Source organism: Grus americana, chromosome 1 (genome assembly GCF_028858705.1).
Source record: "Grus americana isolate bGruAme1 chromosome 1, bGruAme1.mat, whole genome shotgun sequence".
Lineage (NCBI taxonomy): Eukaryota > Metazoa > Chordata > Aves > Gruiformes > Gruidae > Grus > Grus americana.
In genome coordinates this window covers 151,233,241-151,299,291 of record NC_072852.1, presented here as the reverse complement: position 1 = coordinate 151,299,291, position 66,051 = coordinate 151,233,241, and the positions used below count along the sequence as shown (strand labels likewise).

General features: G+C 40.7%; 1 protein-coding gene across 1 annotated transcript; it reads right to left on the bottom strand.

The window, feature by feature from the left end:
• Positions 1-38,515: 38,515 nt before the first annotated feature.
• SLC5A7 (solute carrier family 5 member 7) lies at positions 38,516-65,752 on the bottom strand. Its single transcript, XM_054830532.1, has 9 exons — positions 65,623-65,752; positions 64,409-64,631; positions 58,554-58,667; positions 55,386-55,541; positions 50,243-50,391; positions 46,093-46,236; positions 44,023-44,176; positions 43,002-43,219; positions 38,516-42,236 (listed from the first exon to the last, which is right to left on the bottom strand). Exons 2-9 carry the CDS (start codon positions 64,584-64,586, stop codon positions 41,610-41,612), a joined length of 1,740 nt encoding a protein of 579 aa, XP_054686507.1. The 5' UTR covers positions 64,587-64,631; positions 65,623-65,752; the 3' UTR covers positions 38,516-41,609.
• Positions 65,753-66,051: the final 299 nt, after the last annotated feature.

The following is a 66,051-nucleotide window of genomic DNA, read 5'->3' as shown; positions in this document are numbered from 1 at the left end:
TAGGTGATGGCTGGGAGGGAGCACTTGTTAGTCCTGATAGCTGGGCACCACTTGGCAGGTGAGCAGACTTGCAGGAAAAGAGGGGATCAGGAGGACCCAGCATCTTGGCAGGTCCTTGCTGAAGCCACCAAGACCTGAGGCAAGTGCAGGTGCCTGTGCTGGGACCCTCGCCCCAGGCAGGGGGCTGAGATGATGGATTGTGCTGCCACAGCGGTCCTACAAAGAACAAAGTAGCGCCGTAGGGATGGCACGTGAGCAGTACAATAGCTGACATGTATGGATCATTTAAATTGGTTTACTGCTTTGTAAAATGCTGTATATGGTGACTGATGTGAAAACAGAAGAGGCAGCTTAGGTATGAGCTATGTTACTTGGGTTTCTCCAGAGAAAATTGGTTTATCTTCCACTGGTCCATAAATTCAATTTGCTTCTTTGACTTCCTGTATTGATACAAATGGAGTAAATCAGAAGACGGCTTAAGCAGACATGTTGAGGTAAGCATTTTTCATTCCCTTTTCTCAATTAAATGAGCTGCAATTGCATTACGGGCGACTCTGCTCCTCCAACTCATAAATATTCTTAATGCATTCTGTCTAGCGAAACCTACGGTGACGCAAACAACTGCCCCCCTGACCCATCCTCTCCATTCTTTGACATATGTTTGGGGAGCTACATTTTGAATTGGAGCTATTGCTAGCTGGGATATGGAAATATCGAGAGTTCTTTGTATATCCATTTTCTTTCGTATGTGGGCACAGACTGTCTAATTGTCAGATGGCCATTAGACATCAACAAATTGTAGCTGGAAGCAGAATTTTATAGTACAGGCTTGCTTTTAAGAGACATTCTGGTACTGGTTCAAAATTAACTTTCAAAACATTTTATAGGCCATTTTCTTGCCTTAGAGAAGAGTGCAGCTGGAATGAAGAGGAGATTTAAGGAGTGCAGATGCTTTTGCAAAGCCAGACAGAAAAAGGTAAAAAAGTCTCCTGCATGATAGTGCTTTACCTACGCCTAATACATAGATCAAAAATCAATGATGGTTGCAGAGAAAAAGAAAGTAACCAGCACCAGTATTTTTGCGGTTTTGCATTCATATAAATGTACTTATTCTGAAAAATGTTGCTTTACTAACCTCTGTAGGAGTAATTTAAAATATGTTCTGCAGCCTACCCATGAACTAGTTATTCACTGCACTTCAAAACAAAGAGAACATCAGCTCTTTCAGCAGTGTTTGTTTTTTTTTTTAAAGTGTTCAGCAGCTTTTTTTTTAAAGTGCTTTGGCTGAAAGTTTATAAAATGAGGATTTTCTTTTTTAAGCAGAACAATCCTGCTTACTAAAAGAATGCAACAGACATATTCAAGGACTGTCTAATTTAGCCCAGAGTTTTGGAGCTGCTGTGAAAATCAGTAATTGCTTTCTAATTTTAGGTTTTCTTACTGGCAATATAATAAACTGATCCTGCCCAAATATCTGTCTTTCTCCTTATGTCCGCTAAGGAAGAGAGTAATATAGATATTTTATTTTTCTGTCATAGTTCAAGCAAGCATTTCAGTTTGTAAAGACTATTGCAACACTGCTTTGGAAAGGAGATGTAGAGGTAGTATTTTTATGCTGCCTTAGCAAGCCACCATAGTATTTGCACTCTAATGGTCAAGTTTACTTTTCCACAGTGAGACATCATGGAAAATGAAAGTATTTTCAGAGTCTCAGATGTGGTCTAGAGTAGCAGATGACTTTTCTACCAGTGCCGTGAAGATCCACAGAACATTGCTTTTTAATTTACTCTGCCCTACAAGATTACTGCAGTCCAGACACTCTGAGATTACTTGGCAAGACCACTAGGATTTGCTTGTTCACCCTGTAAACCATATCCCAGGCCTCCCATCTTCCAGGCTAATGTCATAATCAGTAGGTTACAAAGTAAGGCATTTACATTTCTCTTCTCAGCCTTGAAGGCTCTTATCTTCTTGGTTGCTGTGCCGAAGAGGCTTCACGGACGTTTCTCTCACTCAGAGCATTGTATAGACATATGGTGAGGACCTGCTCCTTGGAAACGTATTTTTGACACTGTTCAGGACCTAAGGCTACCTCTTCCTGAAAGCATCTCAAGGTACTTTCCACTAGGAGAGGGCACCTCATTCAATATCACAAATGGACTCTAGGGAGGTGATGGAAATTTTAATTAACTGTAATTTTTTTCTTTCTGTGCCCTGCATGGGATATTTTTGGATTGCTCTTTGGAACTGTGCCTAGTTATCTCCATTAATTATGTAGGATGCCAGGATGTCTGACCTTGTTCTTCTGAGCTGCACCGCACAAGTTAGAAGGGCTCAAACTTGTAGCGTGGATCTTGCCTCCAACCTGTAACACAGGGTCCATTAAAAAAGTAGAAAGCTGACTTTTTAAAGCAAACATCACAAGGAAAGCCTCACGGTGAACCTTGTATGCTATGTCCTCACTTCAAGAAATTCTTGTTCAGATTAACATCACATCGACCACATGCAGAGTAGCTGAAGAGTACAGAAAATTAAATACTGACATTGGAGAGAGCGAAGTGAAGCCTAGAGACACACAGTAACCCACCTCTCAAAGACGAGGCACTCCTGGAAACTTCTCGTGGCATGATGCTACCCGGACAAGATCTTTGCTGCCTCTCAGCCTCCTGTAACATCAGCCCGTGCTGAGAGGAGCTTGGCACGCCGGACTTCCCTGAGCCCCCTCATCGGTGCTGGGAGACTCCAGTGGGTGGTAGGAGCAGAAGGCTGCTGACGTGACAGCGTGGCTTGCTGGAGCTGGACCTAGTAGAGGCCTGGACGAGAAAGGCTTTGCATCTGAGCTGAAGGTGTTGCTCCAGGGTAATGGAAAGGAAATTCAGTCCACTCAGAATTTTTTGCAACAGTCCTGGCCAGTGTTCCTGTCACTTAGCAGTGTTTTACTAAGGAGTTCTTTTGCATTAATAGAAAGAAGGTGTGTACCTTGGTGCCATCATTTCTATCTAAAGATCGCTGAAGAGTTTGTATTTACCAATCTATGCATTTACAGTAGGTACTGCAGATGCTTTTTAATTGCAAATGGAAGACGTAGTGGACAATATGCATGGCATGCTGTAGGAAGACTAAGAAGAAATGAATTGTCATCAGATTTCACTAAGAAGCTGTGGCCCAGACTGTGAAGGAGGACCTACATCCTGCCACTGTAAAATTCTAGAAATCATCTGCTGAGCTGGATTAACAAATCATTGCTTTCCTCCAAAGTCTGCATACAGTGATTCTTGGAATACTTATTCTTAATATATATTTATTCTAATAATTCTTAGAATACTTTACTCTGTGGAGCATTGTTTCAAAATTTTAAAAAACCTGCATAGGTGCTATTTAATGCTATTAGTGTAGGTCATGACTGTAATAATAAACATTTATTTTCTTATTTTCTAAATAAAATGATATATGGATGCATTACATCCATTTCAGCTGACTATATTCAAAGAAGACTATGAACTAGACGAGGCCTGACAGACAAGTAAGACTGAATAGAAAGTTCCCTTGAAATTCTACTTAGTCTCAGATTATTCACATCCCCACTTACTATCAGCCTAGAGGTTAGTGCAATTTGCTCCTAATGGATCTGACTCAGGGTAAAGAGGGTTTATGTTCCTCATTTTTATCAGAAGAGTGGCAGGGATCCAGTGCCTCTCAAAGTTAGTATTTCTGGGTTTGTCCCAAAGATTTTCCTGTTCTTCTGTCTCTGTGCCAAAAATAATAAAGCATGTAAACCAACGATATGAGCTGCTTAAGACCACAGCATGAGTTATGCTGCTGTGAGAAGAAGCACAGACTGGCGCGTGGTCTCCTCAGACTCTGTCCCCCCACACAGCGCGCAAGAAAAGCTTCCTGGTTTAAAGCAGCCGAGGTCAACAGCTGCCTTTTCATGCATAGGATGGGGCTGTGTGATCTCCTGGCGAGGGGCAGGAGGGGCACTGGCAGCCTCCGCGCCAGATTTCAGCAGACAGCAAATGCTCTTTGCAGTTTAAAGCAAAGTTCGTGGTCACACCGACAGCAAGAATTCAGGAGCTCTTCAGAGTGTTTCTGAAAATCATCTCGGCGGGTTTTTTTTACATAGCTTTAATAGCAACACTGTCATTCACTGTCAGTGGCAGCCGTTGTGCAGTGACGACAGGACGCTTGGTCCTTTATCACCTTAACTAGCCAACAGAAGCCAGCTGTTTTTTTCTTAAACCAAAAGAAAATCAAGTGGTAACTCCATTTGGGCTGATTCTGGAGTCTTTATCCCAGCCTATATCTGGGAGCATTAACTTTAGCTGTGAGCTGCAATACTTCGTACTGCCAAGGTCTGTGACTTTTGTGCGCTGAACGATACTCCAGAGTAACCTCCAACACATGTGTTGTACAAGCTTCTATCCACACCCTGCTGATGGCGGGCAGAGCAAGGCTGCTACCACCATGCTCTGCTGTCTGAAGAGGCCTCTGAAGAGATCTTTGTATAAATATTTACATAATGCTGCAAGTTACTTAGTACTGCTAGACAATTTTAAAGGACTGGACATTAGAAGTACATCTTTAACAAGTTGCTGTGCAATTTAAAGCCATGCAGCACAAACCTCTTGAAGACAAAACAGTGTAACAGTCTCAATGTATATTACCTTTTTTAGTTCCCAGGAGTCATTGGCTGTATTAAGAGAGAGGAATCAAGAAACATGAGCTTCTTTGAGGCTTTCTACTTCTATTCCCATCCTCATGGCACTAAATAACTCCAGTTAATAATGATGTTGTTTAGCCTTCTGGCATCCATGATTGTCAGTGGACATATAGCAAAATGTAATTAAACCCAGATAGCTATGAGCAGGTCCTGTCTTCCATCAGAGCCAGAGCATGCCTTTGAGCTTGACCAGCACCTAACTCAAGATTCATCAGCGCTGTGTTCTGGGAAGCACCACTTCTCCTGTACAGTTCTCTCTTCATCTTTCTGGACAGTTACAGAACCAGTGGCTGGGTGGTGTGACATATAAACTATTCTTAGTGTTAAGTAAGAAGAAACTTGTATAGGAAGAAGAATCCCAAAAAGTGCCTCGTTGGTTCCTACTTGAATTCCATCAGCACAATCAAGGAGACACTCAGGGTTGTGTCTTTCAAATTCTGGGGACTTTTATTATTCTGTTCATCTGCTAACCTGTTTACAATATTGTAATTGTCTGTGACACCAAACCATGCTCTTATTTGTGTCTATGTTTTTTTGCAGTCAAGGGCGTTATGCAGTCCTTTGCATTAAAAACATAGGTAAATCCAATCCATCACTAGCCAGATACTAGACACCACAGATGATAGAAAATCCATTATGCACTTAGACAAAAGTTTAGTACTATATTATTGTAGAAAACTTTTTTTTTTTTTGGTATCTGTCTGTAAAAAACAGTCATCTGATCACTGCAACTTGTACTTCAACAAATACATAGGTATCAATTAATTCTTTCTATATCATACAGATCTGGACATTGCTGAACACATGTTGATGCACTTTACTAAAGGACCAAACAGCATTCAACCAAAGAAAACAAAAATTTACTTTAGACTTAAGGTGACATGTAGCAGATGCCTTGATTTATATCCCACTCTGTTGGCTTATTTAGAAGATGAATTATTCATCCTCAGTGCAGCCAATGGCTTTACTCATAATATATCTGCATATTTGACTGCAAAGGGCATTAATAAATACACTTAATAAATCAGGTTCATTTAGGAACCATGCATGTCAGATGTTCTGTGGATTCGCTAATTAGCAGTGCTGCACGCTCCAGATAGGAACCTCCAGAACCTGTTACAAGCAGCCTGGTGGTAAGGAAGATTAATCACTGGGCTACAAAGCTCAGATGCTGAATGAGAATGTTCAGTGGAGAAATTAAATCCCTCCAGGCAAACTGTAACTTGCATACCCTGTTTCCACAGTCGTCACTCACCTATTTGTTTATTTAGGATAGCAAACTACCACTCATGCGTCATCATAACTTGCTTACTGAAAGGTGAAAGGGCCCCATCCGGCTCTATCCACAGGCTCAGTGTAGGCACTGAGCTTGGGTCCTAACAAAATATGTTCATGAGAGAGCATTTATTTGCTTTTTGCTTTTTTTTTTTCCCCACTGTGAAGGGAATAAAAACTGTACGTGACATAAAGCACCTGCTAGGTTTGTGAATGTTGCATGAATCCTATCCTTCCTGTGGCAATTTTTCTCTCATTTCTGTGCCACTTTCCATGGATGTGTGGAGGAAAAAAGGTGCGCAGTAGACAGTCATGTACATTTAGCTAAGATAGCATGACAGCAGCTTTGCAGAGAAGGACCTGGGAGTCCTGAAGCTGACCGGGAGCCAGAAATGTGCCCTTTTGCAAAGAAAGCCGATGGCATGTGGGCTGCGTTCGTTAGGAAGACAATGGCCAGCAGGTCGAGGGAAAGGATCCTTCCCCTCTACTCAGCACTGGTGAGACACATCTGGAGTGCTGGGTCCAGTGTGAAAGAGACATGAAGATACTGGACTGAGTCCAGCAAACAGTCACAAAGATGATTAAGGGACTGGAGCATCATTTCTCCAGAGGAGAGGATGAGAGAGCTGGAACTGCTTAGCCTGGAGAAAACAAGACTCAGGGGATCTTTTTCATGTGCATAAATACCTGATGTGGTGGTGGGAGGTGTGGAGTAAAGAAAACAGAGCCAGGCTCATGTCTGTGCTGCCTAGTGACAGGACAAGAGGCAATGGGCACAAACTGAAATGCAGGCAATCCCATTTAAACTTAAGAAAATATTTTTGTTACAGAGAGGGAGGTCAAACACTGGCACAAGTTGCCCAGAGAGGTTGTAGAGTCTCCATCCTTGGAGACATCCAAAGCCCAACTGGACATGGTCCTGCTCAACTTGCTCCAGCTGACCCTGCTTGAGCGGGGGCTTGGACTATAGACACTCTCCAGAGGTGCCTTCCAGCCCCAGTAACTCTGTAATCCTGAGATTCACACAATGCAGCAGCTGGCTCCTCCTGACCAGTGTGACAGTCCCTTTAAAACACACCTCCTCGCAAATTGTTATTATGTGCTCTTCGGGAGGCAGAGGACAGGGAAAAGGACAATATTAGAGGAAGAAGGCTTTTCTGGTATTCTGATAAAAATTACAGATCCAGGGTGGGAGAAAGCCTCTCTTGTTGTGACTGTCAGCTTGTGATATGCAGCAGAAAATAAGTATATTTTATAATTTTGTTGGGCAACTGTGTAACTGATCTCTTGCCCTTTGCAGAAAGAAATACATCAGTGACTAATGGCTTAGGTCACATTATATGGCAAAATTAAACACACAATAATATTAGTAGGAGCCATTTTTCTTCTCTTGTTCTAAAGTTTATGACAAATGCTTCTGTGTCTAACTGTAAATAATCAATGACTAATGCACTAAATTAACAGTAGCAATTTAAAATTGATTATAGCAACATCAATTTGCAGCAGATAGATATGCTTGTGAAAAAAAAAAAAAAAGAAAATACAATGGGTTCATTCCTCTTCTATATTTTAAGGTTTTACATAGGATCATATCTCCTGTAACCTCTCTAGGATTTCCTTTAACAGCCTAATATCCTTAAGCCTCTATATAAGCAAGAGTTATTGTGGAAAAAGGCAGGGCATCTGGACTCTGTCTGGCATAATGCAGTTTTCTTTTTCTTCTAAGGTCAGCCGAGTTCATTGCAGAAAGGCAGCCCAGCTATTAGCCATTGGGAAGATTATTCTGTGACTCCCATTCTTTCAAGAAAGTGTGAAACCAGATGTCAGTTTCTGGAAATGTAATGGGTTAAAATTTAGTAACAGCCTTTTCTTCCTCTCACTTTTTATAAAATAATAGAGCTTATAAGCAAAGAAAACATCTACATTCTCAGGCAGGGCAGCAGCAGAGTCATATTTATCATGTCAGTTTTCTCTGAAATCTGTGGCTTCCAATAAATTTCATGTGCTGTCAGTGTGGGGGATAATGTGTCCCTGAAAGACCAGGTATTGTAGAGCTGCAGAGCTTCTCCTCCAAGAAGTAGAAAAATATACATTCATTTCAAGTTAATGTAAAGCTGTGTTTTCGAATGTATAAGTTCACTTCAGGGAATTATTAGGCAGAAAAGGAAAAGTGCTTTTAGTGTTATTTTTTAAGTTACAAAACTTATGGAAATACAGAATTCCCTAGGCATAGAAGGTTAAACCTGGTGGCTTGGGTAAACTCAGCTTCAGAAGTAACTCTGAATGGACATTAAAGAGAGAACTAGCAAAAATGACTACACCCAAATTTCCCTTTAAGACTTTAGATACATTTTTCACACTGAACAGCATTACCTGGAAGTGGAAGATATGTACTCCCTTTACCCCAGAGGGGACTGTGTAAAACCCCCCAGAATTTTCATGTTCTTTTTAGAGTAAAAACAAAACACTTCCCAAACCAAGCCAAAAGATCCCTTTTTGCAGGGGTGAGACCAGATTCAACCTGATGAGGTGGGAATGGGCCAGAAAAGACTCTGTACATTTGATCAGGAACCTCCCCAGCTCATGTTAAAAAGTGGGGAGAACTGATGTGATTCAGTCACCTCCTAATTCCTGCCTGCCCCAAATTAAGATGCCTATAAACATATCTTACCTTGCAACCATGCCTTACTTCTTTTTTGTAGTCCTGTTGGTATGTGTCAGACGTCTGTGCCTGACACATGCATCTTTGCCTCTATATCACAAATAATTTGACCCAGTGACTAATTCTTTATTCATACCTTTGGAGGCCATAGGTTAGTGTTTATTAAACTGTGTGAGACATTGTTAGTCCGTGCGCAACATGACTGAAGCAATAACGGTAAAAAGCTCTACACGTTTCCATACATGGAAACTTACATACAAGTAAGCTAGCAAATGTAGGCAACATATGAGCTTTCAAAATTAAATCTAATTTCCCTTTGGTTGTAAATAAAAACTACAGAGACAGCACAGCATAAGCTGGCCTGTGCAATTTTCATAAAGATCAGTTGTCCTTCTAATTAAAAGAGATCGGGATGCACAGTGCTAGGTGATACTTTGGCAATCAGAATGAGTAATTCAGTTCTCTCAATGTAATTTATATTCTCAGTTAATGTGATTGCCTGTGAAAAGCCTATAGTGTATTTTTAAGACATGTCGTTTGCATAGGCTCTTGCTGTAGAAAGATGTGCAGCCGTTAAAGCGGTGAGCGGAAGCTGAAGCAGCGGGAACGTGGCGAGTGGCAGGATGAGAAGGCTGGAGCTTTGAGGCATTTGGGGATTCTAGGTTCAGAGGAAGATTTGCTGTGGTTTGATTATTATGCAAAGTTTATTAAAATGGAAAATAAAGCAGTAGCCTCCTGTACTGCAAGTGAACAGTGCCTACGGAGAGGTCAGAGAAGCCTGTGTTTTCAGCGTGCAGTGGTTTGGTCCAGGTATTTCTGTGTTCAGTATGAATGAGCTTGCCCTGAATAATCAGTTCCCAGGCCAACAGGTCATTATAAACCCTCCAAAACACTTGTGGCTCACTGATAGAGAACTGACAAGTTGCAACATTATACCTTATTAGTAGTCCTTGGACTACCAGCTGTCCTCTGACCACAGTTTAGCCACCACTACTTTCACTTGGAGGCTTGAGAAAATTTTAGGTTAAATGGACGTTTTGGATGTTTCCAGACACCCAAGGGCTAAAGGAGACGTGATATCAACAGGTGTAGATATTTGCTCTGTAATTTGCAAACGGAGTATACGGACTGTGTTTATGGGCTTGTAACTACCTGATGGTAGTCATGAAACTGGTTGAGTTACTGAGGTGCTCAGTGCCTTCAGACAGCGTGGGAACATGCCCTTCCTTTTATGTGTTTTATATATTTATTTCACTGAGATTAACTTCAGAAGTTTTTGATTCTTAGCAAAAAGCACAAGAATTAAGAAGTTAATAAAGGAGTTTCTTATAGGAAGCTTAGCAATCAAAAAATAGCATTCCACATACAGAACACTTGTTCGTATCATCAGCCACGCAATTCCCTCCCAAAAGTCTGAACTGGAGTGTGTATAAATAATGGGTTGCTGCAGATACCTTGATGAACAATCAATAGCAATTTTTTACAGGAAGCAAAACCTTAAAAGCACAAAAAAATCACATTCAGTTCTGCTGTTATCGTCATTATCATCACAAGCCATGTTTCAGCTGAAGAAGTGGAAAGCAAAATGAAGAATAAACAGAAACCAGAAAAATAAAGAACACTCCAGAAATCATCCTTAAGGAGTGAGAAAGGAGAAATGGAGGGAAATGGACTGTTCTGTTATTATTTAGGATAATAGGTTCTGGGAAATTCCACTTTAACTATGAGCAAGAACTGGATAAGGGTTAGGCAATGCAGTTCTCAGGGATGTAAGAAAAGCAGAAGAAAAATTAAGGCAAGTCTCAAAGTCAGGCATATATAGGTGTTGTATAATTTATGTGTATGTAGACCAAAAATGTCTGTGAAAACTGGCTCCAATGCACATGAAGCCAAATCAGAGAAACAACTGGCCATACACACAAACCATGTAACGTGTGTACACATACATGTATATGTGTACACATACATAAACACAAAGATTTACTTGATTAGTCTGGACACATGTTTTCACAAATTAGGTATGAAATAAAATATGAGGGAAAACATGCAGCTCCACGTGAAAGTCAGCCCAATGTATGCTTACTAAGATATACCTGGGAACAAGCAGTGACCGACCCAAAATATGTAGAGACCAAAGACTGTGAGAAACATCTTGCTGCTAGTGCAAATATGACTGTATTGTGAAAACGATCAGCTGATTTGCAAGCTCTAAATAGGGGTAGGGTGCAAACCTGCTCCCTAGTGCTACAAAAATGAAGGCAGTATTAGGATAGGGTAGTAGTATTAGGATAGAAGAAAAAAGTATTATGGATGGCTCAGATAAGACTTGGGAATATCACTTAGCTGTGGTCTCTCTGCCTCTGTTATCATCTGTTAAACAGTAAAATAGTACCTCTTTTGGTTTACTTGCCTATTTAGATTATTGTTAGCTTTCTGTTACTGTGGATTTATACAACAGGGGCTGCCGTTAGCTGTGCTGGCATGCAGTGCTCCGTGCCTGGTGACGGCAGAGATTGCCCGGCAGCTCTGCCCTGCTCTCCCCTCCCTGGTGCTGCACCTTGCACAGCTCTGGGCTGTCCCGTGCAGCTGAATCCCCAGCCCACGCCGTGGTCTTTAGTTAATCCTGAACTTCATCTACCTTGGGATTCCTTATGGTATCCCTTCTTAGTAACTTCAGCTGTCATGTACAGCAGACCACTCCTTGCACTGATGTTTTTAAAGCCCAGTGAGAGCCCGAAATGTCAAAAGCAGAAAACACCCAGCTAAAGGAAAAAACATTTCTGCTTTTTGCTGTGCAGACCTCAGCCCATCTGCTGAGAGAGACTTGCTGCCTTGTCTCACAGGACAGTGCCTTCACCGTCTGGGAGCAATGGATTTTGTTCCTCATGTTCACTGGAGTCACACCGTTAATACGAAACTCTGCAATGTGCATATATTATACAAGCAAGGGACAACAGCTATAATCACAGACACGAATCCAGAATTTAAGTACAGAATAAGGCCTCGTAGAAGCATAGGGCTTCTGTTCAAGACCATTAACTCTAATGAAAATGCACATTTTTCATTAGGCTCTAATAGCCTGCTGCAAAGTAGGGCAACTGCTGTGCAGTGTTTGTAGAAACAAATTGCTAATCAGTCAAATAGGACCTTTACTGTGCACTCTGCTACAGCCAGCTTTTAAGCATTTTCAGCTACACTGAATTATTTTAACTCATCGAACTGTTACTTAGTGAAAAAGAAAATATGTTTTATTTATAGAGTATTCAATGTGGCAATGCAGAGTGAATTTTGCATCTGGAGTCCATTTTGTTAACATTTATACAGAAGATTTATTATGACTTGGATTTGCCTCATGACTTTGTTTTTCTAGTGTTTGGAAAGTTTTTATTTTAAACTGAAAGCTGGTAATGAATTGAATCTATCATTCTTTTAGAAATAGATTTTATAATTCCATTACAAGTGCTCCATGCATGCTAAATCTTAAGAACAGGAGCTCTTGTTACTGGAGCACAAAAGCCTGCTGATCAGCGTTGAGTGAATTATTCACACAGAAGAAAATTGCAGGACTGGGATCAGACATATATATGTGTGTGCACATATACATAACTATATATGAAACCACATAATTGTTTTTTTTTTTTTTAACTGGTAAGAAATAAACTTTAGTCCTTTTTAATCTGATCAGATTCACTCATGTTAATGGTACTAAACACAGAAAACAGAATTAAATTGTACTTTTCCAGTCTAGAATATGCAATAGTTGCCACATTTCTTTTAGCAAGAAAATAGAACAGCTATAGCAGTCCTTGCTGGGTATGAATTGATGAAGCCCCGCCACTTTATGACAAGTGAGAATATGATATAATATAAAACTGTGTTTTACTTATGAACAGAATATGAAGAAATTCCTTATTTCTATAACTAGTGATAATATTTACGACAGCAGTGCCATTTTGGATTCAAATGCAGAAAGTAATATTTTAAAGGAAATGAAGTTTCTAGTTGGGGACTGAATTTGAGGGAAAGCTAGAGAGTTAAATATTGGTAGCTTGGAAAATAATGCTGGGACCTGGAGAAATATAATTGTCTACAAATATTTGAATGTTACCGGGATAAAGGTTTAGTTTCATTTTTAATGTTTGACCTTCAGATAAGCTTACATGAGAGACAAATTGCTATTAGGAAATGTGGTAAATCACTAAATATGAAAAATACCCCTGTAAAATGAATACAAGAAATCTTAGATATCTCTATTTTCAAGGAATGCTCCCAACTGGATCTCTCAGATATGTTTGATACTAAGGAAGAATAATAGCCTTATGAATGTTTGGGAGACGCATATTTGTTTATGAAATAATTTCACCATTATGTCTGCATAACAACCTGAATTTTACCATGATAAGCTTGAGAAATATTTGATTCTTCACATTATGATAGTGTTGTATGTTGATCTCGTGTGTCGGATTAGGCTATTAATTACAAAGGTATGTTGTCCATAGTTCTCTATGAAAAAGGGTATAAACCTTTGTGTAAAACAAATGAAAACTAGATTGCAAAAGCTAAAGGTAAAATGCTTTTATACATTTTTTCCCCTGTGAGTTGTGACTGTGTATTCAGAAGTAATTTGGGAGCTTTGTATTACAGTATGATAAATGGCATTATTATATTGGCTTGATGGATGCTATCAAATCAGTGCATCTGATATCTTCTGCTCAATCTGGCAGAGCTACGGGATGCATGTAAATCCCATTTCAGGAAAGGTGGCTTGTATGATAGACTTTTGGAAAAGCATTTGACTTTTGAACACTGGCAATGAAGTTAATCCTGGTATTCTGGGAAGCACGCATGCTAAGAGGAATTGGGAAATAGCTCCTTGATTTGAAGTGAATGATAGAAGCAGGCTAGTTAATGCTTCAGCGGTTTAAGACTAGGGAGTAACAAGATAAGATGAAGCGAAAGCCTGCTTGTTGGCACCTCATTATATTAGGGAGTCTGGAAAAGAATTACTAACACATGGCCTTTATAAACTAACCCCTTCCCTTCCCTTTTTTCATCTTCCCCCTTTTTTTCCCTTCATCCTCTCATACATATTCAAGAGTGGACCCAGCACAAGGAAATCAGTCCAAGGAGCAAAGATTACTCTGACTCTTGCTGTGCCCTATTTAATGCATTTAAGAACAGTATCTGAAGCGCCTGTTGGAGTCTCTCAGATCCGTATTCCTTTCATTCAGCCATCTGTGTCCATGGCAATGGTGCTGCCCATTAGGTCTGTAAATGAATTTAGTGTGATGAACTGCAGATACCACATGTGAGGGTGGTAGTAGCCATAGTCCATTAAACTAAGTACACTTATTCCAGTATAAATATTCCCACTGACTGACTGGTAAAAGTTGAACCTTCGACATTCTTAAATATGTTTGCTATACTTTAAACACTCAGTTTTATCATAATGTTCTCTTGTAAGGACTGATTTTTCACTTTAACTTTTCCATCCTCCAGGGGTTTTACTCTGAGCTGATGATCCTGAGGAGGTTGCACTATGTCTATGTAATGAGTAATGTATTGTGTCTAACAGAATGAATCAGAGAGATAATAGCATTCGGAGTTCCAGCCTCTGGGAGATGAGCTTTTCTGAGTGCAGGTTAACCATCACCTTATCAGAATAGCCTCTTCCTCAACTGGATTTGAAAGAGACACAAGGGACTAGATTTAAGGAAGAAATTTTTTACAATGAGGGTGGTTGCCCAGAGAAGTGGTAGATGTCCCATCCCTGGAAACATTCACGGTTAAGTTGGATGGGGCTCTGAGCAACCTGATGTATTTGAAGATGTCCCTGCTCATTGCAGGGGGTTGGACTAGATAACCTTTAAAGGTCCTTTCCAACCCAAACCATTCTGTGATTCTCTGACCTGACTGATATGTCTACATCTTATGTCTCAATATTTCAGAGAGACTCTTGGAGCTCTCAGGAAATTTTTTTTTTGCCTGCTCAATGTGTGCAAGGTCTACTGTTTCACTCAACCATCTAGGCTGCTCCATCTCACTATTGCTCCTGTGTGTCCTTGTCTCCTGCATAACCACAGCCTTGCTTCTTGGGTCACAGCCCTTGCTGTAGCTCTGGGGATAACAGAGTGAGATTTAATTTAGATGTAGCACGACTGCTGAAAGCAACCTTACCCCAGCAACAGGTTTCCTTAGCTTGGGCAGTGGACTGTGCAGGTACATCTACATTGCTTCTGTTACCATACCCGTTCGTTTAGGCTGTCTGAATTATCTCTGCATATCATCACATTGTTCAAAATAGGTTTATTCAAAGCAACAGGTGTTGGTGAAGCTTTGTTAGAGCTCTGAATGCATGAAGATGATCTCATATTCCCAACAATACAGTACAAATGAAGAGCTATTACCAGACCTATGTCTAGACTTCCCCTTGGGAGTGATGCCAACAGTTTGGAAGGTAGATGAATGGAAAAATTTTGCCCAAGAATATCATTCTGTTTGTTTACTTGAGACAGACATTAAAAAGTTTTAAGGGTCTCTTAGTTTATGACTACCTGACAAACATAAATCCATCCATAGAAATGCAAGTAAAAGAGAGAGCAACACTTCTGTACCTCATTTGTGTCAGACATTTCACCTAATGGAGTTGCACCATGGGGTGCCTGCTTTCCTCAGAGCTAATTGCATTACTCCTTGGGAGCTGAGGCAAAACATGTGCCTGCTGTAATGACACTGCTGTTCTTTGGAAACCTGTTGTGGTCAGTGTGGCATCCATCACTTTTTTCTGGTTGTCAAGGGTGAATTATTGGGATGCTCCTCTCTGCTGGTGCTATTTCTGCTTCCACATGATCTCACACTCACCCTAAGACTCCCAGGGCAGCATTTAAATCATAACGGTACAGAAGTTATGCTGGTTTCTCTCACATTGAAAAAGCCTCTGGCTTGCCTCTTTAACTGTTTCCCCTTCACAGTGGAAAATAACAGCTTTTCTAAGCTTCATGCATGCAGAGCCTCTCTGGAGCCCTGTACCACAGAGACCCAAATCTCTAACCACTCTCTTCCCCTCAGCTGTCTTCTCTTCCGCAGAACAGGCAATGTGGACAATAGACTCGTGTCCTTTGAAGAACCCTGTGTACTTCTAAAACAGCCTTGGGCCTATTTAACTGCAAAAATTACACATGGCAGCTTGTAAAGAAAGTGTCAGCTTCTGCTGACAGGTCCCATACTATGGTAAAATACTGTCCCTGTCAGGTTTGACACGCCTAACAGAAGCCAGAGCTCCTCAACATCACTAGGCCAAAAACACACCTGTAAATTTCCAGGAAAATACTTGCAAGTGGGCAGAGTTCCAGATATCTAGAGGGATATTTGCCCCAGCAGATGTGTTAGGTTTTATATACTTCTGTGTGAAATGCACAGATAAACTCTTAAACCAATTAGTGAACATGCAGTACAATGTGTTAGACTCCTTTTTTTTTTGGGTAGAAAACAGGTTTTGTATTGGTAACTTTGGATTACAGCTGCTGGGCAGCTGTATCCCACTATTTTGAACAGCAATATGCCAGTGCTTTGCTGCTCACCACACTGCCAGACTAGTTGGAAAGCTACAGGGTAGTTCTGGTATGGAGTGAAACACATGGCTACGATGGTCAAGGAGCCATGGCTGGCAAAGGAACAAGCCAAAGAAGTGCAATGTTCATTTACCCTTTAGTTTGCTGAGAGGGGTTTTGCTAAGACCTAAGAGACTAAGAGTTACTGGAGATACTTGGCACTTTCAGTTCAGTAAGAAGAAATGATTCAAAGAAGACAGAAGGCCTGGCACATCACCAGTTGGCTCTCCAAAAGCTTTGGGCAGCTGTAAAATGGCTACAGGTTTTTACAGAAACCAAATTTCCCAGCCTTTAAAGGACGTATTGTTTGGGTTAAAGACAATGCGCACATCCTTTTTCTCAGTGTGACTGAGTGGTGGCTATGCACTGAAGTACGTACCCCCAGGGCATGGAGTCCTCAGCTGTCTGGAATGGGGCTCGGACAAGAGTATGCCATGGGGCACCTGCCCATCCTGAGGAATTTGCTTTTCTCTCTGTGGAAACTGCATGGTGGAGGGGAAGAAGGCTGTGTGCCTGAGTCTTGCTCTTATAGCTATGCAGGAGTCGATAAGGGCACAGGCAGCAGAGCACAGATGCTTGGAAGCATTCCCAAGCCCATCGGGTGAGAGACAGCCAACGGGACCAGAAGCTTAAATAGTAAGAATAATATGCTTTAATGGCTTATTAAACTATTAGTTATACATAGTAAAACATAAAACAAAAGGACAACTGAAAGAGACAACCTTTTATGGTGAATACTATTTACTGGGGAAAAAAATTAATAAGAGGAATGAACACAGTGGAACAATGCTATCCAGATGCTGTCTCCCTAGGCACAGCAGTGAGCTCAGTGCTGGATTTTTATTGAAAATACACATGCATCCTTTCATCTCAAGGGAACCTCTAAAGCAATGAAAATACAGATTATTGCTTCTCTCCTCTCCCAGTTTCTAGTGCTTTGAGCAATAAAGATTGCTAATAAAGCCAGTGCTGTTCCTTTGGCTCTTTCAGTCTGACCTTGGCATCAAGAGTCAGTAAAATTTTAGATGCTAGCTTTTGCATTTTTATTCCAAGTAAGCAAGTCATCAAAACTACTGTCTAACATGCAATTTACTGCTGAAATAATGTTTTTGCAGGGAAAAAACCCCAACATCCAGACCATGCAGCATAAGATGAGAACTCCTTTAGTAGCACAAGGAAGAACTCAAACACTGTAAGCGTATCAGGAAGTAATCTCCTGTCTCCACACATCACAGAGGTATCTAAACTCTTGCAGATCCAGCTTATCTCTGGTTTGCCTCTTTCATGCTCTTGTATTAGCCAAAGGGCAAAGCAGACAGCACCTAACTCTTTCCTCAGACACAATCACCAATTAAGACAATGTCTTACTGCTTGCTTGATCTTCCAGCACTTGGGAATGTGAAAGATCTCTATACTATTAGTGTCCTGATGGATTCCTTAATCAAAGCCAGCTCTAGCAAACTCCATCAGTTATGTTTTAGGAGAAGTACTGCTGAGACCTCCTCTTTCTGTGGTCTTGCTCAATGGCTGCTCAGCATTCTTCTGGAATCCCATGAAGGTACCCCAAGATCCTGGCCTCTGGCCTAAAATGGCAGATCTCCAGAAGGAGACCATGGTGGAAGAGGGTGAATCCATAGTTTTATTCCTGTTTGCACAGTGAACAGTAATAGTGGTTCAGGTATTGCATTGGTTTACAAATTCAGAAAGAGAAGAAAAAACTCGATGTTATTTTGTATGGAGAGAAGATACCATGATTTATTAAAGTTTAAGGAAAAATAAACATTTGAGCAAACCCTGAGACAAGAACTGCAAGAAGACAGAGGCACCAGGCTATGTAGTCTAACCTTGCCTGCAGTGAAAGTTTGCTGTCTGCTCCTTCCATACTTTATTGCTCAGGGAGCAACAAAAACTGATAGGCAGAAACAGAAGGGCTCATATGTGTCTGTCATCTTAATGGTTTGCAGCTACCATACAGGATCTCACTCTCCCAGGTGATCTGAAAATGGCAGGGTTACAAGATGAAAAAATAGTGGGCAATAAATGTTTCAGGTTAATTAAAAGTGAAAGATGGCATATTTGGAAAGGTTAACTTATCCTGTACCCCAAAGAAAAGAAGCAGAAAACACAAGGAAATTATGCAGAGCAAGGGTCTGGGTCCCATTTGAGTTCTGGGGGGTTTGATTTATGAGGGGAGATAATAATTGCCATTTTTATCCTCCTCCAGTATAAGCGTGGGGACTGCTCTCTCAGCTGATCTGTTCTCTCTACCAGGAAGGAGAATTTCACCTTTAGGACTCATTCCAAGCCCTCTGGAGCTTCTTGCATTGTAGACCAATTTTTTCAACATTTCTTAACCCAAGTCAGACACGTTAGGTTCTTTTCTTCCAGAGTAAAATATACATCGATACATATATGTACAGGTATATGTGTATGCACATACACACACACATGTGGAGTACTTAAAGGCAGATCTGTTTCTGACAGTGGTGAGCAGCAGGCTGATGTATGTTGGTGTGAATGAGGCACAGAGCTTCTTCCCCTGCTGTAGCCTGTCTACACCATGATTAGTGGTGTAGGGACTTTCTGAAATGGAGGCAACATTCAGATTTCTTTTTTCTTATTTTCCCTTCATGCCTTCCCTAGGAATAGTGAATTTCTACCTTACCATCAGCCTGAGCATGAATCGTTTGAGCTGTACACACTGATGACTTACTGCAGTAAGCAACATTGTCATTCATCTGCTTCAGTGTTTGCCCCAGGTCCATTTTAGAAACTAATTTGAGATATGCTGACTTGAACAGTTAATTAAATTCGTGAGGCCATGCAATTTGCTCAGCAATATTTTAGGAAGGTCTGTTAGCACTGGCTGTTGAGGGAACAGGCATCTTTATAGAACATAAAGCAGAGATGAAGTCAAAAGTAATCCAAGGTCCCTGGTGTATTATAGCACAGTATATTGGATCAGCAAACAGATATCAATAACTCATTCTGCAAAAGATAGCTGAGATTGAAAAGGTAATGATCAAATTTTTCTCGGAATTGGGAGAGGGATGTGTACCTTTGCCTAGGTAACAGAACTGTTACCCCTGTATCAGAAATGTCAAACAGGAGGGAAGCAGGACAACCCTGAGGTTCATTTCATGGACCCACTTTGAGAAGCTGGGATTTCTCTCCCACTATAATGCTGAAAACTTCTCCATTTCAGTGGCCATTGTAATATCCTTCCACAGAAAGGCAGAAGAGAGGGAAACTAATGCTTTCTTCTCAGAGAGTTATCTGCTGCTTATGCTTCTTGCACAACTTCCTACTGAAATTACCTGAAATCTGCAGATTGATGGAGACTGCCAGTAGTAGCAGATGTCTTTGCACTGAGAGGACATGCTTTTGTGACAGCTGTGATGCCCCTTGTCTCTGCAACCAAGACTTCTGACTTTAATGGGTGATTTTGGCAAAAACTTGGGGAAGATCTTTAGCTGCACCCTTGTGCCCAGAACTTTCAAAACTGGTGAAAGAGTGGGTTTCTGTTCTGGTGTATAGACAGTCTTCCTTATAACAATGAGATGATGCATGAGATGATACCTTCAAGTCAAACACCTTTAGTAAAAGAATTCTAAGCTAATATTGCACTCCCAGTCACACTCCTCCCCCAGTACTTGTGAGGCGTGGATTTTGTTTGTACATGGCATACTTTAAGTCTGCACTATCTTCCACTGTGATGTTAGAAGAATGATTTTAAAAAAACCCCTTGAATAAATACTATAAAAATTGCCAGAAGTATTTTAAATCACCTACTCACTGTTATCCAAATTAACTAAATAAAAAGAAACATAAAAATAAAAATAAAACTCTGTTTTGACAAGAATAAAAAAACCCAACAAATATTTTTGCACAGCTGAACAGGGAAAGTGTTTTATTGGATAGAGACAAAAGAAAATACATCACCAGTTTGCAGGATGCAGAAAGCTGAACCATCCTAGCTGAACCACTTGAGAGAATCTCACATGTTCAGCACAATGGCTCAGCAAGATGTTGCTACTCCTATCTTGAGAGTGATAGGTATATGAAGCCAAGAGTTGCTTAATCTCTTTTTCCAGAAGTCCATCACATTACATGGTTCCAAGAAGACTTCCTCTACTGGATGCTTAATCCGTCTTTATTCTGCTTATACTATTTTGCTTAATTTTTCCATTACCAGCAGGTCTTCGATGCTATGCTTCAGCCAGCATAGGTGCGCTTGGCATCTGCACGGTGGAATTTTTGGCTCTGGGTACAGACAAGAGAGGAGAACGCGAGCTACCCTCTAGCTTTCTGACACCTAACTGGCAAGAATATGAAGACATAAGAAAATACATTTTCAAATCAAATATCCAGGTTTGACACTTGGATGTTCCTGTCTCACAGCCCGGATAACATGACAGGAATATTAATGTTTCTTTAGACTCTGAAATTTATGTGCCTGACTTTAGAGACCTAGACTAGGATGCTTTCATTGGTGAAGCTATCTGTGTATTTGCAGCATATGTCCTGTGAAATACGTTATTTAAGCAATTTTTGTAGGAAGGACTATTACTGAGGAATGTATTCAGGGTATCCTTGTCTTTCATTGGGATGGTAACATTCAAAGTAGATGACGTGCATATCTTCGTTAGTCCCATTCCATCACCAGAAAAGTAAAGCAGGCATCCATATTTAGGAAAATCTGGTCCTGAATATTCACTAGAATGTCCAAGTACAAACATTGATAGCTCTGTATCCATAGTGCTCTTCTGTATTTCCCTTTTATCTTTATTGATATTGGTGTTAAATGGGTGTTTTGGGGATATCGAAACTGCAGAACTGATTCATTACAGTCACTTCCTACCTCAGGCAGCAGCAGCTTGAATTTAAAGCCAGTCTCCCCTCCTCCAAAGCAGAATGCGTACATGAAGACAGATCAATGTCCACCTCTCCCATTTGCAATAATTCATTTAGTTACGTTAATAAGAGCTATCTATTCGATTTGTCAAATTGCATTACAGAGCCCGCTGGAGCTGACAGGAATTATCTCGTCTCCTGCCCTAGTGCCTGGCTGCCAAATCAGGGGGGTGGAGGTTAAGATCGGTTTTGTCATGGCTCATTTACTCCTGCTGTGCTGGTTTACTCCATTTAGCTCTAAGCAGGACGGAGGGAGACAAGCTGCAGATGATTTGCCCTGTACTAGAGTACAGCCTTCAGCCCTGTAATGACCGAAGAGCTATAGGTACAAGCAGCAGAGCTACAGTGAGCTCCTCTAGGTCATGAACTCTGGCAGAACAACTACTTCTAAGTCACATGCTGGACTTTTGCCTAGTTTGTGTGAAATCAGCTCCTGCAGTTGTTAGTCATTGATAGCTCAGGTCTCCAGCTGGAGCATATAATTGAAAAGGTCATAAAAGGAGTTTGAAAGCTAAGAAAGTAGGGGAGACTGGGGTAAAAAAAACCCCAAACCACAAACCTGACAAAAAACCCAACACAACAAACGCCAACATTTTTGTTCTCTTGGTATTTTTTCTCTCTGAAGTACGTGTTTGTACCCACAGTGGTGTTCATGTGCCCATTTGGTAGATTGCCCCATCCCATGGTTTGGGGTTTTTTGGGTTTTTTTGGGTTTGGGTTTTTTTGGGTTTTTTTATCATCTGACCGGTTCTCTTTGTAGACAGAGCCTAGTTTGAAATTATACCGTACAACCTATAGCAATATTGTGAAAACCACAGTATGTTTTATCTCTCTGCAGGACACTTGACCATACCTACGGCCTACAGCCATCTCTATAGTTCTACTGCCTCACCTGGCATGAAGCTGGGGAGCGAGTGACCGGCTGCGTGCTTCTAGGTGCCTGAAGTGCCTGTGGGGTCCCGACTCTATGGCGATTTAGCAAGGCGATAGACACCTGGGTTTTTTTGGCTGATGTCAGTGCCCAAGGAGGGTAGGTATCACACAGTGAGGCTGAGCAGTGGTGAGATGCCTAACTGGAGCTTTAATACAATACAAGGTCAGTAGACGGCAGGAGAATGTGTAGCATGCAAATAAAAAGAAAAGGATTCTAGTCTCTGAATCCTGAGCTGTGTGTCTGTCCTGGCTTTGCTGTGTCATCCACAGATAAGTGATGCTGAAGAAAAAAAAGACCCAGGCGTACACTTAGGCTGCAATTTTACTGTGCTGCTGGCCAGAAGAGGTGTTGTCAAAGACATATTCTGTGCAGTCACATTTCTTTCCTTAATGAACAGCAGCTTGTGCAAGGGCAAGCCCCTTTTCCTGCACTGGCCTAAAGGCTGCACACAGCTGGGATTTTGCATTGAAGCCTCATGACCATCCTCTGTTTTCTGTAGGAGAGAGTCTTCCCTTTCCCAAGTCCAGTTACTAGGGAAAAAAAGATTCCTTCCCCCATGTCTCAATTTAACAATTACCCATGCTTAATGCACCATCCCGAACATCTTATGGAACAAGTGACTCATCGAGTCCCTGGATTGCTGAGCAGAAATAGAAAGGAAAGGAAAGGAAAGGAAAGGAAAGGAAAGGAAAGGAAAGAAAAGAAAAGAAAAGAAAAGAAAAGAAAAGAAAAGAAAAGAAAAGAAAAGAAAAGAAAAGAAAAGAAAAAAGAAATGAAAACCAACTCACATCATACAGGCAAAACTGGCCCTTGGAGGAACTTCTTTCCAGGTCCTTGAAAGATGTTTAGCAGGACGCTCATGGAACAAGCTTTAAAACATATTCCATTTGTGAGGATAACTGGATTTGCAAGGAGAAGTTGAGGACACCTGAAATATTCCAGATTAAAACAGTTTTTGTCACAGACATTTATTGAGTTGTTTAACAGAGAGACACACATGCAGATTTTTGGTTTTATATGTTTAAGGGCTTATAAATACTTCCCAGAGGCCAATAAGAAAAATAAATAAATCTATGTTTGATATGTTTTCTTCCACAGAAAGAATAAAGCTCCAGAATGATAATGTTGTGCATTTGTAGGGTTTGAGAGGTGATAAAAGTCAGTGGTTTAGTGGATGTTTTATTTCTGACCAGGCATGATTAAATTTTATAAACCAAACACTACCCACTTGCTTAGCTCCTGCAGAGGCAGCAGAGATTTCTAAAAGCCCTATTTGCAGCTAAAGACTAAATAGGATAAACAACTGCAAAAGAAACAGAAAACCTACTTTGTTTGAAGAGTTTTCATTCTCATCCGTTACAGGAATGACTAGAAAACAAAATGTCACTTGAGGTTAATATAACCTCTGTCTTTCTCAGTCTTGCTTTGGTGCATGTTGCATTGTGCAACAGCAAACATCCGATGAGCTTAGCTGGATGCTAAGCTTGAAGAGAAATGTAACCATGTGATTCCTCTACCATTCACATTGTCTGTCCCCAGGCAGGTATTCAGGTTTTATAAGCGGTGAGCTCATTAAGATTTCTGCTTCTTAAAAGCCCCTCAGGGAGACATTTGTCTGTTTGCCATTCTGTATTTAAAGTCTGTAACTGCAAATATTTGTTCCAATGTCCTCATTCAGCTATCAGCATAGTATCAATAGCTTGAATTTATTGCACGCACATCTTCCCATGGATGGTTAATGTTGGTTAATGAATCAGCTTTGGAAATCAAACAAATAATTACAGACCTTTTAACAATATAAACACTTTTGATTGCACAACAGTTTATTTGCTTTAACAAAATTGCTCTTTTATTTGTCTACTTGTGAAATTTGCTTGCAAGCCAAGGACATGCTGAGTCCAGTGTTTGCACGTGCAGGTAACCCATGAATAGCAGTTGTGAGGAGAAATAGAGAGTGACTTAGAAAATCGGACCCATGAGAATAAAATAACCAAAATCAGAAACCATCTTGGAAAATGCATGCAACACAAGTCTTTAGCAAGAAACTTTTTAGGAGAAAACCAAAATAGCTTTTGGCTGCAATAGAAGTTCTGGATATAGTTCTGCCATCATTTTAAACTAGTGCACAAGACATAAAAGTGCCAAATATATCTCTCTCATGGTATTGCATTTTGATAATTAAACTGCCTGATTAGTGCAGTTTCCTGTATCAGATGATATTTTCAGCTGGAGAATATACATTTTCCTAAGAAACATAGACAGAAAGCTAACTTTGAAAAAAGGCTAACTTTATGCAAGAAGCATTCCATCTTCCTATTGTTAATAGTACAGTAAATGTCCAGGAATTTTTATGTTAAGGGATCTGAAATCACAAAAAAGAGATCTGAAAGCATCCCACCACAGACGTGGGACAGAGCAGCTGTTTAAAGTGAGCAATATATCTGGGCTTGTAGAGCACCAGAGGCTGCAGATCCAGGGACCTGTAATGAAGAAGGTTGTGAGAGTGTAGCTTTCCCCTGGATGTGAATGAAGCACTTAGCTAGCATTAAAATGGCCATCCTAAAATTTTAGGCAGCTTGCCTTTGCTCCCTACTGGACTGGCCTGTAGGAAGGTACCTCTGGTGACATCCATTGATGGGGAAATGGAAGCGGCAGTATTTACCTGTGCAGAAAACAAAGGCCTGAGGCACATGCCACAAATAATAACTTTTTAATGCAATGTGACAACCCACATCTCAGAACTGAATTCCTGATACCACACATTCTCAATACCATGTTTTGCAGTTCTGCAGATGTGCTTCAGAGCATCTCCTTCATCAAGCTTCCTAACAGCTCGCTTTTGCAGCTCTGCCGATGGTGAGCTGATAAATCATTCCATCCCATTTTGCAGGACAAGTAGGTCTTTTGAGAGCGAGCTCTACTGTTCATATTGCTCCCTGTCTAATTTTAGTGACTCTTTCAGAAGTCTTTTTTCAGATCCGTGATGACTCTCTGTACAAGCTATCTAAACGGCAGAGTATGTAAAGTAGGGTGGACCTATAAATTGCTTTATTTCTTCTGTGTACTGATATCTGGGAAATGGCTCAGCAAGTCTCAGGGTCTTGCTAGTGCCTTAAAAAAATCAGTTATTAAATATCCTTCCCACCTGAGCTAACAATTCATCTGTGGATTAAGAAGCTGTCATAGCTTAGTGTATCTTGGATCAACCAGCCTGGCAAATGGAAAAATTTTAGAAGCATTAAATGATTTTTCTTTTGATAACAACAACAAAAAGAACTTTAAAATATACTGGAAGCTGTAGGCTGGGAAAAGCTCAAGTGGCTGTGGCAACTCTTTTGTTCTCTCATGATTTATTGCTACTTAGTTATATGAATGTGATGTGATCTTACATGTCTTTTGTTGTCCTACATAAATTCCGTCATTACAGTACTTTTGTAATCTAGGACCTATAAGGGTACAAGGTGATATGATACCTGTGTCATGCCAGGCCTTAACCCTGAAAGCCTCCGTCCCCTTTACCCATTCACTGCAGGGCAGCTCCAGAGCAGTAACATAGCTTCACCTTTCCTCAATTCTTTATTCAAATAGACATTCCCATCTTCATTAAACATAAGACTGCTGAATTGCTTTCCTTTCCTTCTGATCTGTTTCAAGTGCCACTGATTTGCTCAGAATTATGTTGGGATTGTTTTGCAGAAACAAGCTTAACTTAGACCTGCCTGAGGTGAGCTGGTGGATATTAGTATGGTCAGACAAAAGCCCTGCAGAAACTAAACTAACCCTCCTCAAAACCCTTCATGGACTGCTGGTGGCAGCAACGCAATATGCCAAGCATTTCAAGTAATAGTGGGAAGGGACCAATACGCATCTGGGAATTTTATTTATTGGAAGCAAGACCTTCAGCATCTAAAGTTTTTCATTTCCCCCTGCATTGACCTTGCGTTGGAGATTTTGACTGCAACAAGATCAGAACTGATGGTGGTGATTTACACATCAGTCTCCCTCTTGATTTCATTTTGATGTCCATACAAAATGATTGACTTGCAAAGTATTTCTTCTTCAGTTGGGTCTTGGAGAGTGAAGACAAATAATCACTCTCTGGGAGCTTTTGCTCTAAGTTTTTGCTCTAAGAAGAATATCTGTGCATCATCCATATCATTTTGGAGGAACAGAATATTGCAACAATGAAATAAAATGTTTTAATTGTGTGTATGTTTACACACAGTATGTTTACTATGGAATTCCTGATAGTTTTTACGAAGGTCCCTCTGACATTTCACTTACTCTTATTGCTCTTTAGATAATTTTAAAAATCTACAAGACATGGAACTGTGGCATGAGAAGGCTATGAATGAAATATTTTTATTCTGTTATTATAAGTCAATATATTGCAAAGATTCCATGTTTCAAGTCTTTTAAAATTATTTAATGTATATATGTTCTAAATGTTCTAGTTAAGTTCTTTCTCTGTGTGTGTACTTACAAGCTCACACGTATGTATACCATTAATTTACCACTCTCTATGCACTGCTCTTAGAATTGCTTCAGTGTTCTAGATGTTATTTTGCCATCCATCTGCAAAACTCAAGCCAAGGTCTACAAAGAGAAGACATTAAATCTTAGCCTGTTGGGTAACTAATCTGGGAATCAAGTGAAAAATGCTATTGTATTTAGGGTTGTTGGGGGTTTTTTTGTGTAAAAATATTTGGCCAGGGACAGGAGACAAGTATAAACATAAGTCCTGGTTTAAAGAGCTTACAGTTTAAAGCCCTTCAGAAAATTACTTACATATATATGAAAAATCCAATTAACATTGAAGTTATGCAGTGTGAAATCCAAGGAGTGGTTGTTTTCTAACACGGGATTAGTATTAACATATGATATTGGCAGCATATGTTTGACAGGCTGTCTAGGACATGTGCTGTTACTCCAGGGTTTCTTTAATAATTGGCTTCAAGGAGACATTTTGGTATTTGAAAGAGAGAACAGTTCTTTATTCTGAAATTGCCAGTAATAGAACTCAAATATCTACCAGATCATGTGTACGCAGTAAAACCCGGAGTCTTAGGTAATGATAGCACAGATAAATTCTAAAAGTAATAACACAGACCTTATAAACAGGCTGGAGAAATGAACAGCTACAAAGTTCACTACCTGCTTGCTAATCGTGCAGGATTCACATTTCATTAAAGAGGGGATGATTTCAGGTATTGAGACAGAGCACTGAACTTAGAAGCCTCTAAGATGTTTCTAATTTCCCTATCAAATACAGAAATGTTGGAAAAGGGTAGGCAGCTCATGGGAAATGAAATGCCTCTTTAAACAAAAATATTATCATAACCAATTAGCAATTGCTAATTTAGTGGTAAATACCGTGCCAAATACAGCGTTTGACTGGAAGTGGACGTCTTTGCACAGCAACATGACAGTTTTATAAATCCTCTACTACAGGAAATTCTTCTGCATGTTGAATTGTTAACACTGCATTGCGTTCACAAGGTTGTATAAAACCTGCCAGACATTACTCAGAACAAATGAGTGCCAAAGAACAGCCAGCTTTCGAATTAATATTGCTAATAGTATTGTACTGGGGAAATGGCTGTGGAAGCAGGTGGCTAGGGATGTATTTATTATTTCTATTATTATTTATATTACACCAGTATGTAGGTATTCTAGACAAATTTAGGCCTCCTTAGGCACATTGCAGACACATAGGAAGAGACGTTGTCTTAGAGAGCTTAAATCAAAACAAGATGGACAAGATGAGGAAAAGCGAAAGCAAAGAGAGATGTGGTGACTTCTGGCCAGACAACAGGTCAGGTCCATTCCTCTTGCGTTCCCCACCTTCACCTGCTCCTGCTCTGGCTACTTACCCAGCTGGCCTAAGCTAGATAAGTAGCATCAAACACCCATTTTGTAAAAATGCCTGAGATGGTATAAGACACCCAGGAAGACAATTTTGGATGGGTCTGCCACCTGTCCTGTTCCCTGGTGCTGCAGGCAATGACGTTCCCTTCCTGGTCCCACTGCTCCTCTTAGGTCTATAAGACAGGATACTTAAGAGTTGTAGCCTCAGCTGGCATTTATTATTTTATTTTTAAAAGCAAAAATATAAGCTGAACCTCAGAAGATGTGTGCTTAGCTAGTTTGTATGAATGTTTGCCCTTGTCCTACCATTTTATTCCTTTTAGCTTTACGTGAATTCTCTGCTTTGGATGTGTGTGAATAACTCTCCAGAACAAGGAGTATGTCACCCTACATATTTGTGGTGTTCTTCAGCACAGTGATTGCCTTTGCAATAATTGTAAAAATCAACATAAAAGCATAAGGAGAAATTATACAAACTATAGAAATGAGACAGAAACACTAGAACAACAGTCCAGTGCAAATCTTCATTATGGTAGAACAAACAAACATATGTGATCCAAACCCTTTCATTATCTCCTGTCCTTAGTGACAGATTGGGAAGACAAAGATGGGATAGAGGCTGTGTGAAGACTTGAAAGAATTCGTACGCTTCCGAGGCCTGCTGCAGCCCGCCATAATGCATCTTCTAGTACAATCCAAATGACATGGGCTATGTGAGTCCTATTCTTCTCTTCCTTCTTACACACCCTCAGTTCCAGCTACATATACACAACCTGGTGGACCTGCATTGAGAAAAGCAATTTCCTGATGCCTTAATGACTGTCAATTACAAGGACCCCACTACCTGTTTAGAAGTTGAGTAGCTATCTATGCAAAATATTTATATACAGGCCACTGCTGGCTACTACATAGGTGAGATGGAGTGCAGGACAAGCACATCTAAGGTATCTGTTCCTCTCTCCATTTGTTGGAAGTGCCTTGATTTAGAGATCAAGGTTATCTTGTTATCAGTGGCTATCACTATTCCCTCCAGATATGTGTTGTTTGATATATATTGTATATATTGATCCTCCAGATATATATTGTTTAGTAAGGCACAATATTTTTTGTTTACTCTTGGTACGGGCATTTGTTACCCTACAATGTTCTGCATGACTGAAAACCATCCCAGACCATGCATTTCAAACGGGTGGGTAAATCAGATGTTCTGTACTGATAACAGCTGTCACATTGGCTCACTGTGTGTTTAACAAGAATCTATTACTAATGTGACTTTTATTTTTGAATATTCAATTACAGTTTGTACCTCTTTAATTGCATCCCCACTATTTGTTTTTAGGACTACTCTGGCGTACAGTGACAGCAGAAACAGGACCATTAGCCTTCATTACTAAACTGAGTAATGGAAACACTCAGCGTTGTCCTGATATTGCCATTCAGTGTCATATTGCCAAATGCCTATTTTCTCTGACATTTCTGCTTGTAACTGCAGATACTGTAATTGCTATGAGACCTCTGCATTTTTGCTTATTTTTAAATGACAATGTTTTGAAATAAATCTGTTTACTGACAGTTTCTTTAGTCTCATTAAAAACCTTTTCAGTATTCCTTGGGTTGTTGGAAAGCAACATAAATCTACAGGAGATGACATGTTGGGAGGGAAATAGGTGAGTGGTGCAACTGTAAATGCTTTACGAGGTTAGGTAAAAGAGAATGACATAAGAAATCCCTCAGACAAAGCCTTTCTTTCTGAATATGCAGGCTACAAGACTTATCCCATTTTTGGTTTTGCCTTGCCAGTGGCGCCTGTAGTTTTTTCTTATAGTGTATCTGAATAGAAACTGCTTATGAATGAAAATTAGTTATAAAAAGGCAGTGCCAAGTATCCCAAGTTTTGATGCAAGCATTCATGCAAGATGAGTTAAGCATACACTGTAGTCAGTTCAATGGGCATAGGACTGGACTGTTTGTACAGCCCAGATTTTTTTTAAGTTTGTACTTCTGCTTTGAAGTAGCTTAAGCAGATTTAGTATTCGAGAAGCTAACATTCAACTCTTTTTAAAAATGAGGTCGCCTTAAAGTGTTAGCATTGAAATCCTGTGAGAGGTCCTGTTCAGGAAATGAAGGGTTCATCTTTCTTTTTCAGAAGGGAAATAAGCTCCTTATGAAAATATATCTTATTTATTTTCTTATTCAAATATTATATTATGCCACTAAAAAGACATTTCCATTATGTTATGAGCAATTTTGATCAAGTGAAATCCTTGAGGACACTTCACCCAAAGTAGGAAAATGGATTTTAAAAAGATGGAAAATATAAAGGTTTTTTTCAAACCTAAAATTGGGTAACTGTGCTTGCTCCTCAACTTGGACTCGTTATATGGATAGCTGCTGTACTGAGTGCATAAACAAATATCAGACACTGTGCAAATATCATACTATTTTATGCAGTAGAGGAATACCAATAAGCCTTTGGCAATAACCACTGCAACATCTCTGGATGACTATAGTTTTAACTCATGGGTCCAGATCTTTCTCTCCTTTTCTCCTGAGATCAGTGTCTGTACGACTTCTGCCTCCACGTGTGCAGCTGATGCTGCTCGCCAGCGTGTTGCACATGGGTGATACCAGGAAAGATGTTCACGGTGTCATGGCTACAATCCAGAGGCTGTATGAGATGACTTTCCAGACATTTGCATTTTTATTGGCAGTTGTCTTGATAATATTTGGAGTAAAAAAAATCTCCCATCTGAGCTAGGATTCATAGTTATGTTCTTTCCTGTTACCATAAGCCAGAACCTAGTGTTCTGTGTAGCTTTATACAGTTGGAATAGTTCATTTTAATAGCCTACCTTAAAACTTAAGGAATAGAATTTGTCCTGCTTAGGTTGGCTGTCTTACATCTAGTTACTGAAGTTTATCATTAATCTGCAATTAGCATATGGTTTTGAGAGTATAATTAAAGTGTACATTTAACAGTAACCTACAGAACAGATAACTGATATCAAAGAACACAATCTCTTCAAATATTATTTTCCTGATGGGCAGGAAACAAGAATAAAGCAGAAGAACTTATTAGTTCATTGCTTTGCTGGAACATAATATTTTTTCACAGTCACACAGAATAATAAAGTTTACATAGCTCTCTGGTATACTAGCTCTGAACAATTATATTACCTCTGGTATTCAGTTTACCTCTCTGTCATATTTCTGTCACCTCATCTTTGTGTGCAAGACACAAACTGTAGAGGCTAGAAGTCGGTTTTTTGCTAATATTCTCCTTACATACTGAGCAACTAGGCTTGCACATTGTGTGATGACAACAGTAGCTGTTGATCATTACTGAAAGGAGAAAACCTCACTGTGGAGGAAGGCAAATGAAGATACTCTCGATTTCAAAGGTGCTGGTACATAGGTGTGCTGCTTTTGGCTGGGATAAATTTTTCATCATAGTAGCTAGTATGGGGCTGTGTTTTGGATAGTGTTGGTGACACAGGGATGTTTTGGTTACTGCTGAGCAGTGCTCACACAGAGCCAAGGACTTTGCTGCTCCTCACACCACCCCACCAGCGAGTGGGCTGGGGGTGCACAAGGAGTTGGGAAGGGACACAGCCGGGACAGCTGACCCCAACTGACCAAAGGGATATTCCATACCATATGACGTCATGCTCAGCATATAAAGCTGGGGGAAAAAGGAGGAAGGGGGAGGGACACATTCAGAGTGATGGCGTTTGTCTTCCCAAGTAGCCGTTATGTGTGATGGAGCCCTGCTTTCCTGGGGATGGCTGAACCCCTGCCTGCCCATGGGAAGTGGTGAATGAATTCCTTGTCTTGCTTTGCTTGTGTGTGCAGCTTTTGCTTTACCTATTAAACTGTCTTTATCTCAACTCACGGGTTTTCTCACTTTTACTCTGCTGATCCTCTCCCCTATCCTACCTGGGGGGAGTGAGTGAGTGGCTGTGTGGTGCTTAGTTGCTGGCTGGGGCAAAACCACGACAGTCCTCTTTGGCACCCAACGTGGGGCTCGAAGTGTTGAAGATAATGACAGATCTGATTGGAATGTGCTAGATGGCATTTATAGCTGTTATTGCTGTTCAGCTATTAATTGGCAGGGTCCTGTGCTTGCCACGGGGCTTGCTTGCCTTACTGTGTATTAGAGTCTAGTGCTCGTTAGTGGCTGCTTTTTGCTTTTGCTGTTTGCTGTAGTGCTGTACTGCTTATCATCTGACTGCGCTGTGCCTGGGAACATCTTGATAACGGCAATGGTGATGTGCCTGGGCTGGCAGGTGGCCAGGGCATCGCTGCTGCTTCTGTGCTGCTGGACTGGACAGGCTGGAAGTCCAGTGCGAACACAGTTGAGGGGCTGTGATCTGTGGATGAGTCCATGTGGGAGCAGGACACCCTGAAGTGTCTGTGGCCATGAATAAATCCATACCAGAGTAGGTATATCTTGAAGCATCTGTGGCCATGGTTATGTCTACGCTGCAGCAGGTATACCTCTGAAGGGACTGTGAGCTAAGGATAAGTCCATGCTGGAGAAGGTACACCTCAAAGCATCAGTGGCTGTGCATGAGGTCATGCTGGAGCACCTCAAAGCGTGTGGCCATGGGTGAGCCCATGATAGAGCAGGTTTACTTCTGAAGGGACTGTGGCTGTGGGTAAGGCTATGCTGGAGCAGGTGCACCTCAAGCTCACTGTGGCTGTGGATAAGTCTATGCTGCAGCAGGTATACCCCTGGAGACGCTGTGGCTCATAGGTAAGGCTCCACTTGGAGCAGGTACACCCCTAAGGCACTGCAGTCTGTGGATAAGTCCAAGCTAGAGCATGGGCAAGGGGAGGAGTTCATTGCAATGGTAAACCTAATGATCTGGTCCAAAGGGACCAGGGGTGGATATTGTAATGGAAATGCATTTAAATTGTTGTAACCCGTGATTTGAGTTGCATATTTTGGTAATTACTATAGCAGGAACCACGTGAACCAATGGAAGACAAGCCTTACAAGAAGCAGTGCAAGTGCAGCAGTGACCTGACCTGAGCTGGCTTTGGTGCCTGGTAACTCCACACAACACAGCATTTCATCACCATAACAGATGGAGCCCAAAGTCATGGACTAAATAAATTCAGTGGACATTTTGTGGACATTTATGGACATTTTACAGACATTTCACAGGGGTCGTCGATAGACTAAGGGAATGATATCTGTGTATTATATCGAAGGATGGGAAGGGGAGTGGCAGTTAATGAGGTTGTATTGGATGGTGTGAGCATGAAATGGTATGGAATAAAGAGTGGAGAATGGTTTTGGCTGGGATAGTTAATTTTTCTTCATAGTAGCTAGTATGGGGCTATATTTTGGATTTTGCTGGAAACAGTGTTGATAATTCAGGGATACTTTTTCAGAAGAAAAGAAAACCTTACAATTTGTTAAAAGGATGGCTTGTGGGACTCCTCAGTATGGCATGCAATAGAACACAGCAGAACTTTTTTTTTTTCCCCCTCGTTGATTCTGTGGGATAATATGTTCTTTTAAAGACAGCTCTCTCCCATTATTGACTGACTCTTGGTGTGTAGGCTATATGCAAGTTCATACCCAGACAACCCACTTTGGTGCTGAGGACAGACTTAATCACTATGCTTGACCACAGACCAGAACAACTCAAGCACCAAAGGAGGAAGAGACAGAGGCAAGACCTACAGGCTGGTGGGCAGCAGGTGTCATTTCATTCCTCTCACCATGGCCATGCTCCTGCCCGACCTCATAGGAGGACAAGCATTTTGCAGTCATGGCCCTGCAGCGGTTATTGTTACAGATAACATACAGTGGACATCTCTGTCATCAAAAGATCATCAGTCGAAGATGATCTATGTCTTACCTAATCACACTGAAATCACAAGAAGCTAGATGACTAGAACTGCCCCATTCCTTGAATTCATTCCAGTGACCCATCATTTTTGGGACCATCTTTCCCTTTAAGTCCTTCGGAAAATTGTGTCCAATGCTTTGATGGATGTGAACTGCTGAGTAACACAAAGTGCAGTGCAGCACTCTAATCTCTGTTATTAATACACAGATAATAATTATATTCCATTAGTGAATTGGCAGGATATGTTCAATTCCTTTTGCTTGCAGTGAAATTCATTAGTAGCTTGGCAAAAAAATGGCCTTGTCCATTTCCAAATAAGTACGTGAATTTTAGTGCTTCAGTCATAACCATGGAAAACTCTTACTTGGAAGAATTAACAAGTGGCTAAGAATTGATTTACTACTGGCATTTTACATTAAAGGGTGCCACTTAAACTTACTTCAAGTGTGCTTAGACTTCTAAGATGATGTATATTAGGAGCAGGAGCAACATGAGATGTAGGACTATGATGTACCCAAGACCTGACCATCATTGCTGTTTCATTCACAGGATCTATTTTAGTGCTACTTCTGCTTTTTGTCTACAATATTCCAACTATTTCAGAAGTTCAATCATGTGATGAGGAATTTGCCTCTAATTCCCATTCGAAATCTATCCTATGGTATTGTATACCCATTGTCTTTGGATTAATTTATTTTCAGCTTAAATATCTCCTCTTACTGGTCTTTTTATATGAAGATAATCTAATAATTCTCAGCTTTCAATACAAGGTTATTTTCTAGTATTTTGTAATGCTGTATTTATGCACTAAACTCAAAGTGGAAAGAGCATCCCTTCCTGTCTGTGTGTTGACTGTTTGAGGAAGAAATCTATTACCCACAGGACTACACCTACTTTTTTCTGCCAGTACAACAGCCTTTTTTACCAGTCTCTACCAGATTTCAAATGTTTACATGATCATGCAGTTTGAAGTAGTATTTCTTTCATAATAATATTAAAAGTGTGTCTGTCCACATTCAAATTAAATTCTTTAGGCCTATATAACCCAGTATATAACCTCAGAAAATGCTCTTTTCAAATTCTTTTCCATCTTGAGAGCTCTTCTATTGTATTTCCCCTACTCTGTACGAGACGTTTTCACATCTTGCTTCCGTAGTTCTAGTTCTTCTACCTCATTACCCAGGTTTCCTGCATTAGTCCACAAACAACTTCATTGTTTCCTTCTGACCTCACAATGTTTCCTAAATCAATTAGATACAGCCAACCTGATCAATTGTTTCATTCACAGAAGTACTTTCTTTTTTTTCCCTGCTGTCCACTATAAGCATTCCTGACCACAGACTCATTTACATTGTTTTTCACCTGATATTTATTAACACCAATTGTGGAGATAGCATGTGTCTCTCCTAGTCACAACACATCCCTTGAAACCTAGACTGATGTTTTCCTTTATCTGTTTTTGTAATCTCAGTCGCAGAAGGTCAGTGCCTCAGACAGCCAGGTGCAAATCCTCCCCTGTGAACGATGCTCCTTTTGTGAACGCTTCCTAAAGGTTAAACACCCCAAAGCCCCCCTCCTAGGACAAATTCCTCAGCTATCTGTTTGGTGTGATCTTATTCATGGCTTCAACCTCCTTCTCAAGGAGCAAGAGAAAGGAGTGGGCCACATCTCACAGATGTTTAAACATCTGTATGGGCATTTGTATGGAGTGACCCATCTCATGGTAATGTGTGCATTAGGATGAGATTAGTCACGTTTGAGAAGTGTCAGCTTCTCCCCTTTGACCCCAAAGGAAGCCCAAAAGGCCACGTTGGGAGTGGAGAGCTGCTTTGTTTATCTCTGCGGCTGTATCCTCACCACTAAATTGAAGGTGCTCAGGCATGCTGGGCACCGAACCCATCCGGCGCGAGGCCACGTTAGCAACCTCTGCCAGCCCAGCCTTGCAAAGGGACGGCTGCTTGCAAAGCTCCTGTTGGGAAAGGCCCTCTGCAGCCCTTGGAGCAGTGCAGCCCCCAGGCTGTGCCTGGGCACCTGTTTGGGAGAGTGACACTTGGCTTGAACCAAAAGTGGGCTGGAGACCACCTTAATGGCCTGGGAACAATTCTGGGCATTGTTTCATGTATTAATGTTGCCTTCTTTAAATGTCTTTGAAGGTTCTCCCAACTCTGGTGTAACTGTTCTCCAATCTTTCCAGGGGCAGTCTGATACTTTCCCAGCTGGGAGGATGTCATGGCATTTGACTGTACCCAGGTTCACTCTTTTCAAGTGGACGACTACTCAGTATTGGTGGTCTTTTCAGTCTTTTTTGTGGATTTTAAACTGTGCTTGGCAACTAAATGCAGTTTAAAGAGAGGGAGACTTCATAAATTTTATGTAATTGCATGGTATTCACGTGCCATCAATCTTTGCATGGCTGTGCTGGAAAGGGGTTGGTTCAATATTCAATATTGATTAAAAATACTTACATTGAAGAGCTTAACTTCTTTCTCTATCCATTTACTTCTCCACTGTTTGCTTTTATGCCCACTGTCCCTTTTGTGAATTTGACAGAAAGATAAGGGAAAATTTTCCCTAAATTATTCCTTACAACAAATAAGCTATTATTATTTTTAAAAAAGAGGTGTCAAGTGATTCCTAAGTGAAGCCTCCTAAGTAGGGTTTTGCCGTGATTTTGGCCACAGCTGGCCTGCATGTGGCATTTTACCTATGATGTCATGTGGTGAAACAGTTCATTAATGCTTCCAAAGCAATCATCAGCGCACCCTTACTTTGTGCTTTTTCTTGCCTTTCTGAATCTGCAGGGTTATGGATTTGCTTTCATTCTGAGATACAAGATATCAGGGCTCTTGTCTTAAAACATGCTTCAGTTTTGCAAAGGTGCAAGAAGGGATCGAACTCCCGAATTGCAGGGAGACCGGAGCATTATGGCCTCAAGGAAATGTTTATGCTATGCGACATTGTTTGAAAATTCCAGCCTGTACTTGGCTCCATGAGTGAGCACCTCAGTGCCCTGGAAAACAAGTTAGTGTGCCTTATTTTCCCCATCCCCATGAGTGGACAATATCGCCCACATATTTTTGCAAAATCATCTGAGGGATAAATACACTGTATATTTGGCATGTGTCATTATAGTAGCATTTGGATAACCACCCACTTGTGTCTTTCCTTTGACTTCAGTGGACAGTAGATCAAGCTCTTCATAGGAGGATAAAAGCACAGATTTAGTCTTCTGTCAGCTAAAATTTCGATTTCTAAATAATTGTATTTATAACACATGCAATGCCCAGGATGACTTTATGTCCTGCTACAAAGGGGGACAAAACAGTCTGTTCACGTGAAAGGTGGAACCCAGCTGCAGTCTGTAGGCACGTGCATTCCTGCTCCCGTAGCACTTTTTGTGCTCCTTGCCATCTCTGCAGCCCAAACCACAGCCCCTGTCCCAGTACGACACTCCCCAAGAGAAAGTTCCCTGGCAAGAGGTCTGCAGGAGGGACTCCCGCTGGATGTAGATTCCCCTGGAGCTCAGGGACCTCTGCTCTTCTTTGTGGCTGGGAGGACAAGGAGGTGATGGCTGAAATGAGAGCTCCGTTTCCAACATGGGAGCCAGGTTTTGGGGCAAGGCTGTTGCCACGGTGGCCCCCACTGTTCCCCCGGGCTGATCTCCTGCTCTACCGGGGCTGCCTCATCTTTGCAGGGCTGTGCCCACGACACAAAACTTCAGGTGATGCTGAGTGATAATAAAATAAAAGTCTTTATTTTTAATAGATGGACAAAACAGACCCAAAACCAGACAGTATTTTTCTGAATTGCATGGGCACTATCGCATACAATACAAATGAAGTTAAAACATATATATCTATATTATGCTTCCTATCTGCTTCGTTAGGTATAGTCTTAATATACATTTCTGACACAGACAAAAATATACTTTTTTTTTTTTTTAACAACAGCCACAAATACTGCCCTGGTTAATAGCAGACTTACAATAACTTACTGTCTAACTGCACATGGTACTTGATCAAATACGCTTGAAGGGCAGAAAGAAAAATGAATAACAATTTTTTTTCCTATGATACTTATATTTGAAATTCTAAATTGTTGCACTATATGAAAATAAAAGACTAAATCTTTTACTTTATTTGATCCACTTAATGTTTACATTCAGTTCAGGTTCACAAAAGTATGTTTTATTTATAATACGTATACCATCCCATATGGACAAATATAGATGAAATTGTAACTTTTTTTGACATCTCAGCTATGTTATTAATCTTGATTTTATGAACACATCTCATGCAAATGAGGTAAAAAACCCTGTCAAATAAGTGTTATTCACAAATGTTAAGAACATGAAAGTAAAATGTATGACTGTGATATGAATATTTTATCTAGAAATTGTAGGCTCAGAAACAATAACCTCAGTGTCTGAAAATGAGCTGTTTGCTTCACTGATTATAGATCCAATTTAGTGCACAATACTACTGTCTACAAATTGCAAAAGTGGGGAAGGAGCATCTGATGATTCCCATGAAAATAAAGTTTATTTGAAGGATCAAGTCCTGTTGACATTTTGCTTGTGGAAGTAACTTGGTTGTATTTTGTTTTCTTTTTTTTTTCTCTCTTTTTTTTTTTTTCCCCCCACCTATCAATCATAGATATGGCCTTTGGTTATATGAACAGCTTTGTATAAATTTAATGGTAGGATAGCTGAACTAAGGCAATAAAACTTGTAAACAGACTTTGCACGGGGCTGTTCGGTTTGGTTTCTGGAGTTGTCCTGTCCACTATGCAGCCCACCACCGCAACCACCGCAGCCGTTCTTGGACTCAAGCAAAAACACACGCAGAGACTTGGTACGTGGAAAGCAGAGGTACGATCACACAATGAACAGTCTTCAGTGCCACTTCTGTCTTTTGCATGACAAAGCTTCCATAGTGTGCTGCTTGTAAAAGTGCAATAAACTTTCACTCTCCAGAGAGGGCTGGAAAACTTTGTTGGAACCATTTTCTGCCAGAGAATGAATAGCTCCATCTAAACAGGAATACTTTGTGTGAAATCACAGTGTTTTCACAAAAATATTCCATAGAATAAACAGTATTAAATATTCTGATAATGTTGAAAGCATCTGGCTTGAAATTTTTGGACTAGTGCATTTTAATTTTTCACTTAACTTTTTCATTTCTGAGCATTAAAAAAGCCTTTATGCTTTTATGGCAATAAGGGAATACAAGGGAAAATGAGAGATTTATATTTTTCAAGCAAAATTTCTTAAACAATTCCAGCTGAATCCCCTTTTCCTCTCCTTCTCCTCCCACTATTGGGAATTTTGAAATAAATAATACAGAAATGCTGCTGCATTCAAAGCATCTGGCCACTATGTAGCTGCTCATAGTGAAATTCTAGCAATTCCAAGACAAAACTGAAGTAAGAGAAAAATTTCAGGCAGACCTACAGGTGACTGTAAGATGGGATCCCCTAACTTAATTTGGAACTGCAGCATAAGTCATTGGCTATGTAAGAGAGCAAGACTGTGGCTTGATATTTTCTCATAAGAAGGGATTCAGGCTAGTGGATTCGGGGCAGAAATTGATAATAATTCAGCAGTGGCTCTGCTCTCCCCTTTCTTTCTTCTATGCAATCTCTTTCCTCCTCTCTTTTCCATGGTTCATGGGAGAATGAATACTGCTGAGCTTGCGTCCGGTTTGAGAGATCCTCAGCACCCTGAATTTTATCAGTGGCTCATGGACTCACCCCGCAGGAATTTTTCATTTCTTTGCTATATTCGCTCTTCTGGGTTTTTAGTGCAGATCCTGATTTTGATTCCCTCTCCCCAGAGCACACTCAATATTTGTTAGCACAGTAGTACCACAGTTCACAATGCATATTCAGAAATGAGATGCAGTGTTATTTTTAAATGCAGTGTACGGAGAAAAAAAATCCACATCTCTAAAATTAATTTTCTCTATGTATAAAATATCTATATGCTGTTAAAACTCCACAAAAGGAGTAAAAACATATCTAAGGATTCAACCTTGTGAAAGTTAATGTCAACGTTGAACGCACAAGTCGATGGCTTCTTCCTTTAGCAGCAAAACCTATTCTTACATCTCCTGTCCTCCAGTATAGCTCCTCGTGCTGTGAACGTTAAAAAAGAAATTTCACCAGTGACCAGCAACAGGAGGATATCTGGATTTCACTTGAACATTTTGCATCATGCGTAGATATTAAAAAGAATTATTGGAGCATAACTCTTAATTGTACAGAAATCTAGCTATTAGATCTCCCACTGTGAAAGGCACATACCAATGGGGACAGACACAATCATCTCGGCCCTGGGCAAATGGAAACGACGTTGCGTGTTCCCTGCTGGCCAGGGCGAAGTTGGAAGAGGCTTCATCTCCCTGCCTTGCTGCTTCTGGCCAGCGTTGCCATTCATAAGTGAAGTCTCGTCTGCGCCTGGCCGCTGCTGGTGCTCTGCAGAGTCACCGTGACGGCCCAGGAGGGTTGTTGTCAATGAAGGAGTTCATCATTCAGTGGATGACACCGCTGCGCCTTTCACTACGCTTGTGGGTTCAGCTTTCCTTTCAGTTCCCCTCCAAGCTGCTGCTGCTTTCAGAGGTAGACAACTACAGACGTGGAAAGCTGTCCAGCAAGCCTGTTTTTCCCATGGGAAATCAAATTTTTGAGAAAATGTGATTTTCCATGGAAAATCTGCACTTTACAGAGTAATACCAGCAAGTCCAACCAAAAGACTTTTTGATGTCTTTGAGAATACTTTTTTATTAAGTGAAAAATGGGAATTTTCCCTGTGGAAAACCCTCTCATCTTTTTTTTGCAAGCCTTCTTGACTCTCCTTACTTTTTAATATTTGTTCCATTGCTGCAGTTGCTTGGTGTCAGACTGCTTTGCTCAGTATTCATTTTGATGATAAATCAAGGCTTCTTTTCTCAACATTGAAAAGTTCTATTTAGTTTATGAGAGTTCTGTCATTTTTCACAAGCTGAGTTTTGACTCCAATTATTGCTTTAAAAATTTTGTTATCCTCCATTGGTGACAGCCACTAACCACAGGAAAAAAAGAACACCTATACTAACATACTTTGCTTAAAGTTGTCTTGCATTAGGTATAATGTAATTTTAAACTGGTGACTTCATTTCAACTTTTTAAATTAATATATGATGTTTAGCACTCCTATAAGGAATTTATTACTATTTGCGCATTTTGCTGTCTTACACAAACAATAAAATACTAGATTTGTATTGTTTGAATTTCTTTATGAGGAAAAAAACCGACCAGACCAAAACCCCAGGGAAGTTCTCTATCTGTCTTTGCTCAAGCAACTAGCTCTTTAGTGAGAAATCATTTATAGCTGTGCCAATAAAATGTTGACTGATAGTATTTCAGAGTGACTGTATTATAATCTCTTAATACAACGTCCTAGCTAATTAACCATTGCACTTTTTCTGCTACCTATATTTTCAATTGTAAATATTTTTTTTTAATTACACAGTATGTAGTTCTGGGTAGAAAGAATGGGATCTGAGTGTATCTTTTGGTAAACACTCTATGGTCTAATCCAACATGTTAGATAATAACAGAAAAGAGTTCCTCCTATGGGATGCCTCTGCTGCTAGAAACAACGTAAAGAATGGTGCAATGGCACTTCATTCCCGGTTCTTGCTTTTCTTCTGATAAAATGCCTCTTACTATTCTTTGCAGAATATCCTGCTTCACATTGCTTTGCCTGTGGCTACCAGATTTTTTAATTATCATCTTCAGTGTTGGACAGCTCTGGACTTGAATCAACATAATTGAAGGCTTCCTTGTTTGTGAAAGTTGAGCTCAAAGTTAGGCTGTGTCGTGGATTCACAGGTGCAAGTTCATTTAATACGATATTGTCACTTTTTACAAGCGTTGCTTTGTCCATGTGTTCTCTACTGTACCTGGCAACAACAGCATCAAGGAAGTCCAGCTTTGGTGGCAAAGTCCCACTCTCAAATAAGTATTTGGCTAAGTAGGAGACTATAATGTTAGTAAAGAAGGAGGTAAGCATAGCAAGTGTTTTAAATGGGAATCGCTGGATATAGATATTATTTTCATCTGGATAGCAGCCAGGATAGTAGATCAAGGGCTGAAGGTAGAGGTACGGTTCTCCTCCGGTTATTCTGAGAACAAGGCCAAATAGGTATCCTGCAATGGCACCATAGGTGTTGGTTCCTTTAATAAATAACACACACAGGAGCTGGGGGAATATGATGATATAAACAAGGTCAGAGCTGAGGTACCACAGGCCATACACTGACGAAGCTAGCAGTGCCATTGCTGTTGCTGACGCTCCAAACAGAAAAACAGTGATTCTCATGACCCACACGATTTCCCTGTCTGAAGCCTGAAAAAAAAGGGCAGTGTTAAGTGTTTTTTTATGGCAATATATGTATGCCTACATTTATGCACATAGTCGATATAAAATACTGCATTGTAAAAGGAAATTTGGCATGACATATTCAATATTTACAAACTAGTGTCTCTATCTCTGTTTCTATCTCCATCTCAAGCACAGAGAAAAAAGCTCAAGGGTTATGGTTGCCATTCCCAAGGTTGTTAATCTTTGAGCATAAGGAAAAGTTTGATAATGTGTCAAAGAAAAAAAACCCCAAAACCAACAGCAGAATATTAGAAATAACTTTTAAATATAAGCACAAAATGGCTCAACCAGAAAAAACTGTCAGCATCAGAATTTCTTCTTCTCCATTTCCTAAGAAAAACTTCAACTCACTAGCCCACTGTGTTGTCAAATGTTTTCCTGATAAATCAATAATTCAGAAAGATGTCTCATTTTGTTAAGGATTTAAGTAAAATTTATGGTTGCAGGAATAATAAGGAGCCATTTGGATAAACTGCAGTGCCATGAGAACTCTAGAAAGCTGCCTCCCCTGAGCTAGCTTTTTCACCTGTGTCATCAGTCACAACCATAAATATTTTTATGACTTTCAGTTTATTCAATACACGGCTAGGAATGAAATGCTATACTTTTTCTAGTCATAGGCAGGAAAACAAAAGAGGTGTTCCATTATGAAATTACAGTCTATGCATCACCTAGTTAAGGTCTCACCTAAAATTTTGTCTAAAAGTAAAAATGAAAATGTAATCTCACATTTTGCCGAAAAGAAAGCTGGTAAATGTTCCGAGCAAACATAGAACTTGCTGATAAAATTGAAGAGTCAGCTGATGACATCACGGCTGCAGATACAGCACCGAGGCCAAAGAATGAGATATAGACTGGGCACAGGTATTGGAGCACGATCGGTAAAATCATATCTGCTTCTTTTTTAGACATGGGGTCAGGGACACCATACTCAGTCTCGTTCCAGGCTGCAATATGGACACCAGTATGTTATTAGTAACATCAGTAGTCATGAGCTACAGCATCTCTCGACTTCATGTGCAGTGAGCTATTCATATTGCCACATTTTCATTCACATTCAAAGACTAAACTGTTGCTAGGGCCAAACCGATGGCATTTCTGTTAGGCAGATTTAATTCTGCTCAGCATTTTTCCTTATCTCTAAGCTAAGTCTCACCACAGCCTGTGGTTCTCCAGTAGGACGTTTAATATTAAAACTTTGCATTGCTCGTAAGTGTCATTTTCATCAATAGATAAAGTCTGGGATCCATGATTTTTTGTGATGTGTTTAAATACTCTCTTGGATTGCAGACTGAGACCTCAAAGCCATGTGTTAAACATTTCTAACAGAACATTTCTAACAGTTTAGCTCCATGGTCACGGTGATGGGGATCACTCTCACTATGACAAAGAACTTGACAAGGATGTTTTGGTCAAGACAAGAAATTTCTGATAAATGACCACAGAACATACACAGTTACTTTTCAGTTAGTACTGTTAGGACCAAATAAAAATATCAGAATTTAACTCAAACATTAAATAGAAATATTATGTCTGTAGATACCTAGAATGTGCAAAATGAGTTATCTCAGCCACTGGGGCAGGAGCAATTTCCCCTGGGAGAAACATTCTATAATATTATTTTTCAGTGTAGTCTCCAGTTGGAGAAGTCATGAGTTGATTAATGATGTCACCTGGCTAGATTATATCTGACATAAGCTTTGTAGGGTTTTCACACATTTAATTGTAGTATTCATTTTTAATCATTTACCTGTGGATGCTCCAATTGCACCGATGAGTACTGCAGGAAGAGCCATCACAAGACAGCCAAAAGCAGCCAGAAATGACAGAACTTGGGCATATGTGGCAGAAGACGAAGAAAGAACTCGCTGGAAATACGCTTGCCATGGGATTCCTCCTAATGTCTGCAAACACAATGGGCAGCATCCCGTCATTGGGGGCTAACTCTTGATTTTTTTGCTATCACCATATAGAGAGCATGTAGAAGCATCACTTGAATGCCGTGTTGCTGCTCTTTCATTTATTTGTTGAATATCAGTCAGTCAGTAATAGCTGTAGCTTTCATTCTCACAAGTAATGTTAAAACTTCGTAAGTCCACTTAAATCCCATTCTTCTGGACGTTATTCCTTAGTACGATTAGCAACAACATTTTGCACTTACATAGTAATCCCTAAGAATTGTGAGCTGCATAAATATTTAATAAAGCCTTACAGTAGGTTATAAAATACTACTGTCATATTTCACATTGGAGAATCCAGTACCCTTCCCCAGCCAAAATTAGATTAGTCTTTGATAGGATTTGGAAGCAAGATTTTATTTTCCTTTATGAATCTGTGTGGCAATTAAAACAAGGCAACACATTCTGTATAGATGGCACACAAGAATCTGAAAAATTGTTCTCTCACTGTCTTAATCAAATATGATACCAATGGAAATTAAAGACAAAGCAGTAAAAGAAAGTTTCTTTTTACGGTAGCAACCCTTCTCTTGTTTTAGGTATGTAACAGTGAAGATCCTGATTAGACTTAAAATTATGTCTGCAAAATATGATACAAAAGAGTATTATCAAAGGTGGAAAGACCAAGTGCTAACAATTCTGTCTTGAGAGTAGGATTTGAATAGCCTCCACTAAGTAAATAAGTGCTTATGACAAAACAGCGTGGAAAGAAAATGAAGCAAATTGCTCACTAAATGTGCACAGTCCAGTTCTGCACACTAAACGAGGCAGGAGGCATTTGGACCAAATAGTGTGTATACAGGTGTTTCATATTTGTTTCATGCACACACAGGGACCAAATGAATATTTCATGAGCAATTCTGATTTCAGCTTGCTATTTATGACTGTTTTCCTTTGCAGCCTTAATCACGTTCCTTTAACAAAGCTTTCCAAGCCTGTGTAAATTTCTTGAGCTATAATGAAACAAATGAGATGAAAAGAAAATGTGGCAACATCAGAGCGTTCCTTTGGCCATCAGCAGAGATGAAACCTTCAGGCTTACCAGACAGAATACATCTGCTTAAGCTAATGTCATACTTTGGCTCTCTGAGAATCTCTAAAAAACCTAAGCTGGATAGAACAATATATTTTAATAGCCCAATTATGAGAAAACTCTGAAGATTTTTGGTTGAGATTATTTAAAAAAAACCCAACACAGCAAAACAAAAAAAAAAACCAAAAACCCAAAACAAACCAAACCACAAACCCAAACCAAAACAAAACAGAGAAAGGAATCCCAAAGTACAACATGGTAATACAAAGTATAGAGTTTCGCAGGGGCACGGTGAATGAAAAATGTTAGCATGTGTTGCTAGATCTTCTAATGGAAAGGTCTTAATAACCACCATTCCCAAGTGTAATATATAGGTATTAAATAATGAAAGCCTCCAGTTCATTTTTGCATATGTGCATGTACGTATCCATCCATCCATCCATCTCTGCTAAGCTTTTTCTACATCACCTATACCTAAGGCATATTTAATCATTTGTATAACATGTTTATTGCCTTCTGCAATATATAAATTCCTCTGCCAAGAATGACATCAGTATTAGCTGCACACTTTTAATTAATTTTAGCATAAGTCAACTCTTTCAGCCTGATGATATTTAAATTGCATTCCTGGCAATGCTGACTTTGACAGCTGTGCTACAATATTCTACTGATATTTCACTGAAATCATTCAAATGTGCAGAAATATTGAGCAGGAGTCAGGAGGGTAAAAGTTTTCAGTTTGCTGGAAACTCTTAACTAGACTATTATTTTCAGCTGTCACAGTAACACAGTGGGAGTGCTTAAATGCTTCATACAAGACATCACTTACCAGTAAAAGGAAATTGTCCAGCCATGTGTAAATGTCAAGTGAGTTGATAGATCCAAGCCAAGGTGCTTGGTGCACGTGGTGCACAGCTGTGAGCCCAATGTCTGTCACTGCAGGATGGGACATCGCAAAGGGTACACTGATCCACTGTAACCAAAGAGTAACACTTTGTTCAGGTCTAAAGAAGGCAGTCTGAATCTCTGAAATTTTAATATTAACATTGATCTGTTTTTCTTCTTCTTGCATGTTACAGATCAAGTGCCAAGTTGCCGAGCTGACTTCCAGAAAAGTCAGGTTATGTGCTGGTTGAACATTTCCGAAATCCAGAGATCTGGGTAATGGATACCTTACCTCTGTACTGGAGACTGTGAGTATGAGAAGAGAATTAATCAGTGTAAATTGCTAAATCAGCAGGGAAGATGCATTTATACATCTTCATTTTGTTTTCCCTAAACTCCATGTATGTTCTTTACACTCTTTCCTGGACCACACTGTAGAGAAACATCTGCATATAAATTTGTGTGCAATAGCATCAGGATTTGCCAGTATACAGGCATGAGACATCACAAACACACCTGAAGGCTTGGGCATTTGTTTTTAATTCAACACAAAACTATATCATGATAAGATAGGGGTGCTGTTGGTGAACCTCCATCTCTCTTGCTCCAGAACACCCAATAGCCCAGTGTTACTTTTCTGCCTTGAGGGTGACTTCACTCTGGACTCTTGACTATTTTCAGGCTCTGCTTTTGATCTAGGCCAAAAAAATCAGTTGAAAAGCCCTTCCCAGAGACAGCTTCAGCCAGGCGGTTCATTTCCTTCACCAACTGATTTTTTGTGCATTTACTTTCCAACTCATTTTGCAATGGTGTAACTCACTAACTCTCTACGAGGATAACCTCGGTAGCTCCTACTGAGAGAAAAACCGGGCTTTATGCCATATGGAATAGACCATCACAAGCACGGCATCTTTAAGGCTCCAATGATATCCAAAACACACAGATTACTACAATCCAATTGATCACATTTAATTGTATGGGGTAACGGGAGCAAGGAGGGGAGAAATCAAACATCTTCCTCTATTTTGTCGCACAACTATTGCAATAATGTGTAAAGATTATATGAATGATTGTTATGTTTTGCTGCACTACGTATTATTCAGGTTATTTATCATGTACCATATTATTCTGTTCTCAGTTACATATACAACTTTGCCAATTTAAGCACTTAGACAGAAAGATTCCCTTCTCACTGTCTGCTTGGGCTCTTCTGGGAAAGATCTCCAAAATGTTTCAACTGTCTCCAAGATATTTTGAGGGAAAACCAAACACATTGTCAAAATTAATGCATGTTATGCAATGCTTGTTGAGAAATTAATGGGGAACAAGGATGTCAAATGCTTTTTTTTTAATTCTTGTTTGTGAATCTCAAATCTCAAACATGTCCAAGTGATGAGCTTCTGAAGAGCTGCAGTTTGCACATACTTAGCTAAGATTTTCAGTAGGGTAAATTTCTAAAGGTCCACCTGCAGCCTACACGCCACAGCCCAGGATTTAACAGGGACTGTATTGCAAATGCATTATGAACTTTTGTAATCCATTCCAGTTCCTGACAATAACCTAGCAATTTTGTGGTCTTAAGGGCTACCTCTACATTAGTAAATAAAACAAGTCAAGACACTTTCTCTGGCTCTGCAGTTCACTGACATGTGATGGTTCGCAACCATACATCTAGACTCCTTTCCCTGCCAAAAAGAACAGCCCTCAACTGTTCCTGGGAATTATCTGGGAAAATACCAGTTGGCATGTGACAAAACAGTGCCAGGACTGTGTTAACAATTAAGTGCTACAAATGATCCTGTGTTTTCACCTTGGCACTGTTTAACTTACGAAGATAGACATAGACCCAAATTCTCTCCTCTCTCTCGTTTTCTTCGTTGAGCCCTTTCTATCAGGAGTAGGACATTCACTGGTTTGGATGGAGGGCAAATAAAACCAAGGCTTGTGGAAGTGAAGTAGAAACTGGGACTTTATGTCGGGACTTGAAGCTCGGGGGTGGAAGTAGCAGGTAGCTAGAAAGACCTGGATCTCATGTGATTGGAAACCAGAAAAAAGGACTCTACATAATGGCAAAGAGTTTATAATGGGGAATTAATGATACAGATGAGATGAAGAGTCAGTAAGCAGATGAAGAGTGCAGGATCAGGGAAAGACTCACAGGGCAAGATAAAGACAAAGAGCTGAGAATTGCAGCTGTGGGTACAGGAGAGGGAGGAGGGAAGGAGAGAGGCTATATGGAATTGTAAGGAGAAAACCAGGGAAGTACATGGAGTGGCTGGGGTAGAGGTTATGGAAGCCTAAGGAAGAAGCTGTGGCTGAATTGAGGAGCCAGGGTAGGGAACAGAAGTGATCACAACAAGCATCGCCTTTTGGGTAAGTAGCAGGAGAGGAATAGACATTAGAGGAATGAGCAGTAAAGCTCTGTGCCAGTGGGAATACAAACTGCTCCAGAGCCTGGGGGGGAAGCTGGGATACCTGAGCCTGTGACATCTGCTGTGACACCTACTGTGAAGGTGTCCCATCTCATCTAAAACTGCGTCACCTAGAGCATGACCATTTTGATGCTATCTGAGGCTTCCAGCCCCACTGATGACTCTCAAGATTGTGAATATGATTCCACCTACGTGACATTATTTCTGTTCATTTTAAATGGGAAATTACATAAAGATCCTGACCAGAATTAAAATAACACTATTAAAGCTAGAGATCCAAACATTTAGAAGACTGCTATACAATCTTCATTTGCTTTCTCCTCCCTTTCAGGTTCATGTTGCCTTTAATACAGGATCACATGTTGTTATTCCCATGGGATCAGTGTCTTTAGCAGTGCATGAGTTGTTCTCATTGGAAAAGCATTTCTGTATTTTGATTTATCTACAATTTTGGGAATTTCTGTAATGCACACCATCTGTAGAAACTGAATGGTTCACAAATTTTAACATGCATGTTAGGGAAGGAGACCATATTTTCCCCACTGTGCAGGTGAACAAAGGTATGAGAGAAGAAGATCTGGAATAATTTCTCATTTGAGGTGGCCAGCTGGAACTTGGATTTGCTTTTTCAGGGTATTTAGCACCATTCCCATGAAGACAGTTACAACAGGGAATGCTTAGCACTTCTGCAGATAAGGCCATAGGCCTCATGGTAGGATGCCACAGAGTGAGGACACACACAGGGTTGGTTAGTGACCACCTGTGTGAGCTCTGGCTGAAGCAATTTCCCTAGAGCTGCACAAGAACTCCGGTGAAAGACGAGAAACAACTCTGGGTCCCCAAGGTGCCGTATAGTTCCTTCACCTTGAGCCACACCATTTATTTCAGCCTGTGTCAGATCTCTGCACAGCTGCGACCATCTGTTACTGCCACTGGCAAAGACAGACAGCAGCTTCTCTGATTGCACCCCTGTGATCTGAGCCCCTTGCACTGACAGTTTTCAGAGTAGGGCTTAAAGAACAGCAGTGAAGAAAAGAAAAGGCTCCCCACTAGCATATCATTCATAGCTGATGAGGGGACATTCATACCACCATATTCAAACAGCAAGGTCATCTGGTGAGACTTCGTATATGATGGTCTCCAAGGACGGTGGAGGGAAATGAGGGAAAAAACAAGAAGGCGATTTAAAGCTGCGTGAGTAGGTGACAGCTACAGGAAAGAGAAGCAGGAGAGTATCAGCTCTGCAAGTTCAATACCAGTGTTTCTGGACTGCTTTACTGACTGCTTCCTATGTCTTATGCCTCCTTCCAGTGCCTGTGCCACAGTCCTGCGGACAGGTAGGGAAGGAGTCAGTTCCAGTCCTATTCTGAGTTATACTCCACAGGAAAAAGTGCAAGAGTGTTTGCACTATCAGACTGGTTGGAAAAAAGCCGAAGATTTGGGCCTCTCAGTCAGCATTATTGTCAATGTATAGCATGGGCTATACATTGATGTAAATGCAGACTCTTTAAAGTCAGTGAGTTCTCTGTGAGTAGAGATATGCCTTCTTTGCGCTCTCAGTGAAGACAGTTCCAAAACCGAAGCTGGGCAATAGGTCTCAGCAATCATCATAATGCTCAGGGCAAAGTCCTCAACAAAGAAGGGACAAAAAGCCAAACTTACCAGTCCCAGGAAGATGCAGAAGAGCTGAACTACATCGGTGTAGGCCACAGAATAAAGCCCACCCACAAGCGTGTACATAGTTGCAATTAGGGCGGAAATGATGACTGAAATATTGACATTAATGTCAATGATCACACTTATAGTGGCACCTATGGGGGAAAAACAAAACACTGTATGTTAGTGTATGTCGCAGTATGTCTGATGAGAAGGCTCTCCTTTGTTAAGTTACATATACAGGTACTGGTCTGCTACGCAGTCTGACAGCAACAGTATGAAGATATTCCTCCCTCTATCTTCTGCACAAGGGAGTGGGAAAAGGAAGGTTCCTGTTGGTCTAAGTTTAGCATCTGTCATATTACAAGTTCTTATCAAATGGAGGAAGGAAAGGTCCCAACAGCCTTTCCTTACACCGTGCAAGGTCTGTAAGGACTAGATTACCTTGTATTGCCTGGGGAACAGCAGATACGCACAGACAGCTGAAGCTTCCCTCAGTGAATTGCAGCCATGTGGGAACAAGTGTATCATTGCAGTACAGGCTAGGTCTAGGGGAGGTCTGCTGCAATATATCACACCGTTTTCTATCTCACTTATGCTCTGAGCTAGCCCTTTTTGACCAAGGAAGGAATGGTAGAGGAGGCATCAGCTATAGGGACAAGTGTCCACTGATCTTTCCAAAGTGCCCTTGAATTGTTTACATGTGACAAAAAAATCTCCTGAGCCTTCTTTTCTCCAGGCTGAACAGTCCCAGCTCTCTGAGCCTCTCCTTATATGCCAGATATCCTGTCCCTTAATCATCTTTGTGGCTTTTCACTGGAGTCACTCCAGTACATCCATATCTCTTGTATTGGGGAGTGCTGGACCCAGCACTCCAAATGTGTCTCACCAGTGCTGAGTAGAGGGGAAGGATCCCCTCCCTCAACGTGCTGGCAATGGTCCTTCTAATGCAGCCCAGGATGCCATTTGCTTTCTTAGCCACAAGGGCACATTAATCATGTAATCATAGAATCATGTAATCATAGAATCATAGAATCATAGAATGGTTTGGGTTCAAAGGGACCTTAAAGATCATCCAGTTCCAACACCCCTGCCATGGGCAGGGGCAGTCTCCACTAGACCAGGTTGCTCAAAGCCCCATCCAACCTGGCCTTAAATACTTCCAGGGATGGGGCATCCACGACTTCTGTGGACAATCTGTTCCAACGCCTCACCACTCTCATAGAGAAGAATTTCTTCCTTATATCTAATCTAAATCTACCCTCTTTCAGTTTAAAGCCATAACCCCTTGTGCTGTCACTACATACCCTTGTAAACAGTCCCTCTCCAGCTTTCTTGGAAGGCTGCTATAAAGTGTCCCTGGACCCTTCTCTTCTCCAGGTTCAACAACCTCAACTCTCTCAGCCTGTGTTCATAGGAGAGGTGCTCCAGCCCTCTTCATTGCTGGTCAACTTCATTGCCTTCTAAGACGCCCTGGTCCTTTTCTGCAAACCTGCTTCCCAGCTGGTCAGCCCCCACCCTGTACTGGGACACCAGGTTGTACCTCCCCAGGTGCAGAACTTAGCATTTCCCTTTGTTGAACTTCACGATGTTCCTGTTGGCCCATTTCTGCAGCTTGTTGAGGTCCTTCTGAATGGCAGTACAACCATCTGGTCTATCAGCACTCCTCACAGTTTTTAGTTTCTGCAAACTAGCTAAAGGTGCATTTGGTCCCATCAACCAGGTCATTAATGAAGACATTACACAATACAAGACTCATTATTGGCCCCTGGGGTACACACCTGGTGACTGGCCACCTGGTGGCTTACATGCTTCTGGTCACAGCCCTCTAAGCCCAACAGTTCAGCCAGTTTTCAGTCCTCCTCACTGTCCACTTATCTAGTCTGTACTTAATCTGTTTGTCTATGAGGATATTACAGAAAACAATGTAAAAAGCCCCTTCTGGAATCCACAACATGCCCTGCCCTCCCTTCATGAACCAAGCCAGTCAGGTCATCATGGAAGATGTCAGGTTGGTCAGGAATTACTTCCTCTCCATTAATCCATGCTGACTCCTCCCAATCCCCTTCTTGACCTTCATTTGTTTGGAAGTAGTTTCCAGGAGTATTTGCTCCACGACCTTCCTAGGGCCATGAGGCTGCCCAGCCTTTAGTTCCTGATATCCTCCTTGTCCTTCTTGAGGATGGGAGTGACAATTGTTTTCTTCCAGTCTTCAGGAACATCCCTGCTCACCACAGTCTTCAGAAGTTTACTGAGTGTCCTTGTGTCCTGGTTTCGGCTAGGATAGAGTTAATTTTCACAAGCAGCTGGGATGGGACACAGCCAGGACAGGTGGTCTAAACTAGCCAAAGGGGTATTCCATACAATATGATGTCATGCGCAGCACAGTTGAGGGGGAGCTACTTGGGGAAGGGTGGGGCGGCTCTGGACAGTCTGAATGTGTGGTATGAGTGTGTGGTCGTGTACAGTTGTTGGGTCGTCGTGTGAGAAATTGCATTGTGTACCACCCCTTTTGTCTATTCTAGGTACTGTTGTCGTTATTTTCCTCTCCCTTTGCTGTCCCAGTAAACTGTCCTTATCCCAAGCCACAACTTTTACCTTTTTCTTCCGATTCTCCTCCCCATCTCGCCGGCAAAGAGGGGTAAGTGAGCGGCTGTGTGGTGCTGAGCTGCCAGCTGGGGCTAAACCACGACACCTTGCAATGCTATCAGCCATCTCCTACAGCACTCGCAGGATGCGTCCCATGAAATTGTGTCTGTCCAGTCTACTTAAATGTTTCCTAACCTGATCCGCACCCAGCAAGCCTTCCTTGCCCTGGGCTTTCCTAGGCTTCTCAGGGTCCTGGGATTCCTGAAGGCTGGTCTTACCAGCAAAGAATGAAGCAGAGAAGGCACTGAATACCTCAGCCTTTTCCATATCCTTTGCCACCAAATCCCTCATCTCATTCAACACCAGTCCACATTTTCCTTAATTTATATACTCGTAGAAGCCTTTCTTGCTGCCCTTCATGGTCAGATTCAAATCCAGGTGGACTTTGGCTTTTCTAAACCCATCTCTGCACGCTTGGGCAGTGTCTTTGTGTTCCTTCCAGGTCACCTGTCCCTGCTTCCACCTCTTCAATGTTTCTTTTTTTATGTCTGAGTCTAGTCAGGAACTCCTTTTCAATCCATGCAGGTCTCCTTCTAGCTTTGCTTGTTTTCCTGGTTGTCAGGATGGACTGTTCTTGAGCTTGCAGAGGTGATTCCCGAATACCAACCAGCTCTCCTGGACTCCTCTTCTCTGCAGGGCTGTCTCCCATGGGATTCGTCCAAGCAGCTTCCTGGAGAGTCCAAACTCTACTCTCCTGAAGTCCACTGCTGCGGTCCTGATTTTTGCCTTGTTCCCTCCTCTCAGGACCCTAAACTCCACCATCTCATGAACACTGCAGTCAAGGCTGCCTCCAACCTTCACATCCCTAACTAGTTCTTCCTTCAACAACGCACCTCCCTTCATCAGCTCCCTGATCATCTGTGTGAGGAAGTTGTTGTCAGAAACCTCCTGAATTGCTTGTGCCTTACTACACTGCCCTTACAGCAGTTATCAGGATGGTTATACATTTCCCTTAGATGTATTGACTATTTCAAGAGATTACAGTCTTTTAAAACCATGCTTTTTAAAAAAATCCTCTTCTAATTAGGATAATTTAAACAAAACATGTTGCAATAACTTTTAGTACTTGCAGATATTGTAGATGGATATTCTTGACCCCATAGGTGGTAGAGTTCTGGCACAGAACACAATATGATGTATGGTATATAAGAGCTGCTGAGAGCTGCCAGGTGGTTTTTTGTTGTACAGTAAACCTTCAAAGTTTACATGTTTAAGGATTACAAACTCAGACCTCTCTCACAAGCTGGAAGCCCTATATTTCCCTTCTATAACCCTGCCAAGCAAGGAATCATGAGGAAGATCAAGAAGTGAAGAGTAGTGGGATTAAATATTCATCAGTGAGGATAGATGTGCAAATTAAGATACATAATATAACTAGATCTATTCACAGAATGTTAAAATCAAAACCCTTGATGACCTTTATAGTCATTGACATTTTTTAACTTTCAGCTGTTAATATAAACCTACTAGAAAGGTGTTCACATCACTTGCTTTGAAATATCACAGATTCTTCAACAAAAAGAAAGTATATTCCAAATACTCAGAGTGTTCTTCAAGTTATTCAACTGCTATCACCTCAGCATGTAGTTTGTTCTTAGTCCTTTAAGGGTTTTGTGATGAAATTGTGGTAAACAAGCTCCCCATTGCTTTGCAGTTCATCAGAGCACAGTTGGAGAGTACCTTCAAAGTTTTTCTGTTTAAAATAGCTTGTGCTAGAAAGCATTACCACATGCATGTGCACTATGAGTATGATTAGCTGGTAAAAGTCAACTACTGTTGCTTCAACTCAAGGGCTTTCTCAGTTCTTGGAGGGATTGCTAAATTCAGGCCTGAAATACAATTAAAAACCCTGGAAACTGATTTTTTTTCAGGACTGTATGAGTAGTTGGGTGATTTCCTATTGAGTCATAATTCCACTAATTCTCTGTATCCTTTCTTGAATCCTAAGTATTTTCTTCATTTTGCCAAGTAGAGAGCCCTTTAGATTGGATAATACTTCAATTTATTTACTGGCATCTGTTTTACTTCTATTATTTGTGCTATGGAAAGTTCTGTATATGTAGGTCTCCTATATGCAAAGGATTATTTTTTTAGATGCATTGGCAATAATATTTCATATCTTTAAGGTGAATTTTGACTGGCTTCTGTGATCTCAATGGTGTAAGAAAGAAGCTGGGTCAGTCTTGACATGAAAGGGATACTTGCAATCACTCATGTCACCCTCACAATTAAAGAAATTTGTTGTTAAATGTTTTCATGCTCTTTGAAAGGGGACAACTTAAAGGTACCTGAAAATGAATAGAGACCTTGCATGTCTTTCCATTACCAAAATAATTAATGGGATACCATTACCAGGTTTAATTACTAGTTAGCATGGGTCTGAGAACTGTCACACAATCATTTGGCAAGGATAGTTAGCATTTCAAGCCAGAATGCATTTCTGATTTTCTTAATCTTTTCCACCTGTGAAAAATTATTATTTATACTGCTTATTCCTTACCTAAGGCAGAGAAGATGGCAGCAGCCCAAAACATTTCTCCCATTAAAGCTGGAATAAACAGTAGCCCTCCCATCCTTTTTCCATAAAGCTGCTGAAAAGGGTCTAGCATTGTCACATAGCCTTTGGATCGCATGGGTTTTGCAAAAAAAAGACCACCTACAAAGAAAAGTAGCATAAGACACCAGCTGCAGTGGAGGAATGCATTGCCATTAAGGGGCAAAACATTGATTGTCAGTTAAGGGCACAAAATATCAGTATTACTGGTTTGATTTTTTTTTTTAAAGAAATAAGTACAGTTAAAACATCTTCTGAGAATTCTTACCTTACAGCTGTCTACAGAGTTACATAAACACATCCACACCTTTGATGTCTATGGTCTGATAATGAAAAATAAGTTTGTCTTATTTTGTCTGGTTCAGTTTACTTAATCTGCTATTACGGATGCTGTCAGAGGTTTGTCTAATTTTGGATCAGGCTAAGGGAATGGCTTTTCTACCTATCCTGTTCATTCTTAGAGCAGATCCCAGCATGAATTTTCACATGGTCCTACTGTAAAATTATAACCGTCTGGGGTTCCTGGATCAGAAATACGACTTCAAACATGCTTAATGTACACGCAGCAAATTTGATTCTTTCAGGACAATTCAGATTTATCATGTATGCTTAGATCAACCTTACTACACCTGCAGGGTAGGTCACATGCCTTATGGGCTCTGCAGGTGTCAGGCTCCCTGAACATTTGTCATACACATTTCACTTATGCATGTTCAGAAATTTTTATGCATCGCAATTCTTCTCTGCCTGGATATGGGCTGGATATGTACATAAATGTGCAAAGGCCTCACCTTTCTAATGTACAGTCCTCAAAATTCTTTCTGGCTGGGGAAAAAAAAGGACAATGATATCTCAGGAAAGCTGAAACAGCCTTTGTACAGAAACCTGTGTAGTTCAGACCTGCATATAACTAAGTAGACTTCTACCACAGTAAAACTGCTGAAATGCAATGTATAAGGTACAATAAAAAACCCCTGGAAAACCAGTCAGTTCCCAATAAAACCTACTGTACAGTATTTGGCAACCCTTAATTAGGTTCTTCATTACAAGATATGTAATGTATTGATCGCATCGTACAGAAGTTTTTCCACATTTCTATGTATTGCCTTGTATCGCTCGTATTTCTTCATTTCATTAAGTTCCCTGAACAGAAGGCACCGCCTTACCAATCACAATTTATTTATACTGCTTATGTTAACATTGTCTTTATGCAGGTTGTTTGAATGCAGAAACCCTCCAGCATTTTTTTACTATTCTTGGATTGGTTATGGATCCTGTTCTACCATTATGTCATCATTACAAAAGACAACTAAAAGAAGAAAAAAAGGAATCACTGGTATTATAATCTATTATGATGTTCAAGCATCTGTCAAAGGAAATAGGAGATATTCTAACCTTTAAAACTAAATTGCTTGAAAAATTAGGAAAAGTGGTACGCAGTACAGCATTGAATTAAGAGGGAGATTAAATAGATCTTAACTCCTTCCAGTCTGAAACAATAATATTTCTTTTAGCCTTGTATTTATAATTTTGATTATTTTAAAAAGAAGGATATAAACAACTCCTCCTCCCAAATCTGCATGTACAGATCATGCCTACAGAAATGCTTTCCTGTCTGTGTTCTGCAGACACATGTATGGTCACATGATACAGCGTTTGTTTCTCTGCGGTGGCCATTATAATTTCCAGGAAAAAAGTCTGGATATCTTTAATAATAGCTGGAAATGAGAGGAGAGGCTAACTCAGCTCCTTCTGGGCTATTATTAATTTGTGTCAATTCTACAGAGGCTGAGAGTCAGGAGATGTTTGTGCCTACAATCCTAACGACTGCTTAATGACATCAGTGGATGATGAACCTCGTGACCTCATAATGACACCAACTGATCTCCAGGGAGACATTTACCGTTATTGTTTTCCTTACAGGAAATAAAGCTGCTCTCAGCGAGGGGAACTACTACTGGAACTGGAGCTGGCCCACATGTGCCAGAGGGGAATATCTGCAATGGGGAAGGTTTCTACCTGGGAAGAGAGGAGAACCAGGACAGGCCATAGGCCAGCATTTCTGATGCAAAACAAGAGTCAAGAGGGCAACCGAGTTGTATGGGATAAAAATGAAAGGGGCAAGAAGACCTGGATAAGCACCCAAAGGAAACAAAGGGACAGCCTAGGTGGGAGGACCATGGGAAAAGACTCAAAATAGACTGAGAGGTCAAGTATTATTAGAAAGGCTAATACACCAGTCGCCTTAATGAAGATGAAAAACACGGGATCTTTTTTTGTAACAACATTCTTTTTAAACAGTTGCATCCACAGTTGCATTAGGGACATGATCTGTTCACAAACTGAGAGGATGTAGCCGACAACTTCCTGGAGTACTCATCATGGCTTGCAAGGCAATACTTTTGTTGCGAGCTGCTCCACGTGGTTGAGACGTGATGAGAAATTTTGCATTGCTATTATTTTTAAGAAAAGTAAGGAAGTTCTGAGGCTACATTTCAGGAATTAGGGGCCACAGCATTAAAAATTATAATGCCATCTGTATTTTACACTCTGACCCTGCATATGATTTGGAGTTTTGTATCACATTTGAGAGGATGCTTAGTCCAATTTTCCGAAAATAGACCAGTTCTATTACAGATTTCCTACACAAAATTAGAAAAGTTACTTAGACTCTTGGTGAGGATCTGTAAGGTATAAGCACTTCCCTAACGTGAAAGGGTATTTGCTACTCTTGAATTCCGATATTCCAATATTTATAGGTTCACTGATACTATCATGTTGCAGATCATAAAGGCACTTAAAGAAAACCTGAATATTTAAAACATATTATATATAATTTAAAAAAATCCCACAACAAAACCTTTCTGATTGTGACCTCCGTTGATCACTGTGGTTGCAATAATCGAGTCTTGCCAAAGCATTCAGGAGACTTAAGGTATGAAACTATTTTTAGTGATTTTCTGTTTTTCTTTTTAATAGCCAAATCTATCAGCAGAAGGGATTCACTTTACCTCAATATCCTTTTATCAGATCCTAGTTGTTTCATTTCAAACTATGGACTAGTCATCAGAACTGTTTAAAATGAGACACTATTAGCTTTAGTTCTTTGCTTACCTAAAACCAGACTAAGGGCATATCCGATGGGTGCCTGAGCCCAAGCTAGACCATAGCCTGGGACATACACAGCTTCTGCTGTCCCGTTGATGTAACCTCCTCCAACCCATGTGGCTGAAAAAAAAGAGATGGAAAAGTCTTTAATGTGCATACAGAAAGAAAATGTCCCACACTGTAGAATGAAATTGTCATCACTTATAATATTGCTATTTTTTATTATATGTACTGTACAAGTGCCAAACATGGTATCCTTCTATAAAAGATAGTCCTAATTTGAAAAACTTACAACCTAAGCATATGAAAAAGAAGTCAGATGGACTGAGACAATCATCAAGGTGTCAGTCATCTGTATAGTCAGATGTGAGGCCTGAGTCCCCCACTACTTGTTTACAATGAATGAAACACATCAACACATTAACCGTTACCATTTTCTTTGTATTACTCCAAATGAAGGAGAGATGTCAGGGGGAATCTGAAGAAGAACAATAAACACACAGTGATAAAGTCATCCCAGCTGGGAGAACTCAAAACATTTTAATTAGACAAGTTTAACAAATGCATTGTTTACTAGGCCCTCCATGAAAACAAAAATTGCCCTTAAAACCTTGCTAAATTTTAAATTGTGGCTACATGAAGCACATTTAGTAAAGTCTGACTTCCCTAAATGCTGTAGTTCCATATAGGACTGTGGTGGTTTTGTGTTGCTATTTAAGTTCTAAACTTTGACTCCTTTATTTTTGTGCTTCCTGAAGACATATTCCAGAATTGAATTGTGCTATCTGTAATATTTCTGATCTTATCTCTATAAAAAACAGCAGTATTTTTAATATACCAAGTTCATACCCTTAATGAATTGATTCTCTACCTTGAAGGGAAGTTTCTACATTTGAGAATTTGGGACCTACAGCATGTATGAAAGAAAATCTCCAACGCAGAAATGTATTGTGATTACATCTGCAAAAATAATTCATAACAAATTCAGTAGTAAAATTTATCTCTTCCTGTTTGCAGATTCCATGTAAAAAGTTCTTGACTTTCTCTAATGTATAATAAGTTTTATAAATCTGTCTCCGCAGTTTGACCAAGGGCAGGCATATCATTACAAGTGCTAGATTTTTGTAATGACATTTTGATTTGCCTCAGAAGCCCCTCCTCATCTTTTCTGTAGGCCCCCTTTAAGTACTGGAAGGCTGCTATAAGGTCTCCCTGGAGCCTTCTCTTCTCCAGGCTGAACAACCCCAACTCTCTCAGCCTGACCTCATAGGAGAGGTGCTCCAACCCCCTGATCACCTTCATGGCCCTCCTCTGGACCTACTCAAGCAGGTCCTTGTCTTTCTTATGCTGGGGGACACAGTACTCCAGGTGGGGTCTCACAAGAGTGGAGTAGAGGTGGAGAATCACCTCCCTTGACCTGCTGGCCACACTGCTTTTGATGCAGCCCAGGATACAGTTGACTTTCTGGGCTGCAAGCGCACATTGCTGGCTCATATCCATTTTTTCATCCACCAATACCCCCAAGTCCTTTTCCGCAAGGCTGCTCTTAATCCACTCATTACCCAGCCTATATCCATGTTTGAGATTGCTCCAACTCAGATGCAGGACCTTGCACTTGGCCTTGCTGAACTTCATGATGTTCACCTGGGCCCATCTCTCTAGCCTGTCAAGGTCCCTCTGGATGGCATCCTGTCCCACTAGAGTATCAGCTGTACCACTCAGCTTGTGTCATCCACAAACTTGCTGAGGGTGCACTCAATCCCACTGTCCATGTCCCTGACAAAGGTGTTAAATAATACTGGTCCCAATATGGACCCCTGAGGGACTCTACTCATCACTGATCTCCACCTGGACATTGATCCATTGACCGTTGAGTCCATAACTACCTGGGATACGTGTTGTCTATTGTGTCTCAAGCAGCACAGACTTATGGAATATGTTGTAAGAACCTGCATGCAATAACAAGTAAATATTTAGAAAGGGAACTGTATTTGTCTCCTTCCCTGGTAAAAGCATGAGCGTGAATTCTGCATGAATGACACCCACTTCCACATGGGGAGTAATATCCCATAGTCAAGGACAGAGGTCCAGCATTGCTGCAGCTGTGGTGCCAGGAGTCTTCAACATCGGCATTGATTTGCCGGGGGTTGCTACTGAGGTGGTGGGTGTTCTCCAAGGGGCACTTGGATGCTGTGCCTAACTACCTTGCTTTTTTCTGGAGGGGGGCAGGTCACTTCACTTCTGTGTGACATTGCAGGGGCCATTGCCCTCCCCTGGCGGAAGGGGAACGATGCCCTATGGACTGGTATTGCTGGGTAAGGTGGAATGCAGGATTTAGCACTTATTTTCAATTTGATTTCTTGATATCTGGATTGGGGGTTGAAAAATAGCTGCTGATTAGTTTCTGTGTGCACATCGCTGTTCTGGAACATCTGCCAAGGACCCCAGAGCTCTAGGAAGGTGCTATATGCCTTTTTCTGAGGGGGTGAATGGGTAGTCAGCACGTACATTGACAACAGTAAATACATTAGAAAAGAAATAATGGGATATGATAGGATGGGATTTCAACTTTAGATATTAATTTTCTGATCCTCAGTTTGCTAAGCCACAATTTAAAGTTAGTTTAATACCTTTTTTGGTGAAATTCTTTTTTTTTTTAAATCAGACAAAAGGAATATAAAATTTAATAATCTGTGGAAACACTTATGTGGTAATCTATTTTAATCCTCTCTTTGCCTACTGTCTGAAGGACCAAAAAATGCAGCAAATACCAACATCCATTTAAAACATGCACCCTAAAAAATGATCAAATACTGAGGATATGGAGTGCAATTCTGCTCCTAGTTCATATGAGGAACACAGAAATTAATCTCAGATTTCTTTATATATATCAATATATATTAGAAAATCAGTTCTTTTGGCACTTTGTGAATGATCCCCTGTCTGAGCACTCAAATTATTGAATCAACTCATCAGGTTCTGTAAAATGAAAATCCTGACCTAAGGATTACAAAAAAATAGAATTTTGTAATATTTCTTTTTTTCTTGTGGAAAGATATGTAGCTCAATCCAACAAATATGAAAAAATAACATCAATAGTTTATTAGCTTCTTGGTCATGTTTGTAACCATTCAATTATATAATCTCAAATATTTTCTTTGGGGTTTAAACTCAATCGCCAAAATCAGAAAAGAGTCAAGTTTGTTGCAGATATCACTTCTTAAGAACTTGACCCTCAAATTAAGGAACGCTAATATTTAATGCAACTTTTTAACTATAATTATGTATGAACAATACATAGATTAAAGGCATGTCTAGTATGGTACTATGATAGCTCATTTTAATATGAGCTGTTGTGATCCATCCATAATTCAAGCTTCTCATTCTTTCTATTTTCATAATTGCAGACACACTCAGCCTTCAACAAGCTTTGTGTTTAGGCATTTCAGTAGCTAGTTGATACAGCCGCTTCTTCAGGATCATGGTATAAATCCAAACATGTCCATAGCCATTATTCATAGGTAGTGCATTTGCTTTAAGGTTTTACAATGCCATTTAGAAAATCAACTATAATTACTCAGGAATCTTGAGTCTGTCCCTATGAAGTCACAATGCTTATGCTCTGAATTTAATTTTAAATTTATAAGTTGAGTTCTGTCATCCTCCCCTAGAAGTAGCCCTGGAAATTGCTACCATTTTCATAGCCAATACCCGTGGAACATGGTAGTGTTTGTCTCGGGCAAGAAAGACAGAATTAGGCCTTATCTCATAACCCGAAATACTTCATGTCCATACGAACAATATCCTTTCTGGAGATCTTTAAAAATTTCTTGTTTTCCTTTTATGGGGTGGGCTTTGCTCTTTAATTCACATTTAGACAATTAAAGCTGTACAATACAAAGAGAATGCTGGAATAGCCATATATCTCTGGAGGAATGGTTATGAGGTGCAAAATCTGCATCTATCATTTTTAAAGAAGCAAATACGCCCTTGAATAATGTGACTATTTAGTAAAAATTATTGTGGATTTTGATCAGCTTAATTTCACAATTATTTAGTTACGGCTTTACAAACTAAGTATCCCAATCACCCTCACCGAGACAAAACTCCAGCTAACCCCTGATTCTGTGGACTTGTGCCCACACTTTGTGTGCCAGGTGTGGTTTCCTAAAACTGAAAGTGTAACTTACTTGCCATCTCAAGCTTTAATTGCCATATTTATGGAAGGTAGAGGTGAGAAAGTACGTGAACCCTGATAGTATAAAATCCATGACTGTTTTAGCTGTGCAAAGGCTTGAGGATCAGCCTGATATTCTACCGCAGAGATGATGTACTACGGCATCTCTAGAGCTTGCATGGTGAATTGCGTGGGTGTGAATTGTGGTGGTTATAGAAATTGTCTGCAATACAGGAAGCCCCAGTTCAAGTCTCATCTCTGCTTCAGCTGTTATGAAAAATATTCCATAAAATAGGATTAAGGAGACCAGAATTTGTGTCTTCTTCCGCAGGTAAAGCTGTTAGTCATAACCACTTGTGCAGGGAACGTCTTGTTTTGTCTCCACTCCCCCGATCTAATGATTACAGTTTTGTGGTGAGCAATATCTCTGCAAAATATTCTGGTTTCAGTGCTCTTGAAAACATTTCTTTCAACAGAGAACAGTCAAACCAGCTCTTGCTATGAGCAGAATCCTGTCGCATCTGATGCTTCAGTAGCCAATGGATATGCGATACAGTAAATTATAGCAAAAAGTGCTAAAAGTAGAATATCTGCTTGTATTCAAACTTTATTCACTTTTACAAACATTCCTTACTCACTATCCAAATATTCAGTCTTTGAATGAGCAAAATGCCCCTGCAAGGGGATGGGAATTTGTCTCGATTAAAGAACATAGAATTTTGGCCCAAGTTTTTATGTGTCTCTTCCTTATTAGATAATTGTGAAACCAGAACAGGGCAAAACAGCAAAACAAAAATATAACCTGATAAATCTAATTTGGCAATTGAAAGGGCTTTGCCTGAATAGGATTTAGAAATAATAATAATAATAATAATAACAACAACAATAACAATAACAACAACAACACATGCTTAGAAATTAAATTGCTTAAATAAAAATGGTGGGCCAATTCACTCTTCTTATAATGCATTTTTGTATTGATACCATATGTTAGCTGTAAGACTTGAGATTTTGGACCATATTGTGAATATCTTGTTTACCCAGGTAGGACACCTGGTTGAAGTGGCTCTGGGAGTCAGACAGCACTGTTTACAAAATTAATGAAAACTCTTCCTTCGCCCAGGCTTTTCCTACTGATATTACTATTCACAGTAATGTATTATTTTGCCAAACTGCTGTAAAAGAAGCTAAAAGAATTCGCAAAGTAACTTTGCTTATGCCAATTTTCTTTCAGAAACTTATTCTTAATTGATGCTGCACCCCCTCCTCATATCTTTTTGCATATAAACTTTGTTTTACTCACATTAAACAAAAATAACTCACCAATTTGGATGGCTTTAACAACAATAACAGTTATTTTAAAACTGGATTTCTTATTAATTTATATAAATTCTATACCTGTGTCCAAAACATATCCGATCTACAGATGAATATGAAAGCAATGAATAAGAAACATAATATATTCTTCCTTTATGATTTTACAATATTTGTTGCTTTTATATTGATGCTACATTTGTCTGTTCACTAAAAAAATGTTAGCAGCAACTGGAAAAAAAAAGTATATATTTTTTCTGCCTTTTGCATTATTCAGCATTCAGATTACACTTCTTCATTCAGATGGAAAACTGACAAGTTATACGCTGGTTAGAAAAAAAAGAAGAAAAAAAGAGTGGTTTTTACATACCAGTCATTGTAAATCCACCAACTAGCAAGCCAATGTCTCTTCCACCGACTATAATAGCTTCGCTGCGATCTCCTTCGCTGCCGGTGTTCTTGGTTTTCCAAGCAGCCCATATCCCAACTGCCAGGATAGCCAGGTAGAATACAACTATGGCCACCAGCCCCTCCAAATGGAAAGCCATGTCGAAGTCCCAACTGTTTCTTTGATCGCTATTTCATTAAGAACTCTGGAGAGAATGCAACAATACGTCTGCTTTTAACAAATCTGGTCAGATGCTTTTAGAATCAGTGTACAATGAAAACTCAGATGGCTATTAAAGAGACTGTTCTGGTGAATTTATGAAATGAGTATTTCGGATGTAAGCAAAATTAAGTTTACATGCCAATTAAAGTGCCTGTGGATCAACAATCAACAATTGCAACCTGTGATCACAAAGGGAAATGAATGACGTGGCTGAAAGCTATGCAATTCTTAGAAATCAGTTACTGAGCACTGAATTCTTTTAGTGTCACCAAGCCCCCAGTGTCTGGGAACTCTTCAGTCAAGAAAGAGTTTGGTACACGGAATACGAGAGAAGATCTTGGCCATGTGGGCTATTACAAAAGTCTCTATTTAGTCAGAAGATAAGCCACAAAACTGTTTTAAGTTATTTAAGAACTAGGGATAAGTAATAGCTACAACAGCAAAACCCATCTTCTGAGTCTTTGTGTTGGAATGCTGAGTCTTTTCCTCTATCATCTCCCGTATTTAAAAATCTGCATTTTCTCTTTTGCAACATTGAGATGTCCAGCAGTGGAAATGGAATCTATTCTCGTTCGCAAGTTGCGAAGTAAAGGGAAAGCTTAAGAGCTGTCGAACGGCAGAAATGTTAAGGTTTACGAACTGCAGCGGGGGAAAACCCCCGGCAGACGTAAGCAGCGGCTGCCCCGTACCCAGCCTTTCCCGGAGCCCCCTCCCAGCCCTCGCCCTGCCGCTCCGCGATCGCTCTCACACAACCGCGCCGGCAAGACCCGTCCGCGCTCCCGACGGCTCCGCGGGAGCCCTGCGCGGAGCCGACCCGCGGAGCTAGCCCTACCTACCGGGGGGCTCCGCACGCCGCGCTCCGTGGAGGCGCCGCGCCGCCCGGCGCGGCCGCGCACCCCCGCCCCACGCCCACGGCAGGGCTCCCCGCCCGCCCCCCGCCCCACGCCGTCGGGGAGCGTCGCCCGCCGCCCCACCTGCGCTCCGCCGCCGCGCTACCCCGCAGCCCCCGGGGCACGGCCGCCCATCCTGCGGGGCGGTGTCGGGGCTGAGCCGAGGGGGGCTTTGCCCCCGCCCGGGGTTTTCCCGCTTGGAGGGGGAAGGCGCAAAGGCAGGATCGTTTCTTCCCCCGCGGTGGCGGCGGTGCACCGAGTGCTGAGGCTGCGACGGGGGGCTCGTGGATTAAAAAGAGGAAAATCCCTTTATAAAGGAGGAGGGTTGAGTGGGGTGAGAGGACCGTGTCCGTCAGAGCTGGGGGGAGGAAGGGGGAAAGACGTCAGAGTGCTAGGGGACGTTGGGGGGAAATAAGGATGACTCAAGGGAGAGTGATTGTCGTGTCATGGCAGGGAAACAGGGTTAGGAAGTGAAATTGGGATGAGAAAACAAAAGGGAATGAGGGGGAGAAA

Excerpts from the sequence above, each read along its gene's own strand:
- SLC5A7 (XM_054830532.1), bottom strand. The coding sequence starts at position 64,586 with ATGGCTTTCCATTTGGAGGGGCTGGTGGCCATAGTTGTATTCTACCTG. Across the intron at positions 58,668-64,408 it reads TGGTGGATTTACAATGACTG|CCACATGGGTTGGAGGAGGT; the intron begins GTATGTAAAAAC and ends CTTTTTTTTCAG. Across the intron at positions 46,237-50,242 it reads TCTGCATCTTCCTGGGACTG|TGGATCAGTGTACCCTTTGC; the intron begins GTAAGTTTGGCT and ends CTTTGGTTACAG.